The following is a 72,089-nucleotide window of genomic DNA, read 5'->3' as shown; positions in this document are numbered from 1 at the left end:
TAGTCGGGTACCCCTGAGTTCAATTCCCAGTAGCCAAAAAAGAAAATTAAAGTTCTTTTAAGAGAATGAAAGATAAGACACAACTTCAGAGAAAATATTTGCAAAATATTTATGATGAAAAGTCTGGTAGTCAGAATATTTTTTATACTTTCAAAACTCAATAATAAGAAAACAACTCAATTTTCTAAGCAGGCAAAAGATTTGAATGCTCAAGTGAATCCATGAAAAAAAGAATGTTCAAAGGGTTGGGGATATAGCTCAGTTGGTAGAGAGTTTGCCTTGCATGCACAAGGCCCTGGGTTCAATCTCCAGCACTGCCACCAAAAAAGAAAAAAAAAAAATGATGACATCATTAACCACTGGGGAAAGGCAATTAAGATTTCAATGGGATGTTGTTACACATCTAGTAGAGTAAGAAGTCCTAACTTAAAAAAAATAAAAAAATAAAAACCACTTACCTTACAACACACAACACTGCTATGGTATGTTAAAGGCTGGGCCCTGGGCTGGGGATGTGGCTCAAGTGGTAACGCGCTCGCCTGCCTGGCAGGCACGGGGCGCTGGGTTCGATCCTCAACACCACATAAAATTTAAAAAAATAAAAGATGTTGTGAAAAAAACAAAAAAGGCTGGGCCCTATTGGGAGGTAGTGGAATCTTTAGAAGGTCCGGCCAAATGGAAGATAGTTTGGTCATTGGGAATGTGTCCTCTTCTCTCTCTTTGCTTCCTGCCCCCCATAAGGTAAACAGCTTCCTCTTCCACACAGTCTCACCATATTGCATTGTTTCAAGGCAATGGGACCATGAACTGAAACCTCAGAAAGTGGGTCAAAGTAAACCTTTCCTCCTCATAAGTTGTTTTATCTCAGACATTTGTTATGGTAATGGAAAGCTGACTGACACAAATGCCAAGTACTTGCAAAGAAGTGGAACAATAAGATTAGAACTCTCATGTATTTTTAAGGAGGATCAAAATGTTACAGTCACTTAGGAAAACATTGTGGCAGTTTCTCACAAAGATAAACATGTTTACCCTAAAACCCAACAAAGCTGATCCTATGAAGGCATAGGTTCATGAAAAAAACTGCATACTCAGGTTTTATATTTATATATCTATATTTTTAATAATCAGAAAACTGAAGACAACACAAAAGTCCATCAACTAGTAAATGGATAAACAAATAAACATCCATAAAATAGAATATTAACAATTAAAAAAAAAAAAAAACATCATGAATGACTCTCAAAAGCATTACACTAAGTGACAGAAGCCATATTCAAAAGTCCCAGACTATACAATTCCATTAATATGACATTCTGGAAATGGATATCGGGTCAGTTGGTTCTCTGGGGCTGCAGGAAGGTAAATGACTTCCAAGGGATAAGCCAACTTTGTGATGGAAAGGATGGAGCAAAGGAAATAATCTATATCCTGATTATGGCCAAAATTCATAGAATGGCACACCTAACATGAATGAATTCTGCTACATGTAAATTATACTTCAACAAACCCTAAAAATAGTAAATAGGTAGGTGGATGGATAGAGAGATGATAGGCAGGTGGGTAGATATGAATAAGAGGCCTCAAAAAAGTCCTTAACACAGCCTGGGAGATCCAGCATCCTCCTCCTCCCTTCAGCCTTTTCTTTGTCCCTCCTATGATCTTCCTCCCTCCCTCCCCCCCTTTCCTCAACCCACTTCAGCCTTCTTTCAAACCCTCTACTTACCACATTTCCTCAGTTCCTATAACCTTTGCACATCCAATTCTATCTATTTAAGATGCCCTTCCCTCTGCATTATCATCTTGGTAACTGTCAAAGCTGTAATTTTACACTTTTGTGTTATCCTTTGATTATTGAAAAGTGTCTCCTCCACCAAAATGAAAGTTCCTTGAGACCAGGATCACTGTGTCTCCAGTATCCAGTACTGTACTTGACATACACAATGAGTACTCATATGAGGAGGTCATATCTAATAGACTCTTCCATGTCTCAGCCTTAACACACCCAAAACTGGAATTCTGATCATCCCTCCAGAATACTGCTCCACATGCAGGTCTGCCATGTTGCACAATTCCAAGGAGCACCACCATCACAGAGAGTCTGTGAATGGCGTCCTGCCTCTTCCTCAGTTATATCTTTAGTCCATTTTGTGCTGCCATCATAGGACACCTGAGAGTTGGTAATTTATAAAGAATGTTTATTTATTGCAGTTCTGGAGGCCAGGAAGTCCAAGGTCAAGGATGCCACATCATCCCATGGTGGAAGGCAAAGGGGTAAAACAGCACAAACCCATGCACGATGGGAAAGAAAAGAGTGAAACTTATCCTTCCATCAGGAACCCACTTCTCGGGGTAAAAATGGGAGTTCATAACCCACTTGAATCAAATGTGTGAAATATGATATGTCAAGAACTATGTGATGTTTTGAACAACTAATAATAAAAATTTTTTAAAAAAAGGAACCCACTTCTAAGACAACTAACCCAAATTTTTCAATAATAGCATAAATCCATCCAGCCTGCATGACTTAATCATCTCTTAAATGCCCTACTTCTCAAAACCTTTACATCAGGGATGAAGTTTCCAAATTTAAACCTTAGTATGCTCTTCATATGCAATATCAAAATGAATAGTGCCCTGTAAAGTCGCATATCATCCTTCTCCAGCTCAGTGATGGCAACTCCATCTTTCCACTCGCTCATGCTACAAAATTTTAGAGTCATCTTTGATTCCTCTTTCACTCTCATACCTCAAATTTACTTGATCAAGAAATTCTATTGGAATGGTGCTGAGAAAACTGGACATCCATAGGTAGAAGAATGAAACGTGACCTCTATCTTTCACCCTGCACAAAAGTCAACTCAAAATGGATCAGACTTAGAAATTAGCCCAGAAACTCTGCAACTGCTAGAAGAAAATGTAGGCCCAACACTCCAACATATTGGCTCATAAATTAACCTCTTTAACAAGACTCCTAAAGCACAGAAATAAAACCAAGAATCAATAATTGAGACAACATCAACCTCTAATTAAAAAGCTTCTGCACAGCAAAGAAAAGAAGAACAGATCCCACAGAGTGGGAAATCTTTGCCACCTGCTCCTCAAATAGGGCATTAATACCCAGAATTTATAAAGAACTCAAAACACTTAACACTCAAAAATAAATAGCCCAATTAATAAATGGGCAAAAGAACTAAACAGACACTTCTCTTTTTTTTTTTTAAAGAGAGAGAGAAAGAGAGAATTTTAATATTTATTTTTTAGTTATTGGCGGACACAACATCCTCGTTTGTATGTGGTGCTGAGAATCGGACCCGGGCCGCATGCACGCCAGGTGAGCGCGCTACCACCTGAGCCACATCCCCAGCCCCAACAGACACTTCTCAAAGGAAGAAATACAAATGGCCAACAAATATATGAAAAAAATTTCTATCAACTCTAGCAATTAGGGAAAGGCAAATCAAGTGAGAATTCATCTCATTCCAGTTAGAATGGCATTTATCAAAAGTACAAATAGTAATAAATGTTGGCAAGTATATAGGGGGGAAGCACACTCATATGTTATTGGTGGAGCTGCAAATTAATGCAACCACTCTGAAAAGCAATATGAGGTTTCTCAAAAAACTAAGAATGGAACACTCTATGACCTAGCCACACCAATCCTCAGTACATACCCGAAAGATCTAAAATCAGCACCTTGTAGAGATACAGCCACATCAATATTTATAGCAGCACAATTCACATGGGCCAAGCTATAGAACCAATTTAGGTGCTCTTCAACAAATGAATGGTTAAGGGAAAAACACACACACACACACACACACACACACACACAATGAAGTATTACTAGCCTTAAAGAAGAATGAAATTATGACAATTACTAATAAATTGATGAAACTGGAGACTATCATACTAAGTGAAATAAGTAAGACCCAGAAAGTCAAACATCAAATGTTTTCTCTTATGTGCAGAAGGTGGTCCAAAATAGGAAAAAGAGACAAAAGAAAAAGAAATCAAGGGGTAAAGGGGATTCTACCAAAGTAGAAGATCAGTGGAGTAGAGGAAGGGGATTGACAGGGAGGAAGGAGGGAACAGATACGAGAAGAACAGTGGAATGAGGCTGATCTAACTTTCCTGTGTACATATATGAAAACACCACAGTGAATCTCACCATTATGTATATCCACAAGTCACTAATTTAATTATATGTAAGTAAATAGCAGAAAGATCAGTAGAGTAGAGGGCAGGGAACAGGGGAATGGAGGAGGGGAAGAAAAGGGGAAATAATAGGGACTTTACTAGAGCAAATTATATTCCATGCTTCTATAATTATGTCAAAATGTATCCAAATGTTATGTATAACTACAAAGAACCAATATAAAAAAGGAAAAAAAGAAAAAAGAAAGAAAAGAAATTCTGTTGGTTCTAACTTGAAAATATATCAGCACTGCTCACCTTCTCTGTGACTCTCATCTAGTCTGAGATCTTCATCCTCTATGTGGATTATTACAATAGACTCCATTAGTCTCCCTGCTTCTGCTTTTTCTTCCTACAGTCTACTGCCAACCATGTAGCCAAAGTCCCTTTAAAATATAAATCAGGCTGAGTGTGGTGGTACACACCTGTAATTCCAGCAGTTTGGGAGTCTGAGGCAGGAGGATCGCAAATTCAAAACCAACCTTAGCAATTTAGCTTAGGACCTAAGCAATTTAGCAAGACTCTGTCTCAAAATAAAAAATAAAAAGGACCAGAGATATAGTTCAGTGGTTAAGTACCCCTGGGTTCAATCCCAAGTACTAAAAATAAAACAAACAAATATCAGACTATCTTTACAGTCACTTTTGAGGCCCCCAGGCCTCTCAGAGTTACATAACCATTGTCACTTCCTTCCTTCAAGTTTGGTCAAATGTTAGCTTTAAAAAAATTGTAGTTGTAGATGGACAGCATGCCTTTATTTTATTTGTTTATTTTTATGTGGTGCTGAGGATCGAATCCAATGCCTCACACTTGCTAGGCAATCGCTCTAACTGAGCCACAACTCCAGCGCAAATGTTAGATTCTTAATAAGGCCTTTGTTGAACATCTTATTTAACTGATCATTCTCCAAATACCCTATTCTCTTTTCTAATATTTTTGCTCTTACTTTTATTTATTATACTCATTATTCACTGTTTTTTTTTTCTCCTTCAACTAGAACATAAGTTCTACCTGAACAAGATTTATTCGCTAAAAATCTTACCATACATCTGAAACAATGTCTGGCACATACCCTGGGTTGTTAAGTGAATGAGTAACTACAAAGTGTCTGTTAAGTAATTTGAGATTACTCAATTGTAGTATAGGAACAAGCAGGACACGTGGGAACACTAGTTATAAAGTTTTCTCTGCATGGCATGTATTTGTTTGTTAATACTCATGTATAAGGAAATTTGCAGCAGGGTGAAAATAGCTGCGGAATTACTATCAAAGCTTGGATGATTCCTGGCCTCTCATCACTTCCTACTTGTGTGACCCTTACAAAATTCTATTTAGGGACCGATAAAACATCTACCTGTAAAATAAAAATACTTACCCCTATTGGCCTCATGGGGCTGTTAGAAGATGAAATGAATTGTTTAGCAAGCTGCGATAAGCTACCCAAACAGTTATTTAAGCAGAGCAAGATTTGAAGTTCTCAATAATATTGATTGCCATCATGCAATCTAGAGAGATTTCTCTCCAGAGTGTTCAGCACCCTCTGTGCTGCCAGTCACATTCTTAACCTTTATGTTCTCCAGCGCTGACAGTGAGAAATCTGTGAACTCCGTTACCCTGTTCAGGTTAATTACCCTCTCTTTTCCTTTCCGTTTTAGGAAGATGGACAACAGGTGCTAAGTTCCCTGCTCTCTCATCTGCGCTGACTCAGGCAACTTCTTAGTTTCCCCAGGGAGGCAAAAAGAGCAGTAACAACATGTGTCTCAACATCAGCATAGCCTTACCAGAGCTTCAGTGGATGGTCTCTCCTGGAAAGTACAAAGATTAAGCCTCTTCCGTCACATGAAGGACAGGGGGCAAACATGTGATTCAGGAGACGTTGAGTTTTCAACATGCTATGGCTCTGTCAAAGGAGGGACCTGAGACAAGTCCTTTGGATCTTATCACAAAAAGGATGCTGCCATTGTTATCACAGTGACTTTTGGCATAGAGTTATGTTAGGGTAAGAAATGGAAGGAGTCACCAAGACAAAGAGGGGTTTTATTTTTAGTTTGTGAGGGTTTGGGTATATTTAGGAGTGAAAAAATAATAATTCATGCCAAAACACACCGCAGAAATTGCCATTGGTTGATATTTGCATTAGACAAATCATCCTTTTCATCAGATGAAAAATAGCATGTAATTTACGATCTATACAAATACATTAATTTTTAGTACACGGCAAGAAAGGGGCTTCTTTTTTTCAAGGAGGGGGGGTCTCTGTGTGCCTGGGAGAGTCTCACTGAGTTGCTTAGTGCTTCCATTTGCTGAGGCTGGCTTTGAACTAGCAATCCTCCTGCCTCAGCCTCTCAGGCCCTGGGATTACTGGTGTGCTCCACCCTGCCAGCCAAGAAAGAGATTTCTTAAAACATGTGAGTTCTAAACTGAATTTTTTCAATCACACAGTTTATCAGTGACTCTAAATACACTCATTTAGAGACAGTCAAAAGTTGACATGAGAGGCCCTCTTTGACCCACTGGGAAAATGGCTTGCTCCTGTTTATGGAAAGGCTTAGGATGGCACAAATAATCCTGTTAATGTACTTTCCTGACTTTTTGTTTAAATAATAACACATCTTTATTTTGAATTTTAAATTTAAGTGCATTACTTGGCCATTTACATATGCTTTATGTCATTCAAAACAAATCAAAGACACTACCTAGAATTTGTAGACAAATTGTATCAGGAACCGGGCAGTGATAAAATTTCATATGGCTGCAGCTGGTCAAAGGCCTGAGCCCTTTTGTGTCCTGAAAGCATAGAATTGTCTGAGAGGCCCCAGGCTGTGGGGCGACTCTGACTGCAGCAGACATCTGACAACCGTTGGGTACCCTTGAACTTCAACTTCCGAATGAAAATTAAAATTTGTGAGGGTGAAAATTCTGTTTCAAGTCACACACCATTCCTTGGTCCTGATTAAATCCAACCAAAAACTCCTGCCAACCACCTAAATCACTTGGAAAGCATAAAGAACCCCGGGAAGCTTTTTTTTTACACAATTCACCACCACTGAAATTGGAAGCATTTTTGTTTCACTCATCCTATACCACTCATCCCTTCCGCCCCAAAAGAAAAAGGGTCTAAGACTGCCAGGGAAGATAATCAGAGCAGTTACTCCAGGAAGGGGGTTTTTCACACTTCCTGGCGGCACGCCAAAGAGAAACAGAACCCAGGGAAGGGACCTGAACACTCCTTGAAGAAATACCTGAGCCAGAGCATGTGCATGGCTCCTCGTTAGTATAGTGGTTAGTATCCCCGCCTGTCACGCGGGAGACCGGGGTTCAATTCCCCGACGGGGAGGTTCTCATCTTTTTAATATCCCGATATTACTTTTATAAATTTAACCCTCATGACATTGCTGACAAACATAAGGATGTCGAGACATCCTTTCTAAGTGCACAACCATGTATTTTCAAAATGATCACCTTTACGCTTAAGGCACAGGGTGGAATGAAAGCTGACCTGAGAGAAAACACTACTACATTGTTGACAAAGGCGGAAAGGAAAGCGCAGAGACTCTGACGGGCCCCTAGCTCGCCCTGGGCGCCAGATGGCACCGGTCCGCGCGTGCGCAGTGGCTCCCCGTCGGATTGCAACTCAGGGTCACGAACTCACGCGCCATCCGTGGGGGAGGGGAGAGGAAGGACGGCGTCTCCGCCCCTAACGGGCGGGGGCGGGGCACACAAGAACGGAAATGGCTCGCTAAAGAAGAGGAAGGACTGCTTTCTCCTGACCCTGGGGGCCCGCTTAACCGGGTAACCCTGTCGCGGTTCCCCGCTGGCTGTGTCTCAATCTAGGTAGAGAGCTGGTTGTCGGGGACAGTTGAGCTCTGAAGGAATTGGTCTCCAGCTCCGACAGATACCGAGTGGAAGGAAAGCAAGAAAAGGCGGGGTTCAGCCGGAAGAAGCGCCATGTTATCGGAGTCCTAAGAAACCGCGCGAGCCATAGCCCAGCAGGACCTCGTGGCGCAACGGTAGCGCGTCTGACTCCAGATCAGAAGGCTGCGTGTTCGAATCACGTCGGGGTCATGGCTTTTTTTTCTTTCTGAAATTATCCGTTTGTACAATCTTCGATGCGTTCCCGCCATTTTTCGAAAATGATTTTAGTGTTAAAAAACAAAAGTCTTCCTCGGTTAAAAGTTATCGTAGTAACCTTTAGTGTGCAGAAAGAGAAAGCTTACCATATAGTAAAAAGCCTTAAGGATGGTGTTTGTACTGTCAGGTCTTGTACAGTGAGTTTTTTGTTATTACCGAGAAGTAAGCCTACAGAGTGGAAGTGCATCACTGAGCATATCAGCCCACTGCGGTCCTTTGTAGCATATATGCAATATACGGTGCTGGCTGCTTTTCCGAAAATGATTTTAGGCCATTTGCCTTTTAAAAGCAAGTACAATAGAGTACTGTTTTGAATATTATGATTTACAAATTTTAGCCCTTACTGGGTGCCACAGGCACTGTGAAAACCGTACAACGTGTGACCAATATAACATGAGGCTGTGGCACACAGGTTTTAGTGATCTGCCAAGGGTCACCCAAGATTGCAATCAGCTGACTGACTCCAGATAGCCCTCTAAATGTTTGATTTTAAAAAGGTGGGGGAGTGGGGAACTATTGAAAGAATGTCTTAGAAGCTGCAGGAATACATTTTCATCAATTTCAAGTGAGTCGGAACAAGTCACATACTACTTTGACTGTTAATCTCTTTATACTAAATAGTGCCTTAAAGGTAATGTATACAGATATTTGTTGCGCGCACACACACACACACAAAATAAAAGAATAACAGGCTATGAGAAATATTTTTAGGCTTTTATTGGATATTTCTATAAAAGCCCCTGAGTTTTACTGCTCAATATTTTGAAAATATCAAATAATAAGTTCTAATGATTCAACCTAATGTAGCCATATAGCTAGACATTGTATTTTCAGTTTGATGTAGTTTGTTTTTCCTTCTCCTGTTCAAATTGAAAATAGATCCATTTCAACAGATATTTATGAGACCTCCCCAATTAAGATGAACCTGGTGTTGTAGATGAAGGTGACAGTAAAATTTACATTGAGTAAATTTTTTTTCTTCTTTTTTGAGCATCAGGAGACATATTTTAAGCCCCCCCCCAATACTATGTTTTGTGCCACAAAAGTAGCATAAATCAAATGGTGTGGGGTGCTAAAAACTAGGAGATTAACTCAGCAGTTTGTTATATGAGCTGGTAACAATGTGATACAACCTGCTGTGTCTACATCACAAAAATGTGATTTTATACAAATGAAACAACATGCTTCTTACAAGTGAAGATCAAAGAAGTACTGTTACAGAAATATGCTGTATTTACAAAGGTTCCAGGAGGAAGAAAGAAGATAGCTTCTGTTAATGAGCTAAATTGTCCTCCCAAAGTCTTCTGTTGAAGCCCTAATCCCCAGTACATTGAAATGTGAATATATTGGGAGACAGGCCTTTAAAGAGATGATTAAGTGAAAATTAAGCCATTAGAGTGGCTCCTAATCCAGTCTGATTGGTGTCATCCTTTAAAGATTAAATTTGGACCTACAAACATTAAGGATATATATACTCAGGGGAAAGGCCATGCAAGAACTGAACAAGTAGTCATATACAAGGCAAGGTTTAGCACCTTAACCTTGTACTTCTATCCTCCAGAGCTAACACAGCTTCCTTGGAGACCACTTAGTTCTTCAGTATGGCCAGAGAAGGAAAAAAAAAAAAAAAAAACTGGAGAGGTAAACAAGACAGATGACACAGGATCTTTTACATTCTAATTTAGATTTTATTTTGAGGATAATGCAGAGCTATTATAATGATACATCAAAATGTTTTCTAAGCTGTAAAACAGTTTATATACACATTGTTATTAATACTATTATATGCACTGTAAAACTTTCATTTCACAGTTCCCATCTTCTTTCCCAAAGGTGAACATACATGGTTTCTTAGAATGGTCCATTGACTGATTTGTTGTAACTTTTAATTAACCTAAACCCAACACTTCATTTTAACTTGATCTTTATATAGGGTTGATGTGTGGAAAGAGGATCTAGAATACACAGATCTATATCTGAATCCAAATTCTGACTTTGTTTCATTTCACTAAAAATTTTCCGGAGTATTATTTTTTTAATTTTTTTTTTTTAGTTGATGGGCCTTTATTTTATTTATTTATCTGTATGTGGTGCTGAGAATCAAACCCAGTGCCTCACACATGTGAGGCAAGTGCTCTACCACAACCCTAGCCATTATTGTTTATTGTTTATCCCCAGCATCACAGAAAAAAGAAAAAATGATATTATTTATTCTTAGAAGGGGATTAATTCAGTAGTACACAATTGTCTGAGCTATGTTTGTCACCTGATAAATACCTGTTCCCTTCTGCCATTATTTGAAATCAGTTACCTAAAATAGATCTGGATGGGCTGGGGATGTGGCTCAAACAGTAGCCCACTGGCCTGGCATGTGTGCAGCCCGGGTTCCATCCTCCGCACCACATACAAACAAAGATGAGTCCGCTGAAAACTAAAAAATATATAATAAAAAACTCTCTCTCTCTCTCTCCTCTCTTTAAAAAAAAAAAAAAAAAGATCTGGATAAGTTGATGAAATGGAGTTTGGGGATAGACAAAATTTAAATATTCTAATTCTGATAAACCAAGTGATTGCTTGACTTCTCAAATTAATTTAAAAAGAAAAATATTTGTGGTTTAAATTCATATGTGTTTATTATAAAAATCTTGGAGAATACAGAAATCACCCATGCCCCACTACCCATGGGAACTACTACAAACATTTTGGTCCATATGAGGTTAGTATGTTTTTCTTTGAATAGATTTTTAAATAAGCACATCTCCACACACACTGTTACATCTATATTCTTTATAGAACTGCAATCTCCTTCTACATAGTACTCCATTTTTTCTACTTTTTAAGTAATGTTACTGTGAACATTCTCTCATTTTTTTCTTGAGGTGCTGGGGATTGAACCCAGGACCTTGTGCATGCGAGGAAGCACTCTACTAATTGAGCTCTACCCCCAGCCCTTCCTCATATTCTTGAACATCAAGAACATGATTTTAATGACTATGAAATATATGGATTTTTATAACCATAATATCATAGTTATTTCATAAATTACTTAGCCAGTTCCTTATTGTAGATTTCAGTTTTTATTTTTCACCATTATAAATAATAAAACAACAAATATAAACAAACTCTACTTTTGATTATTTCCTTGGAACAAATTCCCAGAAGTGGCTTAAGGGACATTTTTTTAAGGATTTTGGCTTTTCAATTTTTGACATCATTTTAAATGTAAACCGATCTTCTGTTTGAAGTGACTTCTTTTTGAAGTGACACCCTAAAGTTCACAGTCAATACCATGAAAAACAAAAGTCAGCTGTATATTAATAACATGGGAAATGGAGGCAGTTATCCAAATGATTAAGAAAGCTATGAAAAAGTTTTCTGACAAAATAATTGGAGCAATTTTTTTTTTTTTTTTTTTAGTTTTGTCTCATTTATTTTTATGTGATGCTGAGGATCGAACCCAGGGCCTCACACATGTTAGGCAAGTGCTCCACCATTGAGGCACAACCCCAGCCCCTTAGTTCTGTTTTAGCATAGAAATATCTTTCCATTGATTCTCGGGGTTTGGAGCCTTGATATTGTAAGTATTTTAAGCATTTTTAAAAGTTGTTTTAACATAAGAAATCAATTTTATATTGGATGAATATTATAAAATACATAGCTTCCCCCCCCCTTAATTCAGAACATTTCACAAAGAAATGAGAGTTTTTAAGCATTGTTATTCTGGCCCTATTGTCAAAATGTCTGGTCAAGGTTGGTGTCATGCATGAGAAAGGGTACTAAAAGAAGCAAGTCTTTGAAATGGGAAGGACCCTGAATACAAATGGTAGAACTTAAGATAGTACAAATCTTCAACTGGAAAAAAAGAAAAGATGCAAGAGAAAATGAGGGAAATTTGACAGTTCTGGAGATTGAAGCAGTCTCAACAGATGGTTTTAATTTTCTTAAATATGTGGCAAGGTCACAAGCTGAAAAAGGAAGTGGAGGAAAGGGATGTGAGAAATTTGAGGAGAGAATTAAAGGTAAGAATGGTTAATCCAGAGAATGGAATGACTTTGCCAAATAGTGTTGAGAGCTCCTATGAGGACTAAAGTCTTTTGAATTAAACCAGTCAATCCATTTCATGACTTTTGTACAGCAATATTTGCTGTTCAGATGCAAGTAAGAAAAAATTCAATTGAAACAGGGTTTATCCAAGAAAGGTTGAGGTTACTTCAACAAAGAAAGAGTTAAGAGAGTTGAAGATATTTACCAAAATGTTGATCAGGGGGCTGGGGGTATAGCTCAGTGGTAGAGCGCTCGACCACTAGCATGTATGAAGCTCTACCACTAGCATGTATGAGGCACTGGGTTCGACTCTTAGCACTGCATATAAAATAAATGTCCATCAACAACTAAAAAATGTTGGTCAGGATGAGTTGATAATGGCAGAAGCAGGAAAATAGAAAATGTTAGACTTAAAAAGGATTAATGATTTGGAAGTCTTACTTAGGTTAGGGACACTACAATAAGCTGAAAAAAAAAAAGGCTAGTAGTGGTTAACAATTCGGATCCTTAAAATTGAGACTTAGAGAGTAAGGTAGGGCTGGAGATGTAGCTCAGTTGGTAGAGTGCCTGCCTCACTTGCACAAGGCCCTGGGTTCAATCCCCAGCACCACCAAAAAAACAAAACTGTAGAGAGTAAGGTAGTTGACTTGGGGCAAAGCCAGTTGTCACTCTTCATAAAACATTTCTTCTTTCCAATTCACTTCTAGGTTTGTCTAGAAGGACATCACCAGCATTCTTGCGTTCCCAGCTTATAGACAGCAGGTCATGGGTCATTAGGTCATTCCCCAATCATGTCTAAAGTAGAAAGCTCCTGGAGTGGTAGATTCCACTTCACTCATAGCTTCTTGCATCTGACCCTTAGGGGATGTCTACAATGATTCTGACCCTGCCATGTACTGCATGGCCTCCCATGCTTTCCCCTTGAAATCTTGGTGAAAGCCTCCATCACCCTGTACCTCTTGCTTTCTGTACAGCTACAAAACGAGCACCACCACGTACAAGATGCCAGGGTTCACCACCAACAGGAAGAATCGACAGGCCCCTTTGGAATGTGAGTACAATGGCCTTTGAGTGCCTGGCAACTGAATCATGGGAAACAATTTCCTAGGCAGCCCTGTGCCACCAAGGAGCCCTACGGCTCTCTTCTCAAAGCAAAATCTTTCAAATTAGTTTACAATTTTTACACCCTTGAGCCTGGGATGGGTTGGAGTATGGCCAATTTCTTAGAAGTCCTCAAGGCCTAATCCCACAGCCATGATACAAAGCACTTGGCTTCTTTTTAATGGTACTAATCTCTTCAACAACCACATCCTCCTTGGTCCCAAACTGCAAATTTTAAAAATCTTTCTGTTCTTCTTTTTGCTTCCCATTCTCACTGTAAATCTGGCTCAATTAGCCATCAATAGCCATTGCAGATCCTAAATGCTGTGCTGTCTTGTGTGGGGAGCCACAATGAATGACCTCACCTTCCAGTCCTGATGCCTCAAGATTCTGACCAACCACTGCATTCACTGTAACTTGGTCAGGGTCTAGCTTGGAAAGTTAGGGGTCTTTGTGGGGTGTACCCCTAGGGTTGAGTAACACTCACCTGCCCTTTTTTGGATAGAACTTTATAAGAACAAGAGTCCCCCCAATAAAAGCTCACTTCCGAACATGTTTTCTCTCTTGCCAGCCTCTCATGACTTTCTCTTGCCCTTCCTTTTGGGGAGCCTGAGGCCGAGAGCAGGGAAGCCATCCTGAATCTTGTGTAAAGGTAAATTGTGTCTGTGTTTTATTTGGTGTCCCTGCAAATTCACAAGAGCCATCTTAAGTTCAGCTGCCCATTGCTGGTTGGCAGTCTTGAAATTTCTTCTACCAGATTATTCTGTCACCTTTAAACTCAGCCTCACACAAAGTCTCAGGGCATGGACAAAACATAGGTAAATTCTTTACTAGAATGTAATGGTCTCTAATCCCAATTCCCAATAGAGTCCTCATTTCCTTTGGAAACCTCATCGGCACAGTCTTTACTTTTGCATTCCTATCAGCATTCTGGTTTTATAAATTACCACCAGAGTCACCTATTAAGTTCCACATACAACATTCTAAGCCCGACTTCTAGCCCGATTCTCCAAACTTTTCCTGCAAACCAGTTCCAAAGGTTTCTGAATCACATGGTCAGATACAGTCACAGTAACAATTCCATTTCTGGTACCAATCTTCTGTGTTAGTCAACTGAATTGTTTCACAATTTCAGAGGCTTTAGCCCATGGCCTCTTGGACTCATTGATTTGGGACTCTGGCAAGGCAGGACATCATGGTAGAGAATGCACAGTGGCAGAGAGCAGCTTACCTGAGATGGCCAGAAAGCAGAAAGAGAGGTGCCAGAGACAAAATATATCCTTTAAGGCCCTCTACCTATTTACTTTCTCTTGGCCCCTCCTCCTAAAATTTCTACCACCTTTCATAACCCATTAAGCTATGAATCCATCATTGGATTAATCCATTTATGAGGTCACAGCTCTACTAAGAGGTCCCACCTCAGAACACTGCTGCATTGGGAACAAAGTCTTCAACTCTTGAGATTTTGTGGAGTATTTAATATCTATACCATAGCAAGCCTCACATTTCACACTCATTCAATAGTGTTTATTGTTTGTGTGTGTCTGTGCTAACCACCAATGGCACACATATATGAATGAATGAGTTGTAGTGAGCCATTGCTCATTGACAAAATGGGAGCAAAGATTTCAGCTTCAAGGTCTATGGACCAATCAAGTGATGCTGATCATGAGACAGTATGTGACATGTATCAGTATTTAGTTAACATCCATTTTCTTCTCCTTTTCTTTTCTTTTCCCCACCACAGTCTCAAAATTCAGCTCCTCAAATGCCAAGACCATGTCTGAGAAAGCCCATGTGGGCTTGAGCATCCTGGCTTAGAGTGTGCTCTCTTGCATGCTTCCTTTTCTCCGTCTAGATTCTGATTGGTTTCTGAAGCATTCATAACTTTGAAAGCCTGCCTTCTACTTTTCCATTTTCTTTTTTCTCTGTGGTGCATCCTGAGCAGTTTCTTCAGGACTGTCTTCTAGTTCTAGTAAGCTAGACAAAGCTGATTCCATCAGCTTTGTCTACCTTACTGTGTGTCCAATGTGTTGTGGGTCCCCAGTGCTCTTGGATGGGCTCTATGTGTGTTCAGCTTGATTATGGAGGGCACTTGGTCCTTTACTTACTCAGAAAGTAGATCTTATAGGAGTCAAACTCAAGTCAAATTCAAAATGAGAAAAACATTCATCTTACTAGATGCCAAAGAAAAATCTTCTGGTGACTATTTAGAAGATAGGCCAGAGATATTTGAGGAGTAGGGAGCCTCCTGATGAACTCAATTGGGGAATAAACTAAATTATTAAATATATTTAATCAGCTTGTCTGAATATCTATGTCTGTTGCAACCATAGCTTAAATAGATACCCAGGAGGTGTAACACATGTGTTACAGTGTTTTGAAGAAGTGGACTTTGGAATCAAGATGTGAGAGAAGGGTCTCAGCAGAATGGCTCAACTTCCCTGAACCTCAGTTTCCTTACCTGTAAAATGGAAATAAGATCACCAGTTCCAAGTTTGACCTTAATTTGACCTCCACTTGGTGTTGCACCATCACTGGGATCACACACTCAGGTCTCCTTTTATCTCCATCTCCCTAAGCTCGTTTATGCCCAGGACCTTTCTCCTTGCTGTTCCCTCTGCCTAAAACACATTTCCCCAGATTCTCCCAGGGTTGGAGGCTGGCCCTCAGTTAGTTCTTACCATCTTTGTTTGTACGTGGTGCTGAGGATCGAACCTGGGCCGCACGCATGCCAGGCGAGCGTGCTACCACTTGAGCCACATCCCCAGCTCATTCCCTGACTTTTCATTACAGTGTTTAATGTATTGTCACTTAAAGCAATTCCTGATAAGAGCATGTGTATATATTATGTTCATTAATGTAGACTAGTAATTTTTTTAGCTAAATTAGTCTCTTAAGTCATACAGAAAACAAAAGTAGAATTAGCCATTATAACATCATGAATTTGCCTTTCCAGAGATCTTTCCTTCTTTATTCAGCTCTGAGTTCCTATCTAAAATCCTTCAGTTCAACCTGAAGGACTCCCCTCATGCAGGGCATATTCAGTGGTGATCAACTCCCTCAACTCATTTTACCTAGTGTTGTGATTTGAATGTATGTATCCCTCCAGAATTCCTGTTGAAACTTCAACCCCAAGGCAACAGTATTGGGACATGAGGCCTTCAGGAGGTGATTAGGTCATGAGGCTCCAACTTCCTGAATGGGATATGTGCCCTCCTTAGAAAAGAGCACTTGTCTATAATACATAAGGCCTATTTAATCCTACACAACACAGAAACACATATATTTATTACACTGGGCATGGTAGTAGATGCCTAGAATCCTTGCTACTTAGGAGGCTGAGACAGGAGGATCTCAAGTTCGAGACCAGCCTAGGTAACTTAGTAAGATCCAGTACCAAAAGAAACTTAAAAGGGCTGGGGATGTAACTCACTGGTAGAGCTTTTGCTTAGCACATATGAGGACTTTGGGTTTAGTTGCCAGTATCTTGAGGAAAATAAAAATAAAACAAAATAAATAAAAAGCGCTTGAGGGAGTGAGTGAGTTCAGTCCTTCTCCCCTACTACCACACAAGGACACAGCAACAAATTACCATGTAGAAGGAGAAAGCCAACTCTCTCAACACACTGTATCTCATGGCACCTTGATTTTGGATTTTGTCAGACTCTAGAACTGGGAAAAATTAATTTCTGTTCTTAAAAGTTGCCCCGCCTAAGGTATTTCATACAGCAGTATGAAAGGAGCAAGGGATCTGCCACTGCCCCCACTGCTCTCCCCTATTGGAAGGACATTTTTGCTGACCATAGGATTCTTGGATGACAGCTTCATTTTTCATCACTTTGAATATATCAACCCACTGCCTCCTGGGTTCAGGGTTCCTGATAAGAAATAAGATGAGGACCTTATGGGTAAATTATTCTGAAAGGTCCCTCCCTCTCAGCCCCATAGGTATTAATAGCATGCCCTATAGTATCTTTGGGAACAGAACATTTTGTTTCAGTGTCACAATGTGAATGAAGTGCTACCATCATAAAATAAAAAATCATTTATAAAAAATACAATCTAGTAATGGAGGGGTAAGACAAGATAATACAAATGGAAGAAATGATTTACAGTAGAAGGGGTAGAGAGAGAAAAGGGGAGGGGAGGGGAGGGGAGGGGAGAGGGGATAGTAGAGAATAGGACTGACAGCAGAATACATCAGACACTAGAAAGGCAATATGTCAATCAATGGAAGGGTAACTGATGTGATACAGCAATCTGTATACAGGGTAAAGTTGGGAGTTCATAACCCGCTTGAATCAAACTGTGAAATATGATGTATTAAGAACTGTGTAAGGTTTTGAACGACCAACAATAAAAAAAATACAATCTTTTTTTTTTCTTTTAAAAAAGAATATTTAACATGGACTAGATAGTAGGTGATCTTGGGTAATTTTACAATGAAAGTAATTGAATAGAACAAAAATGTCCTTTTTAGAGACTTGTACTGAAATATTCATGCGTGAAATGTCATGGTGTTTGCTATAAACTTTAAGTTGCTTTGGTGAAAAAAAAATATATGAGGAAATGTGGAAAATGTTTATAATGTTAAATCTAGATGAGATCATCTGGGTATTTATTATAGAGTTCACTCTATTTTTTAGGGTTTTTTTTAATAGAAAAATGTACAAGCTGGGTTTGTGGCTCAGTGGTAGAGTACTTGCCTAGCATGTGTGAGGTACTCACTTTGATTCACCATGTATAAATAAATCAAATACAGGACCATAGACTACTATAACAAGAAAAAGAAAATATAGAGAACACCAACAGTTGTCCCAGGGACACAGGCCACACTTTCTTCTGATCAGAGTTGACACTGATCATTTTGAGTTGAAAGGAAAAGGAATTGAATACATTGAGTAGAGATAAGATGAGGTCTTGGGGACTGGGGTTGTGGCTCAGTGGTAGAGTGCTTGTCTCCCATGTGTGAGGCACTGGGTTCGATTCTCAGCACCACATATAAATCAATAAAATAAAAGTCCATTGACAACTGAAAAAAAAAATTTTTTTAAAGATGAGGTCTTTAAAAGCCAAAAATTATTATAGATTTTTGGGCTTGAAAAGATCATTAAAGCATGCCACAGGTTTTAATTTCTAAGCAAGTATATGTCGTTCTCTATAACACACTGCAGTGAAAAAGCTTCCAGGGTCCTTTTCTTATTATTAAAATGAAAATGGTCCCAGAGACCAAAAAGTAAGACAACCACTGTGGGTTACACCAAGTTGTGACTGGACCATTTGCTGCTTTGACCTCACAAGGAATCAATGTTAGGGAATTTCAAACAACACCTATATAGGCTCTGGCGTGACTGATTTTTGTCCATAAGTACAGGGAGCTTTTGTTTGGTGACCTGTCAGACTCACAGATAGTTAGCTCACTTAGTAGTTTGGTTTTGGTCTTCATATTGGTTTTTGATTTGGGGGTTTGTTTGTTTTTCTTTTTTATTATTTTTTTGTTTGTTTTTGTTTTAGCTAGAATCTTTAGTTGATGTTGCTTTTGAGGCTGTATAGTGAGAATAGCCAGAGTAGTGAGGTTGTAAGAGTATGGCAGGGCCTTTCAACCAGCTTCTACATTGAGGAACCCTCACATGTTATATAGGCCCCCAAGGGACATCAAATAGGGAAACTTTCCTTAGGTGAATCTGACCTTGCATATCTTCATGGGTACAGAGGTAGCCATGAAAATCCTAGGAAAGGTAGAAAAGAACTTTGTTCTTCATTATATTCTAAGTGGATCTAATGAAGACTGTGGAACACCCAAATGTGATCCAACTCTCTCACATTATTGAAACAACTGAAAATATCTGCCTCATGATGGAGTATGCAGGTGGCAGACAGCTAGCTACTGCAGTCCATCCCAGAGGTCACTGGCATGTAGGAAGAGGTTCACAAAGTGCTCAGGCAGATCATGTATTCTGAACACAACTGTCATGAGAAAGGCATCATGACCACATCTGAAGCTGGAGAACACCCTGGTGAATGCCAGAAGAAATAGCAAACTTTATGACTTCAGGCTGGGCATCAGGTTCACAGCTGGCAGAATCTGACACCATCTGCGGCATTCTTCCAGACTATGCCCCAGAACTCTACCAATGAAAAGACTGTAACAGCTCCATCATGGACATATGGAGCCTTGATGTCCTTCTGTCCTTCATAAGAGTCCTCCCACTTAACAACCATCACATTTTTCTAACTGAATAAGCAGGTCTTGCACACATGGTACCTTCCCTCTCATGTTTTCATGAAGTGATAAGTGTCATCAGTTACTGACTGACCCCACGAAGAATACTATGGTAGACTAAGTCGTGAGGCACCATGACTAAACTAATGTGAGGAATATTCACTGATTTCTTCTAGGGAGCCACTCCCCAGCCACCTAGAACCTCACTACTGAGGGTCATGTTTGACATGGTTTGTGGTCCATATGAATCCTGAGTATCTTAGGTAACCAGAAAATTTGATGAGATTATAGCTATCTTTCTGATGCTCCAGCACAAACAAACCAGGGGGACTGATCAGTCCAAGTTAACCCAATCCTACACATCCAAAAGTGGGCCCAGCCCATTCCCTTCCAATCCTTTCAGCTTCACTCTCTGTTCAAAAAAGAGTGCCAGTGAGCCTGCTCTTTACTTCTTTCCCTTTTTGTCCTATGAGCTATAGCTGCCTCAGGAGGATTGTCAGGACAGAAGGGCAGTAGAAGACTCAGTCTGCCTGCCATTCCCCTCTGCAACTTGCAAACAAGGACACCCCAATCCAGTATAGTCCCACAGCATATTCTTGCAGCCCCCCTCACCCAGCCTCTTGTTGAGCACAGTGGGTAGGAGGCAGAGAGCAGCAAGTCCTCCTGGGATACTTTGTCATCAGAAGGAAACTCCCTCCCTACTGAGCAACCCCATGGTAGGACTACAGCCTGTACTCATGACAACAGCAAGGACTGGGAGGCAGTGACTAGGAGCATTGCAACTGTATCCTAGGAATATGTTGCTGAATACCATGTTGCTGCCTACTGGCCCTCAAGACAAACACTAAATTCAGGAACAATGTGCTCCAACAAAAGGAAGACACACACACTCTGGACTCAGAAATAAAGTGGCTCCAATGAAAGTGGACAGCTCAGACAGAGGCAAAAACCAAATAGATTACAGGGGATCTCACTCACGTGGAACGGCTGCAGGAGGGAAGTCTGCAAGCTTCCTGGGACATCGCCCCATGAATTCCAATCCAGAGGGCATTCAGAACTGCCTGTGGATGAGTTGGCCCCACTACCCCAGGTGGAAGAAATATCACAGACTTTTTATTTGGGACTCTTCTCCCTTCCCTACTCTTCTCTGGCCTTTCTGCCATGTTTCTGGAATAGCAGAGATTTTTTTCTTAGTATTGTTTTAGTTGTAGATGGACACAATATCTTTATTTATTAATTTTTGTATGGTGCTTGGGGATCAAACCCATTGCCTTCCACATGTGAGCTGAGTACTCTACCACTGAGCTACAACCCCAGCCTGCAGAGATGGTTCTTAATAAGTTTCTATTTCTCACCAATTTGGTAGTAAAATTGATGCTCCAAAGATAATCACAATTTTTTTTTAAAGGTAAGGTAGTTATTGATGGTAAGGCTCATAGTCTTACCACTAGAGTCGATACAATAGAAAAGGAGAACAAATTGTTGGAGATACAGAAGTCAAAGATCTAAGAGGCTAAGTGTTAGTGTTGCACAGATCACCTACAAGATGCTGAATCTCGGGGGCTGGGGATGTGGCTCAAGCGGTAGCGCGCTGGTCTGGCATGCGTGCGGCCCAGGTTCAATCCTCAGCACCACATACCAACAAAGATGTTGTGTCTGCCGAGAACTAAAAAAATAAATAAATATTAAAAATTCTCTCTGTCTCTCTCTCTTAAAAAAATATATTAAAAAAAAAGATGCTGAATCTGCATAAACTGTAGACAAGAATGATAGTGAGAAAAACCTAGAGCAAGGAGACCTATAATTTCTGAAGTAGATTAGCCAGGAGGTTAGTAAATAATAGCAAAAATAGTAGAGGGTGACTTAGCTGGATGATGTGAACTCCAAATGTTCCTGGAGGAGGAAAGAGAAGTTTGAAAGTAGTGATCAGGAACAAATTCAGTAGCCTAATTACTTTAGTTTGAGGTACATAGAATATGAGAGAAAAATATCCTCTACTTTGGAATTCTACAGCAGAGTTAAAAGCAAAAATTACATTCATCACTAAAAGTAATGGTTCTGGGAATACATCCTAGGATGATTCCAAGTCTCAATTTGATAACTCATGGTTTGGAGAGAAAGATCTAGAAAAGCAGTCTCATTTTGATAGCTTATGACATAAATCATGCTTCCTGAGAAATGTAGTATCTGCAGTAACCTCCTATTGATAGCATGTCCAGGAATAAGAAAAAGAGATGAAAGTGACAGTTTTTGTTTAGGGAACATTAATTTCAGGCATCTAGAATGCAGTTTTTATGAATCATATCTTGACTTGTAGGGCACAGTACTGTCTACTAAAACAACTTTCAGACTTAATAGTTGGTCAACACTCCTTTGCTTGTGGAAAAAATAGGATGAGCTATCGATACTACAGGTTATGAGTGACAAGGTCTGTTTCCTCACATATTGAAGGATAACATTAAAGAAGCACACCAAGGCAAGCATATAAAGCAGGGTTTATTTAAAAAGTAACATAGACTTCCCAGGAGGGAGAAGTGGGCCATAGTTGGTATCCTAGGAAGTGAAGGTGCTCTGCCTTTTTATATGTCCTAGGCTTCCTTTGTTCTCCTGTTCTCTTCCTCCTTATCTCTTTCCTTCCTGCATACATGACTAGGCCCAGGAGATGATTGATGGAATGGCGAAAAGGTGGGGAACAGGTGGCCTAGAGGGCCAGGGAAGGAGTGATCTGGGAAGGAAGGGGGCCCAGGGCAAATTAATTAGCAGTTCCCAGTCTGCTCTGGAGTTGCTTCATTAACAATTCTTTAGGATGGACCTTATAGGCTGGACTTTGGGGATATTAACATTTCAATCTCCCACAGGCACAGTACCCAACGTTTGGACCCAAACCAGATTGGTCTGTTTTCTTCAATTTGTCTGTGCTGACTATCTCTTTTTTAATTCTGGCTTCATTATTGTCTCTAAAAATTAAACTACTTGGAAAACTTCTGGTGCAAAAGTCCTGTGGATAACAAAACAGTTTCAATGCAGCATCTTCAGGAAGCACACTGAGGTGGCAGTGAGACCTTAGTATTGTATTGTACTCATACCAAATTTAGGGTAGAAGCCAGCGCAGTGGTGCACACCTGTAATCCCAATGGTTTGGGAGCCTGAGACAGGGGGCTGGGCTTGTGGATCAAGTGGTAGAGTGCTTGCCTAGCACATGTGAGGCACTGACTTTGGTTCTCAGCACCACATAAAAATAAGATATTGTGTCCACCTAAAGTGATGGCGAGGCACTAAGCAGCTCAGTGAGACTCTCTAAATAAACTACAAAATAGGGGTGGGGATGTGGCTCAGTGGTCTAGTGCCCCTGAGTTCTATCCCTAGTACCAAAAAAAAACTTAGGGTAGAAGAATATTATCTTAAAATGTCACCAAAATATCAGCAATACTTCTTCCTCTGAGAAAAGACCTATTGTATATGCCCTTGCAGAGATAAAGCTGAAGACTTGTTCTGTCCATTAAAATTTGAGACCATACGGAAAAACATAACTGAAGTACATTGCAGATTGGGACGCAAAATTATGGTCCTTTATCTCTCAGTTCAGTTCCCTTTTTGACGATAAAAACACACACCTATGCCGTGGAAGCTGTGATGGGGGGGCGGAGAAAAGCTGTAATGGGGGTGGGGGAACCCCAACTTTCATAAGTGATTATAAAAATGTACAAAATAATTTTTTTATTAAAACAAAATTTTAAATTTTCATCACTGAGTTTAATACTATTGCCTAAATATATGTAATATTGAGATTTTTAGGCAGGAATTAATAAAATCACTTCTAGGAAAATAATGTCATTAAAAGAATGTTTCTTTGAATTCATAAAAACATTTTTAGTGATGCCATTTATTTTAAATTTACTTCAACGTAACCATGTAGAAATCAGGTAAACATTTAAAAAGTTTTAAAGCAATTTACAAAGCATAATTTGAGATTTTTTTCAGAGTCAGCTGACAACCTAAATCCGAGGATAGTTTCTCTTTAGGAAGCATCCTGAAACGTATCTACATACGTATATTCTTGAAACGTGTTTGTTCCTATTGATGTCATCAATGGTGTTTGTTTCCAGGAAGATATTTTAATTAGAGTATATGTTTCAGGTTCTACTGGATTTTAATCAGTTTAACATGGGTTTGTTTATAGTTTCCGGCCTAATTATAAAGTCACTAAGGCTGCGTCCGAAATTAAAATCTAGTATGTACCATCTCCGTGGTTTGAAGTTGACTATAAATACTGCGCTTCATTTAGTTGTTACCACTCTCTCTGGGTTTAAGTTATAGTCAGAGACTTAAGGCTGGGGGGAATCTAACCAAGAGAGACTGTCCAGCAAAAATGCGTGCACGGATTTATGTAAGCTCCAAGTAACTGTTCAAATGAAATAATTTAGAAATGCCCAATCCGTAGGGTCACAAGCAAACGGGATATATAAGAATGCAATTTTGTCAACAAATTCAAGGACGTTTTAAACTAATAGCAGAGGTCCAGTTTCTCCGGAATTGCAGGAACAAAAGAAGCTTTTCCGAGCAGAGGGGAATTTGCCTCCTGGTGCTGCCCCTTCCCCTCTCCAAGTAAATCAAGACACACGAACATGCATGCCTCGCCTCTCGTCTTCCCCACTAGAGCTAGCGTTCGGGAAAGCAGCCTATTCTTTGACGGACAGTGTCCTGGGAGGGAGAAAGGCCCAGCCAAGGGTCCTCAGGGCTGGCGTGGAACTCGGCCCGCTCCGAGGTGACCGACCCCAGGATGGAAGTTGTGTCCCAAGCAGGAGGAGGGAAAGGAAACGGAGCACAAAAGCAGTACGACCCGTCCCTTATCAGCGTCTAAAGGGAAGGGTGGAGGAAGGGGGAAACCGAAACGGGCCAGAAGCCTGAGCTCCCGCCCGAGCAGCTTTTAAACTGCGTTTCTACAACCTCTCGCTCCGCACGGTGGCTAATGGAACCCGCGCGAGCCGCCCAGCCAATCACCGCCGCGCTTCCTCCCGCCGCCCACCAATGGCGGCGCGCGTTCTTGGGGCGTGGGCGAAGCAGGCTGCTCTCGCCTTGGCTGTAGTGTGTGGGCTGGGGTTGGTGCAGCCTCCCAGCCTGTCCGCACTTAGTCCGTAGTTGGGCTCGCGGCGCTTTTGTGCCCGCGTCTGGCCTCGCTTTGTGTCTGCGAGTTTTTTGCCGTGCCCCCGCGGCGCTCCTCCCGGGCGGGAGCCGTAAGGCTCGGAGGCGACAGCGCGGCCCCCGGCCAGGAGTGAGCGCGGCGGTGTGAGCGGCGGCAGTGAGGCTGCGGGGAAGGGGACTAGTAGATCCCGGAGATGCCGGAGTTCCTGGAAGACCCCTCGGTCCTGACGAAAGACAAGTTGAAGAGTGAACTGGTCGCCAACAATGTGACTCTCCCGGCCGGGGAGCAGCGCAAAGACGTGTACGTGCAGCTCTACCTGCAGCACCTGACTGCACGCAACCGGCCGCCGCACGCCGCGGGCGCCAACAGCAAGGGGCCCCCGGACTTCTCCAGCGACGAGGAGCGCGAGCCCACCCCAGTGCTCAGCTCCGGGCCCTCCACCGCGGGCCGCGGCCGCGCCACCGTCGGCAGGGTAAGGACGCCCGGCCGGGGCCACAAAGGCGGGCGTTTGGCGGTTTCCGCGCGCGCTCGCCCCCGCTCGGCGCGGGGCTGTCCCCGTGCTCCGGCCCGCAGCTCGGTCGCCGCCGGGGTGCGGGCTCCGGGACCGGGGCGCTGCGAGGGAGGGACCAGAAGTTGCGACCGCTGGGCGCTCGGACGCTGCGTCGGGGAGCTACGCGGCGCCGGAGCCCTGGTCCTCGACTGGCGGCGGTCGGGAGTGGGCCCTGAGACCGGGCCCCGAGCGCTTTTCCAACGCCTGGCGAGGGTCGGCCCCGGAACGCTGTAGGTCAGGTCCGAGCGTTTTCCCGCTTCAGTAACCGAAATGACTCGTGCAGCACAGTCTCAGAGCGCTCCCTGGAGGGCAGTCTGCGACCTACTCGTATCTAAGCAAAATTTGAAATAAAGAAATTCCCGCCTTTTCATATTGGTTTTGTTAGTTTGCATGCAGAGGGCTTTTTGAACTGGTGGTGTTTTCTTGTTAGTCTGACTTCTTCCAGCAACAGGCCATCTCTTGTCGCGGCAGTTTTACTCTAGGTTGAAATGAACCTTTAAAAAATTTTTTTTAAATGTTTATCATCGATCTTAGGAAATTCTAGTTAATGAGTTTGAGTTGATTGTCCCCTCCCACCCCTTTTTTTGCTTAATATTACTTGAGGAAAGAAAGATTCGGAACCAAGAGATAGGTTTATTTTATGGCATCATGATGTGTCGGTATTAAATTTGGGGGAGGGGTACCGGGAATTGAACTCAGGGGCACTCACGTGACCACTGAGCCACATCACATCCCCAGCCCTATTTCGTGTTTTATTTAGAGACAGGGTCTCACTGAGTTGCTTGGGCCCCCGCTGTTGCTGAGGCTGGCTTTGAACTCGGGGTCCTCCTGTCTCAGCCTCCCGAGTCGCTGGGATTATGGTATTAAATGTCTGATCCTGGTTAAATCTCAAGATTGGCTTCAGCGAATGCTTATCAGTTTGCTTTTTGTTATCGGTAAATTTTAAGTGTGTTTTTGTTGGTTTGTATATACTTAGTTACCAGGCTTCATATCATAATGTTGTTAAAACTTGATGGCATAACTTAAAATGCTTTCATGAAAGACGGTGAAATGTGGTAGGAGTCGCTGCTGCTGGTTACTATTATAACTCAAAGTTATTGCTGCTTTTCTTTTTCTTTTTTTTCCCTTTTTTTGATGCTGCATTTTGCAACAGAGCCAAACCCCAACCTATTTCTTTTCAAAAGTTTTTCAACATTCTCTGTTAATTTAAAATTTTTTATCTAATGTGTTTTGCTGACGAATGAAATGGAAATGAATAACATGTAACAGACACATGTAAATTTAATCGAAAAGTCTCAGTCTGGGCTTCAGAGAAACTAAAAATCATGCAAGGCAGTGTATGCCACATAATATATAATAAGTGTTTGTTCAGTAAATAAAAGAGCAGCCAAATTTTATTGTTTCTGATGTCTCCATTTTAGGGTTTAAAGAAAGCCGCTTTAAACAAAAATTTACTTTCAAAGTAAAGTTTATCCCTTATTGATTTTCCTCCACTGACTCTTCAAGAAAGGGGATAGTATTCAAACTATTTCATTATAGATTTGGTCAAAAGTGAAATATCTTCCATTTCAGTCAGCACACTTTAAAAAAAAAAACAACAGTTCTTCTGTAGTACCCTTTGTTGGTGTAGATGTATTAAACCATAAAGTTTGGGTTGTATGCAAAAACTTGAAGTCTTGGAGTTTCCATCATTTTTGAGTTCCTAATATGTGCTCATAACACATTAAGATAATAAAAATAGATATTTAAAAATTGATTTCTGCAGACCCTACACATCATCATAAAAATTTAGTGTCTTGGGTCTAAAAATTATGTTATTTACCCATTTCTCACCCCAATTCATTGGGGGGGGAGAATTAACTTTTTTTTTTTTTTTTTAGCTTATCTACTGTGGGACTGAAGGTGTGGCTCACTAGTAGAGCATCTGCTTAGCATATGGAAGGTCTAGGTTGATCCCCAACACCTGCCCCCTACACACACACACACACACACACACACACACACACACACTACTGCATCCAGTGACATGCTAAAAAGTTATATTTCTCCCTCTGGCAGTGAGGGGATGTCTCCTGGTCTCAAGTGATCCTCCCTAGTTACTGGGACTGCTGGAGTGTACCACCATGCCCAGCTTCCTTTATAGAGGAGAATTATTTCATAACCATAGAATTTTGTCTTATCCCACTTGAGTGATTAAAACTTAAAAATATATGCCTTTGGCCAGGCTCAATGATAACAACTTGAAAAAGTTAATATTGGTAGTCAATAGCTTTATTTTCTGTTTTAAAGATACTTGAGGCAAGTGACGCAAGCCTGTAATACCAGCTGTTGGGGAGACTAAGGAGAATGTGAGTTCTAAGCCAGCCTCTGCAAAAGCGAGATACTAAGCAACTCTGTGAGACTCTGTCTCTAAATGAAATACAAAATAGGGTTGGGTATGTGGCTCAGTGATGGAGTACTCCTGAGTTCCATCCAGTACCAAAAACAAAATAAGATACTTAAGACAAGAGTGAGTTACAATTAAGTCTGAATAGACTTTTTTTTTTTTTTAATATGGGATAGAAAGAGGTTCTTTGGATTTACAAGAGCCATAGAGCATTTATAATAGTTGATGTGTAAAACTATTTTGCATGTCAGGTTCCTTTATAAGAGAATTTGCTTTGTATGTACCACCACAATAATGTCAGACTGTGTAGTATGACAAACATTTGCATGTTAAAATTTTTATTTTGTTTTTTTTTTCTTTTCTTTTATTGTTTCTTTTATTCATCTTGATGCCAGTATTTTAGGTATTGAAATTAGATTGTGGACACAAGAATAAACATTCCTTGAGTTTGCATCCTACCTTTTTGTTACAAAGTGCAAAGCATGAAGGTGTGGTAGGAATTGAATCCAGGGTCTCATGCAGGCTAAACATACTACCAGTGAGCCACCCTGCCCCCCAACCTGATTAATTCTTAACAGGAAATGTTTAAAGACTTGGGACAGAACCGTAAAAGGCAAGTTAGCGTAAATCATAAATTGATTGCAATGCTCCTTAATGAGGTGTTAAATGAATCAGAGTTATAGATTTAAATTCTAGGTCTGCTGCTTATTGAACAGTGAACATTAATTGCCTTTAGGTTTCTCCATTTTTACCTGGAATATAGGAATAAACTAAAAGTCACTTATCAGATTTAGGGTTGATTACATGAGTTTGCATAAATGAAGTGCCTTGTGCTCAGTAATTGATACCTGTTATAGTCATTGTTTCTGGATGTTTTCATCTTAATAGCAGGGCAGTACAGTGCAAAGTTACCTTAATAACAATTTCAGAAAAGGATAAGTATATGAAAGTGATATACAATGTGTGTTCAGTGATACTATGTTACATAGTATGCAGATGTCCCTTGTTAGCCTTACAGCCTTGGACCTTAGTTTCCTCACTTAGTAAAATGGGGATATTAGCATCTTTATCATGATTTTTTTTTTAGAATTCTCAAATACTATAAGGCACTTTAGCACACACATTAATATATAATGTGTGCTCGGTAGAATTTATTTTATAATAGTATTGTTATCAGCATCTTTGCTATTAAAGGTAGAAATTAAACAAGTTATTTCACAGAATTGTTGGATTTTAAAGTTGAAAAAAACAGTAGAGGGCTGAGGTTGATTTTGCATTATGATTCTTAATACACCATTACACAATAATTTATCATATCTCTGATAGTACTCTGTATTTTTGACTGAATGAAACTTAACAGATTGTGACTTACTTAAAGGAATAAAACTATCAGGAGGTAGTTTTATTAAAGGAATAAAACTATCAGGAGGTACTAAACATTAATTTAGTACAATTAATGTTTCCTTCTTCCTGATTGAAACTGCTGTCTTGTTAATCATGTACACCAAACTACCCGTCTCCCAATTTTTTTTATATTTATAAAATGAATTACTTTTCTGGCACTTTCCCCCTACAGATTAAATTTAAAATCACAGAGTTTATCTACTACATTTTAAAGGTTTTTTTGTTCAGCTGAAGTTTAAGAAAATGTAAGGGGATTGATTTCCTACTTTGATTCAAAATCTATGTCATTTGTTCTCTTTTTATGGTGCTAGGGATGGAACCCAGGGCCTCACACATACTAGGCAAGTATGCCACCTACCTATAAGCCACATCCCCACACCTCCCTGCCCCCCCCCCAATAGGAAATGGATTTTCAAAAATAAATGACTTGATTTTCCCTCTCAAGAATGTACGTATCATTCATTTGTTTGACAGAACTCCTGTGTCAGGCACTACTTTTGTTTTTGTTCTAAGATGCTTGAGTTAAAAATATGATAGTGCTCTTGCTCTCTGGTGCCCACTTAAATGTTGCATCCAGATTACTAAAGCTACACATTTAAAATATAGATTTTTCTGCCCAAACTTAAGAATCAGAGTAAAGCAAGATATTTTAAAATAGTTGCGATTTTGATAACAAGCTACACTTGGGGACTTGCTACTTAAGGAGTTCACCATTTAGAGAAAATAAAGGGTGTATACAAATAACTAATAAAAAGTAAGTGGGCTGTGTTGAATGCTAAAATCAGTTTTCTCAGAAACTTTAGGCTAGTAACCCTGTCAAAGGTGGCACATACCTATAATTCCAGCTGCTCTGGAACCTGAAGCAGGAGGACTACAAATTCTAGGCCATTTGGGGCAATCTAGCAAGACCTTCCTTTGTCACAATATAAAATATAAAGAACTTGGATTTAAAACTTAGTGACAGGATTTGCTTAGTATGTGCAAGACCATGAGTTCAATCCCTAATACCACACCCTCCCATCCACCTCCTACTCCCCAAAAAAACCACTTCAGGATGTTACAAGAAATTGGAATTTTTGTTGATAGTAAAATTTGAACATTCTTATGCTGGGAGGAATTATTTACAAGTAATTTGAACCTGGTTAAATTATTCATTGCTTAAAGTATTTATATCATATAATGGAGTTTTTCTCTACAAACTATGTTTTATAGAAAATTCAAGTTAAGTCAATAACACAAGATTAGGTTGATAAGATTTCAAGGCTTTAAATATAGAGCTCTTATATTTTAGGTAACTATTTTGACATCAAAATGTACAGTTTCAAGATTTGAGCCTGGTAAGTCTAGATTAGTGCACTAAAAGATATATAGTGAATTGACTTTATTATTATCACTTTCTGGGGAAAAAAATTATGTGAAGTTTTTGTGTTTGCTTGCTTGCTGGGTGGAACTCAGGGCCTGTGCTAGGCAAGCATTCTGCTTCTGAGCTACATCCCAACCCTCTATTCAAAAAAAAATTTTTTTTTAAACTTTGTTTGTTGTTTGTTTTTGTGGTGCAGAGGATTGAACCCAGTGCCTCACATATGGCTAGGCCAGTGCTCCCCCACTGAGCCACATCCCCAGCCCTTTATTTGTTACAAGAGAAATTTTGGTACATTCCCAGGATGCCTGCTCCCCCACCCCTTAATTGGAAAGTAATTGATCCGTACAACTTAATAATTTTAGCCATTTTTCATAGAACATTTCTAAGGTGTAGTATTAACTCTCCTGCCTTAAATACTAATTCAGGCCTGAGTGATTTTTTTAAGTGATATTTGTGGCCATTATTTAAACAACTGGGTTTTGTTCGGTACACTGATACTTTCTAGGGTTACTCAGACATTTGTAAAGGCTATTTGCCATAATCTTAAAAGGTATCCATACTTTTACTGGCTTAAACTATTTATTTTGGAAATATATATAGTTTTTTGAGAAAATACTGCCATTGTTCAGATTATTTCAAAAATTTATTTTGAGGGGCTGGGGTTGTGGCTCAGTGGTAGAGCACTTGCCTAGCATGTGTGAAGCACTGGGTTTGATTCTCAGCAACACGTATAAAATAAAATAAAAGGTCCATCAACAACTAAAAGAAATACATTTAAAAGGGGGTCTGGAGTTGTGGATCAGTAGTAGAGTGCTCGCCTAGCATGCATGAGGCACTGGGTTTGATCCTCAGCACCACATAAATATAAAATAAAAATATTGTGTCCACGTAAAACTAAAAAATAAATATTAAAAATTAGGAAAGAACTTATTTTGGTATTGTTCTCAAGTTCCACATTCTTTTGGCTATTCTAGTAAAATGATTCTATACAACTGAATCTGGTGAATAAGCTGTGTTAGGGGTGATAACTATGAAGTCTTGTGAGACTTCTTTCAATGGCCATAAACTAAGTACAAGGAGAATAATCATTTGGGTTTCTTATGTTCTGATATGCTGTTTAAGGAGAAATCATTTTTTATAAAAGTCTTTAACTTCCCTACACTAGTTTAAACTTTAAGAATTATACCTGCTGGGGTTGTAGCTCAGTGATAGAACACACCTAGCACTTGTGAGGCACTGGGTTCCATTCTCCATATCACCTAAAAAAAAAAAAAAGTATAAAAAAACTCCAAGGATTAGAAAAAGTCAACAGTAAATTATATTTACTACATTAGGGTGAACATGTTTAAACCGCGTCTGGCTTCACTTTGTTTCTTTCATGCTGATCTGACTCCCTTGTCTTCAGGAGTTATCTTTTAAGAAATACAGTATAGTTGGGCATGGTGGTACACGCCTATAAGCCCATTGACTTGGGAGGCTGAGGCAGGAGGATCACAAGTTCAAGTCCAGCCTCTAGATCTTATTAAGACTCTGTCTCAAAAAAATAAAAAGCCCTGGGAACTTAACTCAGTGTTAAAGTACGGGAGGGGCGGGGTGCGCAGTATAAAAAAATTCAGCATAATTTTTGTTTATTTTAAAGAAAATAGGTATATGGTTCATTATTACATATATAATGTTATCCAAAGTCAATTACTTTTAATTTGTATTTATTTGCTGTTGAATTTTTGATGCCATTACTACCTCTTTACAGAGGTATTTCAAAATTGAATATTTCAACAGTTAATCGCTTTAACATGTAAGTTATTTGTGGGGGAATTAGTTTTGTACAGTCTAATTACAGTTGAATTTAGAATGTCCTTAAATGAATTGTTTTAACTTAATCAAATTGCTGTGGGTGAATGTTTATGTTTTTTTTACACAGCATATTATTTGTCTAATAAATATACACTGTAAAATTTGTGTAGAAATGACAATTGGACTTTGTTTACAGAAAGCAACAAAGAAAACTGATAAGCCCAGACTAGAAGATAAGGATGATCTAGATGTAACAGAGCTCTCTAATGAAGAACTTCTGGATCAGCTTGTGAAATATGGGGTGAATCCTGGTCCTATTGTGGGTAAGTTCATAAAATTTCAAATATATTTTCTATGAAGCAAGGCCTTAAGTTGTTTTCTCTTCTTGCCTAGTGATTAGAATTTGGGTTCCAAGGGCCGGTCTTACCATTAACCCTTTGTATGACCAAGACTTTAATTTCCTCAACCCTATCGAGGGAAATAAAAGAATTGAACTAGCTAATCTCTTATCTCTGTGGTTGAGATTGCTTTATGTGGTGCACATATCACACCACCTGGTGAGACTATATTGAATTGTTTTTTGTTTTCTTACTGGGAATTGAACCCAGGGGCTCTTAACCACTAAGCCACACCCCCAGCCGTTTTTTTGTGTGCGTATTTTATTTAGAGACAGTGTCTCACTGAGTTGCTTAGATGCTAAGTTGCTGAAGCTGGCTTGATCCTCCTACCTCAGTCTCCCAAGCTGCTGGGATTACTGGTGTGCGCCACTGTTCCAAGCCCATTTGGGTTTAATATGACAGTTGAGGAGAATCTCAGCTAACTTAACTGGCCAGTTCATCCACATCAGTAAGTTAATAACTGACTAATATAACTAAAGTTATTCAATTCCTAGCCTAGTACCATTTTCCATTTATCATTAAAAGTGCCATATCTTGATTGGAATTTGAAGATAATTTAAAGAATGATAAACTATCTGGTTATGGTGGCACTCAAGGCAAGAGGATCTTAAGTTCAAAGTCAGCATCAGCAACTTAGCAACCCCCCCCCCCCCCAATAAAGTATAAAAAAGGGCTGGGAATGTGGCTCAGTGATTATTGCAAGGTAGCATTTACCTTATTTTATGAGGGTCTTGACAATGACCTCAAGGTGAGAAAAATTAATTTTGATCATCTAAGTTGTAGAAAATTTTGAACACAAAGATTTTGTTTAAAATTGTAAAAGGAAGATGCTGATATGTACTAGCATACATTAAATTAAATGATGGTATACCAGCTGTTTGTTTTAAGACTACTTTATATTTCTGGATATGTATTGTTTATAAAAGTCCATACTCATTTTACTCAACTTACAGAAATTAAAGAAAGATATAGCTAGTGTGAAACAGAAAACAAAAGCTGTTTGTTATATAGAATTACATTGTACGGTATAATAAAATTATATATAATATATGATTATATATATCAATGCATATTCCTCAGGGGGCATGATCTGTTTTTAGAATTTTCTATATTGGCGTATACTTCTGTAATTGTAGAGAAAATATACAAAGTCCAAGACTTGCAGTCAAAAAGAGTCATACATGATGGGTGGAGGCTGTGGCTCAGCAGTAGCACCCTGGCCTGGCATGTGTGAGGCACTGGATTAGGTTCTCAGCACTGCATATAAATAAATAAAGGACTATCAACAGCTAAAAAAAATATTTTTTAAAAAAGAGCCATACATAGTTCTTCGGTAGCTAATCTCCAATAAGACCTATATCAATTTACTGTGTATTCCATGTTATTAAAAGAAACATTATAATCTCATTAAAATCTCAGAAAAATTCCTATTTTTGAAAATACCCCATTATTATTATTATTATTTTTAAGTAATAAAGTTTAGGAAAGGAAAGGGTAAAAATTGAGTTTATAATGTTATTTAGTTTCTGAGCTAGACCTTAAATAAGACAATGCAAGAGCTAAACTCAAGTTTTGCCTTGATATAGGAACAACCAGGAAGCTGTATGAGAAAAAGCTATTGAAACTGAGAGAACAAGGACCAGAATCAAGATCTTCTACTCCTCTACCAACAATTTCTTCATCAGCAGAAAATACTAGGCAGAATGGAAGTAATGACTCTGACAGATACAGTGACAATGAAGAAGGTAAAATTTTTAAATTGTTAAATGCATGTAATTCTTTTAGATTCTCATGAGACTTCTTTCATGAAGAAGGTAAAGTTTTAAAAAATATTGGCAGGACATATGTAATTTTTGTTCGTATTATTAGAGTAATTCTACAAATAACTTGATTTAAATACTTGAAACAAGTATGAGAAACAAAAAAGTACAAGTGTCTAATTTTCTATTACCCAAACTTACCAGTTAACTATCTTTTGCTTCAGATCTCATTTTTGTAAAGACTCTCTGCTTCACTTTTGCCCTTGTCCATTATCATCTCCACAGAAGTGACCACTATCAGTAGATACTGATCTATTTAGTTTTTTAATACTTATTCATCTAATATATAGTATTATTTTGTTCTTTAAAAAAGTCTATATAAATCATATGCTACTTCTTGTGCTTGTATTTTTATTCCATGTTATTTTTTAATCTAATCTTATTAAGTATGTATATGTTTGTTCCTTGTTAATATATAGTGGTAGCATTTGAATGTAGCACATTTTTTTTTTCTGACAGGCATTTAAATTGTTGCTAGATAATCTGATTTCATGGCAACTTTAAAGCAAATATTTTGGCCATATCTTTATATATTATACTATTTTAAAGAAAATTTGTGATATTTAAAATTTTTGATACTAGCACATGAAATAAATGTCCTTTTAAAAATGATAAGTGCAATGTGATATTTATAAACTCTTGATTCATATGCCTTGTTCATTAGTTTTGTGATTATCTAATTTGACCCAAGTTACTCAAATCTCTAAAAGCTCTGCCTTCTAAGGCACAGTCTGCCAAATTGTTCAGAATATGAAATATAGGGTCTTTTCCTTCAACAGCACTATTTTAGCAAGGAGGCAAGAATAAAACCAGCTCAAACACAAGTAATGCTTAAACTTCCTGCCTCTTTTGCCTCTACAGGAAAGAAGAAAGAACACAAGAAAGTGAAGTCCACTAGGGATTTTGCTCCTTTTTCTGGACTTCCAGCTACTCCCTCTGGTGGATTTTTTCAGGGTATTTCTTTTCCTGAAATCTCCACCCGTCCTCCTTTGGGCAGGACTGAACTACAGGCAGCTAAGAAAATACATACTTCTAAGGGCGACCCATCTAGGGAGCCTCTTATTGCCACAACCTTGCCTGGCAAGAGACAGATGCAGAATTTAGCCTCTGGAGGGAATTTGTTATTTTCCTCTAAGACTAGCCATGATAGGAGTGTAGAGAAAAGTTCTTCGTCATCCTCTCAGCGTGAACTCGCTGCCATGTTGGGCTCTACTGCAGCTTCTCCTTCACTGATTAAAGAAACCACTACTTCTTACTGTAAAGACATAGTAGAAAATATTTACCGTGGAGAGAAAAGTGGAATTCAGCCATTATATACTGAGAAGTCCAATATTTCAGATCAGCGCATTCTCTCCAGCGAAAGGGAAGTACTAGAGGAGTCTAAGAGATCACAAGTAATTTCCCCACAACTTGCTCAGGCAATCAAAGATTATGTCAATTCTCTGTTGGTCCAGGGTGGGGTAGATAGTTTACCTGGGACTTCTAACTCTATACCCACACTGGACATTGAAAACATATGCAAGAGAATTGGTCAATCTAGTTTTCGAGAAACCACTTCCCTGTCTCCTCCACGAAAATTCCCTAGACTCAGTGAGAAGTCAGTAGAGGAGAGGGATTCAGGTTCCTCTGTGTCATTTCAGGATAGCCAGGTATTGCAGGATATACCTGAATCTGAACATATGTCTTCTTTTGCCAAAACTGTTGTCTCTCATGCACTTACTACCTTAGGCATGGAAAAATCTGAGAAATCACAGCATGATAACATTGATAGCTCAGAACTATCTTTTCCCTTCCATGAATCTATTTTAAAAGTAATTGAAGAGGAGTGGCAGCAGATTGACAGGCAGTTGCCTTCATTGGCACGCAAATATCCAATTTCTTCCAGAGAGGCGACCCAGATATTATCCGTTCCAAAAGTAGATGATGAAATCCAAGGGTTTATTTCTGAAACTATCCCACCAGCAGGTATTCAGGAGGGCTCTGCTGAGTCTTGTGATAAACACTTGGACTTAACACTTTGTAGAGCATATACAGCTGCAGCATCCACGATGCAGATTGCAACCCATACTGCCTTTGTAGTTAAGGCTATGCAAGCAGACATTAGTCAGGCTGCACAAATTATTAGCTCAGATCCTAGTCGTATACACCAGGCACTCAATATTCTGAGCAAAACATATGATGCAGCTTCGTTTCTTTGTGAAGCTGCATTTGATGAAGTGAAGATGGCAGCCTATACCATGGGATCTTCCACTCTTGGTCGTCGATATCTCTGGTTGAAGGATTGCAAAATTAATCCAGCTTCTAAGAATAAGCTGACTGTGACTCCCTTTAAAGGTGGAACATTATTTGGAGGAGAAGTACACAAAGTAATTAAAAAGCGTGGAAAAAAATAAAGTTAAGAGCTAAGTCACCTGTCTTATCTTTGATAAGGAATTTCAGATAGTTAAGTCATTCCCTATGTGGAACTGCTCTTTTAGATTTACACAGATAGAAAGGCTGATAAAGTTTTAAGCTTTATAGATCATATATTTGTCTCAAACATTTAATGTTTCCTATTATATTTACAACTCTTCAAAACTGAGAATTTCAATACTAAAATAAGTAGATTCTTCACTGCTTCAAATATCATATGCATATTCTTTTCTATCTAGGGTAGAATTAAACACTAATTACACATTTAAAGCAATGATTTATCCTTTTTGATACTTCACTTTCTAGAAGTTGTCTATACTTCTATTTTCTTGTTTGTTACATGCTGATACCTGCAGTAGCATTCATAATATTCTAGATCAGTGCAACTTAAAGTAACCAGTTCACAAACTATTACTGATCCACAGACAAACATGCACAAAAATTTTAAGACTAAGGGGTTCGGGACATAGTTCAGGAGTGTAGTATGTGCAAGGCCCTGGGTTAGTCTCCCCATCCCCCATTGCTTTTTTAATAAAAGAATTTAAAAATAAAGGCACTTTTTAGATCAATGAAAGGATTTATTTATGTAATACACTTACTGATAGCAAAAGCAGTATATGGCTTTACAATCTGATACAGATGCCTCATCACTTCCGAATTAACTAACAATTCATGGACCTCACTTTGAAAGACATTGCTCTTGTTGGTAAATAGTCTAGGATAGTAGAAGCATACACTACCACTCTATTTTGTCAGATGAACTAGACACTGGAGAGATGGGGCTTTTTAAAAAAAAAAAAAAAAACTTTTGAGGTATGTGGTATTTCATGGATGATTAGGCTTAATAATCTTGATACGAAAAGCAAATTTATAAGCTTTTTCTTAAAGCCTTAAGAAATCATACTATATCCCAGTGTCTATGTCTGTATAAAACAGTGTATTATCCTGTTTTCATTTCTATGATTGTAAGATAAAAGAATCTGATTGTAGAGACATTGTGGGAAATGGTAGTCTCAGCATAACAGAATATGGTCCCTCAGTTCTCTATCCATTTATTCTTAGACTACACATTCCATCTTTGCAGCTTTCTGGGAGTAATTTTGTTATTTGTCTTCTAAAATGTACATGTATACATGTACCTACTAAGTACTTTGTGATTTTAAAAAATGTATTGATGTAGAATGCTCCTACAAATTCAATAAAGTTGTTAAATTTGAACAGTTTTGTGTGGTCTCCAGAAACATGTTGTACGTGTGCTTTATTCTTGAAGTTTCAAACAAGTTGAATATTTGTGGATGAACATTTCATTTCCATTTCATCATTGAAACTCACTTAACATTCCAATAGTATAATTAAATATTCTAGTTATTATTGTGTGGATTTTCTTCTATTGAAGACCATGTTTTTATTGACTGTTGGAATCTAAATTAATAAGGGGAATTAATCTGTAATCAGATAAATTATTTGCCTAATCAGTTTCTGCTTGCCTATAAGTATTTTACCTTGTGCTTTCTAATTCTTAGATTTCAAGTTAACAAAGAATAAAAGTAAATTTTTATGATGCTAAGGGTTGTACCAAATATATCTATTAGTGGAAATGTTGGGAAATGGGGGAATATAGTTGATAGCCTATTCCCAAATGAAGATTGAACTGTTTGAACTAACTTGATAAAAATCACCTTTCTTTTTGGGAAACTTGCAAATAAATTCTAGACTAACTAATATTAGATTGGAAGTTAGCAGGACAAGTGTATCATAGCCATATTGACCACTTTGTAGCTCAACTACATTGAATTCATACAAAATTGAGCTTTAAGAATTGACTCCATTCTTGTTTTTTGGTAAGAAAATTATATAACAAATTTTTGGTGGTAGAAGTTTTTAGAAGAACCAACTGATAACTAAGTTTGCTACACTATAATAAATGACCACAAAAATGGGAAAGGTACATATTTTTTTAAATGGAGGTCTTCAAATGACAATAAAATCAAGACCAGAAAAGTGAAAAATTGAAATATATGAAAAATGTAGCAAATACTGACTCATCTTCAAAGAAATACATTTTTATTATGGGGAAGGGAAAGAGAAGTGCCCTGTGATTGTTGTAACTTTTCTGTGAACAAGATTCCTTCTTATCTCGGTTTCATCTGGACTTTTTGTGACTGCATCAAAAATGGATTAATTGGGTGCTGGTAATTGAACCCAGGACTTTTGAGCTATACCCCTCATTGAGAAGAGACTTTTAGATTGCACTTACATGTTAATATCATTGACAATTACCATGTACTGTTTTTAGAGACTTAATATAATACAGATTATTTTAATTCTTAAAAATCTATGTGGTTTTTCTTTTCCACACACCAAACTTAAATTTAACAAGCTAACTTTTGTCATGTAGTAGCAATATACTACATGGACAAAAGAATGGCAAACTGTGTTGACTATTTTAATGTCTTTTTCCCACATTTGAAATTGTTTTTTAGTGAAAAGCCTCCAGGAGCAGTTGGAATACACTTTTATATTTAATTCTATTAGTCTGAGAAAAAGAAAAGGAGAATTAAGTAGGAAGTGGGAATAGGATTTAAAGAGGGAATTTTTAAAAATGGAATATAATAGTAAAAGTTTCTAAGACAAAATTGTAGTTAAATAATTTTGGTCTATTGAGATATCACAATAGACAATAGACAAATTTGTTTTATGTATTAATGTGCCGAAAACTGGATTCCCAAATTGTGTTAGGAGAACATAACTTACATGTTTCAGAAAGTAATGGTTTCTCCAATATTATTTCCAGACTCTAAAATAGAGCTCAAGCTTGAGAAGAGAGAACCACTAAAGGGCAGAGCAAAGACTCCAGTAACACTCAAGCAAAGAAGACTTGAGCACAACCAGGTATATTTAGCTTTGTAATCAACGTGTACAGATTCAAGTAATCCGATGACACTCATCTGTCATGTTAAATTTGGTTAACAGTTGATACCCAGATTCAGTGTACTATTAACTTGATTTCATAGTTAGCTACATTGCATGGGAAATCTAAACTTTGGGGTATATCAGTATTGTAGGTTATGTTTACTGCAAAAGCAAGTGTTTGATAAAAGTCTCATTTGTGTTTGATTCTGTACTAAGCATGGTTCAAAGCTGGTCAAACTGCCTCTCTTTCCCAGTTGCTGAAATCAAACTCAGGGCCTCATGGGTGCTAGGCAAGTGCTCTACTACCATACAGCTTTTTGAGAGAAATATTTTAAAAGATAGAAATGTCTTAGTGCTTTTGGTACAGCTTCTTTAAAAGGCAGGGGGTAGTTTTATATTTGTGTCTTTTTCTCTGGATTTCTGAATTTGCTTTTACTTTTACCTGCTTTGTCTTTTGTGGTGTTTCCCTAAACTCTGATGCTATTTCATATTCTAGATGAAAATTTGACTTTTTGTGTAAGAAGCAAAATGCAAAGGGAAATTAAGGGGAAAATCAACATAGTTATAAATGAACTAGTTTATAGAGAACTAATTATTGGCTTTAAAGTTGCACTTGGGCATGGTGGCATAAGTATGTAATTCCAGCTACTTTTGAGACTGAGGCTGTCTTTGGGCAACTTAACATTTAACAAAAGGTCTGGGGATAGAGCTCAGAGGTCGAGTGCTCCTGGGTTCAATTCTCAGTAAGGGTGGGCGGCAGGGGGGGGGGCACATGTCCTAAAATGGAATTTTGTGTGTGTTTGTATTCATTTGCACATATGCATGCGTAGCTGGGATTGAACCCAGGGCCTCATGCATCTTAATCATGAACCTACCACTGAGTTAAATTCCCAACCCAACATGTTCTTGTAAGCCATGTCCCTCTGTTCATTTGATGTAGTTGGTACGTGTAATTTTAGAACCATTTATTAAAAATAAGCTGGATGACTACAGAAAATGTGTCGGGTATTGAATGAATTTTTTTTTTTGTAGTTGGACATGATACCTTTATTTCACTCATTTATTTTTTTTTTATGTGGTACTGAGCCACAGCCCCAGTCCTGTTCTGTTTTGATACAGAACTAAATACCAGAATAAGTATTTCATTGACTTTAGAGTTTTGCTAGCAAAGAGCTTTAGAGTCATATTAAGGAATACAGAAATAAGAGTAAGAGCAGAAGAAATTAGGAATATCATGAAAGGTACTGCAATAGACAAGCATGGAGGATTTTGTACCAGAATATGAAGGCAAGGTGTCTACCAAGAATGTGTGTCTGATCTGATAGTAGATTAAAGGAAGGTATGGGGTTTAAAGATGGTTTAATGGTTATTGTTTGGGGAATCTAAACTGAGGAGCAGGATAAATAGTCAAAGGAGAGTTGAGGTTAAGGAGTTGACAGGCAGAATAAAACTGTGGTCTTATTACAAAAAATGTAAAAAAGAAGAGTGGAGGGAAGAGTTTAATAACTCTCCAGTCAAGGATGTCCTAGTTATCAATATATTACCAATTTAGTTTCATCTTCACCTACATCTTCCATCCAGCTTTTTAAATTGCTTTTGATTTTGTTGTTTTGCCTTTTGTTGGAGTATTTAAAGCAGATCCCTAACATATTTCACATGTTAGTATCAATATTTTAATGTTTATCTCTCAAAGATAGCTATTTAAATGACAGCGTCATTTTCCCACCTAGTAAAATTATTAGTTTTTTTTAATATCTAAACTGTTCATGTTATTCCAGTTTTAGAAGTGTTGCACTTTTCTATTTTACATTTGTTTGGATCAGTCAGGGATCCAGACAAGATCCATACATTGTATTTTATTTTTTAAATGAATTTTTTAGATTTCTAAGTCTGTGGCTATTACTATAACTGCTTTTCTTCCCTCCATTTATTTGGTCTAGAAATTAGGTCATTAGATTCTCTCCCACATTCTGGATTTGATTTGTCAGATCATGTAATTTGCTCTTCTAGACCCTGTGTATCCTATACACTGGAAGTTAGTCCAATAGATCATTCACTAATGATAGAAATGTTTTATATCTGTGCTGTTCATCACAGTAGTGTCTAGGGTTTGAACACGTGGAATTTGTCTTAGCATGTCTGAGAAACCAAGTCTTTAATTATATTTAATTTAAATTTAAATTGATACATGTGGCTAGTGGCTTCCATGTTGAACAGAACAGATCTGAAGGGTTGGTTAGATTCAGGTTCAGTTTCTTTGGCAAGAATGATGCTGTAGTCTTCCTATTGATCATTTCAGGAGGTATATATATATATATATATATATATATATATATATGCCCTTTTGATATGCCAAAATTAATGAGTAGTAGGTTCAGATATTGAAAGAATGATCTATTCAATTAGAAGTTTTACATTGGCCTTTCATTATAATGGTTCCAGTTGTTATTAATGATTATTACTTAAATCCATTATTTTATTTGAGGTTCTAAAATGGTGATTTGAGGGTTGGGATGTAACTCAGTGGTAGAGCACTTGCTTAGCATGCTCAACACCCCAGGTTCAATTCACAGCAATAAAAAAGATAAAATGGTTATAAAATGGTGAAGGCTGGGGCTGAAGCTTATTGGTAGAGTACTTGCCTAGCATGCATGAGACACTGGGTTTGATCCTCAGTAATACATACAAATAAATAAAATAAAGACATTCTGTCCATCTATTAACTACCAAAAAATTTAAGAATAAATAAATAAAATAAAATGGTGATTTGTCTCAGTATCTCACTCCTTTATATCTATGACCAGGATTTTTTTTTTTTAATAAAGAACCATTCCTCATAAATTTCTCAGGTACCTAAAAATAAAATTTTATACAAGAGGCTGGGATTGTGGCTCAGAGGTAAAGCTCTCGCCTAGCACCAGTATGACCCGGGTTCGATCCTCAGCACCACATAAAAATAAAGGCATTGTGTTGTGCCCATCTATACCTAAAAAATAAATATTAAAAAAAATTTATAAAAGAGAACCAAGAGAAATGCTTTCTTGCCTTTTGTTTGCCAGTTTTCAAATTGATATTAATAATTAATATGTCGAAGGGTTAGCAATAAAACTTTACATATTGATTTGTGATGTACTATGTGTACTGTAGTCATTTTTTCCTTCCACCCACAGCATTAGTTTTTGTTTTTTGTTTTTTTTTTTTTTTTTTCACAGTGTGCTGTCTTTTTTTTTTGTACTTGGACATAATGCCTTTATTTTATTTATGTTTATGTGGTGCTGAGGATCAAACCTAGTGCCTTGCACATACCGCTGAACCACAACCCCAGCCCCACAGTGTGCCATCTTTTGTCAGTGGGAATTACTAAGTTGGTTCCTGTATTCTTTTATTGTCTCCCATATGTCTTTGGTAATTTCTTGCTAGGGTGCTCTTTCTAAGAAGTTGCCATTGCTTTACTCCTTTTCGGAGAAAAGTAAATCATGAATGAATGGTGAACTTTTGGGTGTTACACTTATATCTCTTCTAAAATGCTTAGTATCTTGGTTCTTCAAATGATAGTATATCTTATATATCACAGGTGTTTCACAGTATTCTAACAATAAGATTGCTAAATGTGGTTTAAGACTTTATTTTTCCTTTTCTTTAGGGCATATTTCATTAGGATATAAAGTCAAATGCTCTTCTTAAATACACTTGAAAGACTTTTTATTTGTGTCCTAAAGCCACAACTTAATGTACTGTTAGGGGGGTTTTGTTGTTTTTTCTTTTTTTTTTTTTTTTCCCTTAACCAAACTTTGGTTAGTTTCTTTTTGAAAATATAAATAAATGCACAAATTTATTTATACATATATGTGATATGTATGTATATATGTTTGTTCCCTTTCTCCTTGCTTAAAAGGCAGCCTACTTTGTATATTGTCTTTAACCTAAGCACATATCCCAGATCACTCCATATCCAAATTTATCCATGTTCCTCATTGTTTTGTACAACTGCACTTTGTGTTGCAGTTTGTAATTTATTTAGCCACTTCCCTTTGGTTAATATTTGAGTAATTTTCATTTGTATGCTGTTATGAATAATGCCAAGGTGAGTGTTTGTCTTTTCCTTTTTTTTTTTTTTTTTGATGGTGGTGCTGGGGATTGAACCCAGGACTTTGTGCATGCAAGGCAAGCATTCTACCAACTGAGCTATATCCCCAGCTCAGTGCTTGTCTTTTTGTTGATGAGGATTTATTGCCTTTTTAACCTAGCTCTCCTGCAAATGTTCTCAAGTGCCTCAGCTACTTAATATCTTTTGACTGACTTTTTGCCTGATATATTATCAGAAGGCAATATGAAAACATCTCACTGAACATAGATGATACTGCAATTCTTACTTTGCAAAATACACAGCAATCACATTTCTAATTTTACATCTCAGTGAGCTTCTTTTTAATCATTGTTTATCATCTTACTAAATAATTATAGTACTGAATTATAATTTTATATTTTTAATTTTGGGGGGGTGATCAGGATTGAACTTAGGGGCACTCAACCACTGAGCCATATCCCTGGCCCTGATTTGTACTTTATTTAGAGACAGGGTCTGACTGAGTTGTTTATAGTGCTTTGCTGTTGCTGAGGCTGCTTTGAACACGCAATCCTCTTGCCCCAGCTTCCGGAGCAGCTGTGATTACAGGCGAGTGACATCACACCCAGCTTAAAGTCATTTATGATGTGGGTTCTAATAAAAAAATCCTTAGGATATCTTTTTGTTTTAGTTGGACACAATATATTTATTTATTTTTATGTGGTGCTGAAGATTGAACCCAGTGCTTCACACATGCAAATGCTCTACCACTGAGCTATAGCTCGAGCCCCTAGAATATCTTTTTTAATTGTGTTAAAGGTTCTCAGTTTTCCGTAAGGATCACTAATCCTAAATAGGATAATGATGGGAACTAATAAAACTGGTTGAAATTTTCTAAGAACTTATAAAATCTGAACAAAAGAAATATAGATTATTTTTAGAATTCTCAAGTAGGCCCTCAGTCATCCAACATGTTCCTTGTGTTACCTGCCACAAAAGATTATAAAGAACTTTAAATGAAATTTAACTTTGAAAATGTAAACTTTATTTTTAATTAACCATAATTATTATTTCAGTAGATGTTTGGTAAAGTTTTTAATGGACTATTATTTATTCAATCCAAAACATAACAAAGTTCTGGAATTTGGCCTGGCACAGTAAAAGGGGGTTGTAGCTCAGTTGTAAAGCACCCATGGGTTCAATCCCTGGTACCAAGAAAGAAAGAAAGAAAGTTAATCCTTGAGTTTGGTAGATGATCAATTCTAAGGAAAAAGATTGTCTTCCCCAGCCCCTTTACCTTCATCTTGGTTATAGGTAAAGTGTCTGGTTTTATTGTGTCACTTACACAACTGATAAACTTAGTTCTTTCAAGTAATGTAATTCTTTGAAGAGTTTTTAAGTACTCAATACATGTCAAATAGACTATCAAACTAAAATATTTTTAAAATACTTCTAATTATTTTGACCAGCATTGAATAATTAATTATTTAAAAGGGAATGATATTCGGGGCTGGGGTTGTGGCTCAGAAATAGAGTGCTCACCTAGCATGTGCCGGCCCCTAGGTTCGATCCTCAGCACCACATTAAAATAAAGGTATTTTGTCCAAGTACACATAAAAATAAATTTTTTTAAAAAGAGACCAATATTCAAAGTAGGATTTTTTTCCTTAACTTCAAGGTGCATGTTAAATCTACTGCAGTTATATTAAGCCAGTTATTCCCAACTCTGCACATTAGAATCCTCTTAAGAGCAATAAGAATTAACTGTATCCAGACCTTTTTATTTATTTATTTTTTAATTTTTGTTTACTCATTTGTGCTAGAAATTGAACCTAGGGCATTGCAGACATTAAGCATATACTTGACCAATGAGCTATACCCCCAGCCCTGTCTAGACCCTTTTAGAAGGATTCTGATCTAATTGGTCTGAGGTGAGGATTGGGAGCATTCAATAGATTGTAAAGCTCTCCCCAGATGATACTCTACCACCAAGATTGAGAGTCTCAAATTAAAACTATTATTTTTTCTTATTTTTAAATAATTAAGAATTTGACTGCTATTAAGCATTTATTATGTTTTGTGATTTGCTTACACATTTGTCTTTAGACTAATTATAATTTTACATTCAGCAAGTATTTCCTAATTGTTAGTTGGATAAGGAACACAGATTTAGATTGTGAGAAAAAGTAAACTCTTATGTCAATTCCAAGTACAGATAAATATAAAATCAGATACATGAGACAATGTTCCTTTGTGAGGTTTTGGTACAAATTTGCATATTTTAAAATAATTTTTCTTGATACAGGATAAGAATAAATATTTAATTTAACAGACACTAACTTGGTCATAAAACTACCAGTTATCTAGGTAAAATATTATCTTGAAAAGTGACAACCTAGGCACACTGTGCTGTAATACTAATAATTAATTGATGTTATCTAGTTAGAAGAAATTTAAAATAATCATCTGATAATAGTGGCTTCAAAATTGAAAGCTTGTTACTTGGAATGCAGAATCTTAGGTTCTGTTCCAGAACCTCTGAATCAGATTCTGCATTTTAACAAAAGGTTCAGGTGATTGATATATATATTTGGCCTAATGAATTTCAAACTGTAAGCATCCAGGAACTAATAAAATTATTTCTTAAAAAATAATCTGTTGATTCCCCCCCTCCCTTCCAGGGAGAAATTAATCCGGAACTAGAAAGCAGTAACCATCACTATTACCTTTCTATCTTTCTGTATGAGGTGTGGGAGCATTGTGATTTGGCAGTGACATACTGTGTTTGTGTATTCACTAGGATGATCATTAGGTTTTTCTTGTTTGATTCTGTTTGTTTCTAAGAGTTTGACACCTGGGAATTTTTTAGTTTACATAGCCAAGTATGGTTTATAATTCAAACTGTTTCTATTAAAATAATACTAATCACATGAAAAGAATGTTTGATCTGTTCTAACAGTCAGAAAAGTTCTGGTTGGTTTGTTTACAATGCTAGGGATCAAACTCAGAGCCTTGCACATGCTAGGCAAGCACTCTACCACTGTGCTACATCCTCAGCCAAAAGTTTGTGTTTTTGTTTTCAAAGGAAATTGACCTGCTATATAATAAATGACTTTCATTTAAGTCATGATCATTGTGCTTCTTTGTTGAGACAAGAGTTGCAGCTGCATTATTAGAGCTGCCCAAGAATACAATGAATCACAAAAGGACCCAGTGATAATTGGTGTCTTTTCCCCTCTTATTGGTGGACTCTTTAGTGTATTTTATGATTCTTGAAGAGTTTTTCTGATGCTGAATGTTCAGTCGTTCAATAGAAATGTTTTGAGGGCATAGCATTGTTTGTAAATGCTGGCATTTGGAGACTTGTTGGCTTTGCAGTGTGCTAATGTGGCCATTTTTAGGGTGTTTGATGTTAGAATATGACTTTTTAATGTGTCAATGCTTAAATAGAGCTATTCACAAGCTGGAGTAACTGAGACTGAATGGACAAGTGGATCTTCCAAAGGCGGACCTCTGCAGGCATTAACTAGGGAATCTCCAAGAGGGTCAAGAAGAACTCCAAGGAAAAGGGTGATGCAAGGCTTATTCCTTAGAATTGGGTTTTCAGATTGGTAGGGTTTTAGTGATTACTTTATATTTATTGTTTTTGTTTTGTTTTCAAACTAACAGGTGGAAACTTCACAACATTTTCGTATAGATGGTGCAGTAATTTCAGAGAGTACTCCCATAGCTGAAACTATAATGGCTTCAAGCAACGAATCCTTAGTAAATATGTTTTGTGAACTATACAAGTGGTCTTCTTTGAAAATTGCCCTTTAATTCGAAATGGGGAGGTGGTAAATTTTGGCAAATCTCAAAATCTACAAAATTTTAATATTTCAAATGGATTTTCCCCCCATATAGTTCTGAATTTTAGAATTTTTCAATATAGCTATTTTATTACAAATAAGTTCAATTCCTCACACAAGAATCCATACTTTTTTACTAAATATTTGAAGAACTATAAGACTTCACCTATAAAGTACTCAACGTGTGTGTTTCTGGGCTCCATTGCCTAAATTTTTGTTAAGGGAAAGTCACGTGTTACAGAAATAGAATATTTTCTTTTTAAGTGTCTGTTATGTTTGGATAATTCTGAGTCTGAATAATTTGAATCTTGGCAGGTTGTCAATAGGGTGACTGGAAATTTCAAGCATGCAACTTCTATTCTGCCAATCACTGAATTCTCAGACATACCCAGAAGAACACCAAAGAAACCATTGACGAGAGCTGAAGTAAATGAATAAAATTTAGATCGATGCTATCATTGATCTTTTAAAGAGGAAATATTTATATTTGGGTTGTTTTTTTTTTTTTTTCTCCAGTGGGAGGGAACAGAGCTTTCTTTTCTTGGGTGGTGGTTGTGTGTGTGTGTGTGTGTGTGTGTGTGTGTGTGTGTGTGTACACGCGCGTGTGCACACGCATTTCAAGACACTTTTGATAGTGAAAACAGAAATTAACTAATATAGTATGCCATGCTAATACTACCCTTTTGCTGCTATGTGCCTTCTTAAGTTCTGGTTTTCAAAGGAGTGGTCATTTATGTGCTGCTTGTAATATGTTCTATTTGTCATGGATGCAAGTTTAGAAGTGCTGCCTGGGCTGTGAGGGATGCTACATTTTTCTTCTGTCGAAATGTTAAATAATGGGACTTTAAAATGACTTTGTGTGGTGCTTGAATGGATTAACTCCTGTATAATTACGCTTTAAAGTACTAACTGCATGATACATTATAATTTTTATGAATCTTTATTAAAGAAGATGAAATTATTTTGATGTGGGTTTTAAAGGTAAACATATACAGCAAAACAAGCCAAAATTTTTTCTAAGCTGGGGAGATTGCATTGCCTATAGTTTTAAACATAAACTAGAATTGGTTAAAGGTCCATGTTAATTGGTCACTTCCTGTATTTGATTATTTTATTTTATAATGGATTTCCTAATAAGAAAAAATGTATTCTTAATGTTTTATTAATGAAAAACATGGAAAATCATTGAGGGAATTTACACTGCCACATTAGGTTGCTGAATTTTTTTTTCCCCCTGTTTATTGGCATGGCAGTTTTCCCCCAATAGCCACATTAATATCACTTCATGATGAAGAAATTTAAAGAAAGCCGTAGAACTCTGTGAATACCTAGATGGTAATAAATTTAGAAACGGCAGTCATAAAAGCTAGGATAGATTAAAGGGCATTTTTGTTCTCTAAAACTTCTATTTAAAATTATTACACACTTATATTGAACTTTAACTTGTTTCTTTCTCTTTTGTTAGGTGGGAGAAAAAACAGAGGAAAGAAGAGTAGAAAGAGATATTCTTAAGGAAATGTTCCCCTATGAAGCATCTACACCAACAGGAATTAGGTACTTGGAAATACTGAATCAAGTAAAAGTGTACTCTGCTAAGGAATTCTTCATTCTTCATTACAAAGTTATTTTACTCTGTTTTCAGAATTAAACTGTTCTTTGGGGAACAGATTAATTCCCCTAAGCCACAAGTTATTCGTGTCCTTGAAAGTTGAATCATTTTCAAAATTAACTTGTCAAAACAACTAATAAAAAAAAATTAACTTGTAAAGTTGAAGGATTATAAATAAATCTTTTACCTTCTATTTATTTAATTTTATTTATTTGGCAGTACTTGGGGTATAACTCCAGGCCTTCAGTCTCTTCCCTCATTTATTTTTTATGGTGCTGTGATTGAACCCATGGCCTTGTCCATGCTAAACATGTGCTCTCCCACTAAGCTACATCCCAAGCCCTGAAGGAAATCAATTATTTCGTGCATTTATCCTTTCTAATTGAAAAAACTGGAGTTAGATTTACCTGTTGAATTACTTCCTTACTGAAAGAATCACAGCCAAAACTACCTTATGTTTTAATTTTCTCCTAAATATACTTGCTTTGAAAATAACTTTTAAGGCAAGTCCAGTGAGCATTTATCAATGTTCTGCATATTATTTTCTAATAAAAGATACATCTGACTTTTAAAGTGGAAAATGTTCAGAAGTTTTAAATTGACTTGACCTTGTGGCTTTATATATATCAATTTTGTACTGCTGCCTCATGGAATATTCTTAGAATTAGAAGTGGTATGACGTTTTATGTTACTTGTTCAAATCATGAGCTCATCTAAAATTATTTTTCTCCTTTTACTTTCAACAGTGCTAGTTGCCGCAGACCAATCAAAGGGGCTGCAGGCCGGCCATTAGAACTCGGTGATTTCAGGATGGAGGAATCTTTCTCATCTAAATATGTTCCTAAGTATGTTCCTTTGGCAGATGTCAAATCAGAAAAGACAAAAAAGGGACGTTCCATTCCCGTATGGATAAAAATTTTGCTGTTTGTTGTTGTGGCAGTTTTTTTGTTTTTGGTTTATCAAGCTATGGAAACCAACCAAGGAAATCCTTTCTCTCGTTTTCTTCATGATGAAAATAGAAAATCCACCTGAATTATATCACTTTGGCACATTCAACTTGGTCTCCTATTTTTAATAACTAGAAAAACATTTGTGTATATTTGTTGACTCAAGAACTAAAAATAATGTGATTTCACTTCAAATTTAATATTCCATGGAAAAGCAAACAAGATATCTGAATGAACTTCATTTAAATGTTTTGGACTTTGGACTAGTGGGAGATCACTTTGTGCCATATGGATAATCTTTTTTAGCTCTGGAACTTTTTGTAGGCTTTATTTTTTTAATGTGGACATCTTATTTCATTTTTGGGAAAATATATTGTTTTGTGTATTTGGAAAACAAGAAGGGCAAAACATGGTAGTATAATGTGAAATTACACATTTAAATACTTTGAATTCTTACAGAAAAGATTAAGAATTATTCTCTGCTGAATAAAATTTTACAGAGGTGGAACATTGAAATTTGGTAAGAGAAAGTAATTTGGTTGTACTTTTGTAACTGAAACAGTTTGACAGTGTTTATGAGGGAAAGTACAGCAATAATCTCTTCTGTAACTTATTAATAGTAATGTTGCTATTGTAGCCCTATCATACTCACTTTTTAAAAGATTTCTAATATCATGAATGTCCTCTTTCAGTAAGACCCATTTAAATACAATTGATTTTTAGCAGGGATCTTTTAGGGTGACATAATACTTGTTTTAGAGAACTAGCTGGCTGTACATGTTAGCTAGCTAGAAGGCTAAAATTGGAAATTTATACTTTTTATTTACAACTGAAGATTCTGTCAATCCAATTTACTACCAGAATTTTTTTTTTTTTTTTTTTTTTTTTTAAGAAAAGTAAGTGTGTGTATGTGTTTTGTTTAAAAGTTAGAAATTTAAATACTGGTGTTGTTCCATTTGGATTCTTTGTTGCATTGTCTTCTATTACCAAAAACAAACTTTTGCCAAGTGTTTTATTTCCCCCCTATATTTCCAGCTATGGTTTGATTAAAAAGTAAAAAAGTATTTGCTATTAAACTACATACAAGTAGTAGTTAAAGTTGTAAACTTTCAGTGCAAAGTGGGCATTATGATTTTGTATTCTCTTGAAATATGGTTAGCTTTATCTTTGTGGTTGATTTATTTTAACTTTTTAGCTAAAACTTACCTCATGTATAACTTGGTTGCATAAAATTGTAGGTGATGGAAAGAAATTTCAGTAGAATCAGGTAAAACATAAAAACTTTAAACTTAATCATTTGATTTGCAACTTTATCGTCATTGACCATAAAGCACACTAAAAACATAAGTTATTTTTAAAATACCATCCAAAATAAAAGATAATTTTAACAAAGGAAGAAATTGAAGGTGTATTTAGACCACCAAACTTTTTGTTTGAACTAGCACTATTCTGATTTTTAGATTTTAGGTATTTTGTAGACATTTTTACTCAACTTCTGCAATTCAGACCAGACACACCTATAGGTCTGATTCTGCAAAGGCACTCATAGATCTGAAAAGCTTTCCTCTTTGAATTAAAATGTTGCTTTGAGATGAGCCACAGAGGAGGCATGTTTTACTCAACTTTTCAACTATCAGGTAATATCCATCTACACTATTTTTTTTGTTTTCAGACTTTGTTCCCGTATTGTTTTCAGTTGTTTGGTTATAATTAGAAATTGTGAGGAACTCCATTTAATGTTTAAAAATGTGAGGAGATAAATCAGACTTGACATTTATGTAAGATCAGTTCTCTGATAGGAAAAGTATGGTCCAAAATAGCAAAAGGACTGGGTAAAATGTGTACTCTTTTTTAAAAAAACAAACATGTATTTGGTCTTTTGTCTGTGTCTGTTTTATTCCACTAGAGTAAATGTGTCCTTGTTGTAAACACAAAGCATTTCTTCCTGATTAAATCATAGATGTAGATTTACAGTATAATTCAATAATAAAAAATAATTAACCTCTAGTTTTGTTGTTGCAATATATGATTTTTAGATAGCTCAAACAATAAGATTTCTAGGTAAAATTTCTCGTGTATTTATGGATTGAGTTTTAGTTCTCATTTCAGTCTATTCCTATGTGTGTTACTTCTAATTACTGTAGTAATCAGGTCCTCATTTGTTCATAAGTAAGCAATGTACGTCTATTATATCTGCAGAATGATGTTAAGTCTCCCATTTCCTCTCAATACTAGCCCCAACTTTACTGTTGTTAGAACTTATCTGTGACACTCTTGCATTGAGACTAAGCCAAAGTGTCACTGTTGTATTCATTGTGGAATCGTGTTCACAAGATGAAAGTGCTGTTGTTACATCTCTGATTTGTGTCTCCAATGATGATCTTATTAACAGTGGTTTTTAAGGTAATAAATACACTATAATTAATTGGAAAGTAATTAGTGTGAAAAGTTTAAAATAACAATTTGTTGCAAGCTGACCATGTACCAGGTAATATTACTCTTATGCCCTTGATATGTATTGACTCAGCCTTCCTGATAATCATGTAAAGTAAGTATTATTCTCTCATGGCAAATGAGAGAATGGATGCCCAGAGAGATTATGCTCAGCTGAGAAATGATGGGTCTATTTGCATATGTTAGAGGGGACCAAATACACATAATCATTTCTCTATTCAGCCCTGTTCCTTCCATGATTTTGTTGGTGCATCTCTTAAATTTCTAAATAGGGTTTTTTTAGGGTTAAGTATTTCACTGCTAGCTTTACTATTTTTGTTTTGATTAATCACTTCTTATTTTAATTGTTATTAGCCATTTGAATTTAAGACTTCCTAATTTTTGTTATTTCATCTGTTTTCTATCCTTCACGCAGCTTTTTGAAGTATCTTTTGCTGTCATCTTTGTCAATTGTGTCAAACACATTTTTATTTCTTTATTACTGATGTAGTTTTAGCAGGAAGAGAGCAATCACATATCATCCTTCTCGCCAAAGATTTGGGTAAGAAGAACTAGAGAAGCACCATCAAATTGGGTCATTTCGTAGGTTTTTGTTATTGATTTTTTTGTGGTGCTGGGGATTGAACAAACAGAGCCTTAAGCATACTAGGCAAGTACTCTAGCATTGGGTTACATCCCCAGCTCGAGACATGGGAGTTTTGAGTACAGGGGAATTCCTGTGTTTTGTAATGTTCTCCTGATATTGAATCATTAGTTAAACTGACAGTGGCTTTTATGCTATATTCATAGTGGTTTAAAAGTTTTTCACCACCTTCTTCAAGAAACATTTATTCCAAGCCCCCTTTGTGCCAAATACATTAATGTTTGGTGCATGAGTGCAGTTTTGGAAATAATCTTTGAGCTTGAATTGGGCATTCTTTGGGCAAGGTGGGTTTGTTGTTGTTGTTGTTTTGTTTGTTTTTTGTGGTGCTAGGGATTGAACCCAGGGCCTTGTGCGTGTGAGGCAAGCACCTCTGCCAACTGAGCTATATCCCCAGCCCACAAGTGGTATTTTTAAAAAAGTATTTGACCATCCTATTAAATAATAGTCATATAAATTTATTAGGAGTTTAAATATTTTTAATATTTATTTTTTAGTTTTAGGTAGACACAATATCTTTATGTGGTGCTGAGGATCGAATCCAGTGCCTCATGCATGCTAGGTGAGCACTCTACCACTGAGCCACAACCCCAGCCCAGCAGTTTAAATATTGATAATTATTTTTTATCATATTAACCTTGTGTTAAATAGGACCAAAAACTTGTCAAAACTACAATCCAAAAGCTTTTATACTAGATCACTACTGACTTCGTTGTTCAAAATTTAACATATAGATACTGTAGCTGTGAATAATTTCAAATGGGAAAGAAGTGTGAAGCATGTGTTTTATTCACATTAATAATAGTTTACTATTTATTTGTTTCTGGTTTGGGAAAAGAAGACTTATTATTTTATAGAAAATTATGTCAAAATCTAGCTAGTTACCTGCATGCCATGGCACAAACCTTTAATCCAGCAACTCAGGAGACCTGTGGGTAATATTGCAAGTTTGAAGCCAGCCTGGGCAGTTTATGGAGACCCTGTCTCAAAATCAAAAAAGGACTAGAAATGTAAGTTCAGTGGTAGAGCACCCAATCCAGTAGCCTGAAATAATTGCCACAGTTTCTGGATCATAAGTAAGGGAAGGAGCTGGGTAGTTCTGGATCAGTATCTCATGACTTTGCAGTTATGCCATCACCATGGCTACAGTATCATCTGAGGGATCAGGAGGGGAGAATCTGCTTCCAAGCTCAGAGTAATTGTCATACCCGAGTGCCCTCTTGACATAATTGCAGGCTTCTCCCACATTAACCCAGGTGCACCCAAGATAGAGACTTGGTGCCTGCAGAAGACATACGTATTCATCAGTCATGTGTTTCTGGGCCAAACCTTCCTGTTAGGAATGACCTCCAGAACAAGACAGAACCTCTGAAAGCCTCTGATCAGTTGTTTAGGAAACAGAGTCTTTAAGCATTGTGACCAGCAGGTCTTGAGTCGGCCTTAAATGTATACTGACCAAAAAAACCACAGTAATCACATACAAAAAATCTGACTTTTTCAAAAGAAGGAAAGTAGAAAATACTTTAAAATGAATAAAAGGGAAGATGCACAAGTATCCATTAACTCACTTGATGGTAAAACCTCCCCAGTGTTTGCTTTTGGGTTATTTTGTGTGCTGGGCATGGAACCCAGGGCTTTGTACATGCAGCAGATGCTCTACTACTGAGCTCTAAAGAGAAGAAAATAATGATCATAAACATCAGAATACCAATAACCTGTGGAAAGGAGGACTTTGTGATCAGAAAAGTGTTCAGAGGGGAAGGAAAGTGAGGGCCATGCTGTATTTACTGATCTAAGTGTTGCTTTTGTGATCATAAATTTTACCTTTCTATGTACCTTGTTTCTGATATAGCTCGTGATTTTTTTTCTTAAAATTCAGAAAAGTTCCCAAGGCGAAGGAGAAAGTGATTTTTGTTGGTCATATGTTGGACTTAGTTTTTCAAAACAGTGTGGTGCTGGCATAAAGACAGACAGGCAATGAAGTAGAATAGAAATCCCAGAAATAAACCCTCACATTTACTGTCAGATGACTTTTCTCCAAGGGCACTGTAGATAGGGAAAGGTTGATCTCTTCTGCAGTAGGAAACTGGATATCCATGTGCAGAGTGTGAAGTCGAACCCTTACTGTCCTCCATATTTAAAAAAAAAATTAACTCAATGGATTAGGAATATAAATTTGAGACCTAAAACTATACAATTTCCAGAAGAAAACAGGGAAAGCTTTAGCAGCAATTTGCTTGCAGTAATACCAGAAGCACAGGCAACAAAAGGCAAAAGAAAAGTGGGCTTACATCAAACTTCAAAACTTCTGTGTATTAAAGGACACAATAAAATGAAATGATAATCTGGGAATGGGAGAAAATATTTGCAAAATCTGATGGGGATCATGTCCCAGAACATGTGAAGAATTTAGAACAACAAAATGGCCTATTTATGGGCAAAGGGAGCTGGGTGCAGTGGTGTGTACCTGAAGTTCCAGGTTGGGAGGCTGAGGCAGGAGGGTCACTTAAGCCCAGGAGTCCAGGGCCAACCTGGGAAACCTAGTGAGACTCTGTCTCACAAGGAAAAGGTGGGTGGTGGGGGAGGGCTTATTACACATTTCTCCAAAGAAGATATATAAATGGACAGTAAGCATATGAAAATTTGTTCAACATCACATAATCAGAGAAATGCAAATTGAAAGCATGATCACCTCATATCAGGATGGCTGGTCAAAAATAACAAGTGGTGACAAGGATGTGAGATAATTGGGCCCCTTATACACTGGTGAGAAAATAAAATGGTACAACCATTATGGAAAACAGTATGGTCAGCCCTCAAGTTAAAAGTGGATTTGTGGGACCTGGGGATATAGCTCGGTGGTAAAGCACTCACCTAGCACGAGTGAGGCACTGGGTTCAATCCTCAGCGCCACATAAAAATGAATAAATAAAGATATTGTGTCCATCTTAAAGTGGATTTGTATGATTCAGTAACCACCCTTTGGGGTATATATCCAAGAGAATTCAAAGTAGGCTCTCAAAGGCAATTGTCTCAGGCGCAGTGGCACATTCCTATTTTAATTCCAGCAGCTTGGGAGGCTGAGGCGTGAGAATCTTGAGTTCAAAGCCAGCCTCAGCAAAAACAAAATTCTAAGCAACTCAGTGAGACCCTGTCTAAATTAGACAGGGCTGGGGATGAGTGTCCCTGAGTTCGGTTCCTGGTACTCAGGGGGGGGAAAAATATATATATATATCTGCTCATAGTAGCGTTATTTAAAATGGCCAAGAGGTGGGAGCAATTCAAACATTCTCAAAAATGTGGCATATGTGCACAATGAAATATTGTTCAGCCGTGAGGTAAATCCTGTCACTGTTCTATAGATGGACCTTGAAGACATTATAGTAAGGGAAATAAGCCACAAAATCTCAAATGCTGTTATTATTTCATGTCAGAAGTCAACACAAAAACTAGAATGGTGGGGCTGGGGATGTCCTCAGTGTTGGAGGACTTGCCCAGCATGCTTGAGGCCCTGGATTTTATCCCTAGTACTGGGGAGCTGGGGGGAGGGAGAAAAAGGTGCCAAGGCTGAGGGTGAGGGAAGTAGAGAACTGATACTTAATGTAGAATTTCAGTGTAGTCGGGCATGGTGGCGCACACCTGCAATCCCAGCAGCTCAGGAGGCTAAAACAGGAAGGTCACAAGTTTGAAGCCAGTCTCAGCAATTTAGCAAAACCCTATCTGACTCAAAAAGGGCAGGAGGTGTGGCTTAGTAGTTAAGCACCCCTGGGTTCAATCCCCAGTACCCCCCCCCCAAAAATCCACCTTTGAAAGGTGAAAAAGCCCTGGAGATGGGTTGCACAACAAAGTGAATATACTTAACACTACTGAACTGTATACTTGCAAATGGTTAACATGGAAAATTTTTTATTACTTTTTTTAGCCACAATTTAAAGTTTTAAAAATTTTTTGTGGCTGAATCTAAAATTCTAAATTTTTAGCCTAAGTAAAATGAGTGAGTCATGCATAAAATACATTACTTAGGTATCTTCATAATTATTTTGTGTTAATTGTGCAAAATTCTAATTTACAAATGGTAAACACTTATTTCAAGCTTTATCTGCTTTTTTAATTCTTTTAATTGTTTCCAAAATCAGGGACTCAAGTCTGTATTTGTAAATATGCTGTTCCTTATTTCAACTATGTAGTCATCTCAAAAGACACAGAAAAACCGTTCAATTAAATTCCCATTCATTATTTTTAAAAATTTGAAATCTAGCAATAGAAAGAAATATCCTTAATTTCTACAGGTTAATTATCTGTCAAAACTTGGAGTTGTGTTAATAGTAAAACAACAAGTACTAAATAAATTGTTCCTAAATCGTTACTTTAGGAAAAAAGAATGCTTACTGTCTCACTACTTGTTAATTTCAAGGAAGATTAAATCTTTCTTTTGCAGCTGAGGAAACTATAGCCCAAAGGCATTAAGTTATTTTCATGAGGTCACATAGTTAGCAGATCAAAACTGAAGGTTTAAATTCAGATCTGTCCCAAGGGTTTGTATTCTTACAAAAGATTGTCAAACCAGGCACAACTAAGCAAGTAACTCCAAACATTCAGACTCTGCTCTGTATATAAATAAATATTTGGTGGGCAACACTGATTAATAAAATAATCAATTTTACATAATGTGGAATTTTTTCTTTGATTAAAGGGCCTGAAGGGCTTCAACTGAAGCCTATTTAGTGGAATGGAGAAATAATATCTGTTTTTCCAAAGCAACGCAACAGTGACCCATTTCCTAGACTATTAAAAGTAGATAGAGGATTCCTGAATCACAGTGGTTTAACTTACAAGTGTTCACCTTTATGATGGTGAAAAAAGTGATACATATTCAATGGAAGCCATACTTAGAATTTTTTATTTTTTATCTTTTCCCTGACTGATTCCCAGTGTGTGGGGTTCAATAGTGTCTTAGGATGCTGGGTAGCTCCCAGTCACACAATCTCAGAAGTGAAAAATGGATGCTCTCCAGTATACTGTACCACCATCATTTTCTGGATGCAGGTATTCATTGTTACATGAGACATTCAACCCTTTATTATAAAATACTTTGGGGCCTGGGGTTGTGGCTCAGTGGTAGAGGGCTTGCCTAGCATGTGTGTGGCACTGAGTTTAATTCTCAGCATCACATAAATAAAATTATCATGTCCATCTACAACTTAAATAAATAAAAGTACTCTTTGGTTAGAAGATTGTGCCCAACTGTGGGCTGTGTTTTGAACCCATGCTAGGCTGCACTGTGACATTCATAGCTCAAATGAATTAAATGTTGTTATAGCTTGGGTAAGAGGTGTCCTCCAAAAGCTCCTATGTAAATGCAGGAATATTTAGAAGTGAAATGATCAGATTATGAGAACTGTCATCTAATCGTGGATTAATTCCACTTAATGGATTAATGATTTTGAATGGATTACTAGATGGTAACTGTAGGAAGATGGGGCATGACTGGAGGAAGTGAGTCACTAGGGGCGAACCTTGGGGATTATGTATTTTTATCCCTGGCTCCTCCCACTCTCTGTCACTTCTTACAAACTGAGTGGCTTTCTTCCCCCATGAAGTTCTACGTCACCTTGGTCCCAGAAGAGTTGAGTCAGCCAACCATGGTCTGAAATCTGAAATCTTGAGTCCCAAATCAACCTTTGCTCCTCTAATTCCTTCTGCTCAGGATTTGGTCACAGTGACTAAAAGCTGATTATCCACAGATGGATCTTTGACCTATGATACTTTCAACTTAATGATGTGATTGTTTGGCTGTAAATCCATAGTGAGTAAAGAAGCAGTTAATAGAAAAAGTAATCAGTAAATGTTTACTTACAGTTTGTTTTGTCTTTGTAAATAAAGTTACTTTGGAGCAATGGGGCCTTGTTACCAACCAGAGAATGATAGTCACAAAGTATATGCTTGTTGTCTGCTACTCCTTTATTAGTCAAGAATGATATTGGGGGGCTGGGGATGTGGCTCAGGCAGTAGTGCGCTTGCCTGGCATGCGTGCGGCCCAGGTTCGAGCCTCAGCACCACATACCAACAAAGATGTTGTGTCCGCCGAGAACTAAAAAAATAAATATTAAAAATTCTCTCTCTCTCTCTCTCTCTCTCTCTCTCTCTCTCTCTCTCTCTCTCTCTCTCTCTCTCCTCTCTCACTCTCTCTTTAAAAAAAAAAGAATGACATTGGTATTTTTACTCAAGTGATTTCTACTTTCATAATATTCAACAAATAAAATTTTGATTTTGTGGACAGAAGTCCTGTACTATTTTTATACTACTCTACCTTGCATAAGGCAGCTTTAAATGAAAGATGGTTATAGACATTTTTGTAGATATTTCTAGTATTTCTAGTAATTAAGAAATTTACACATAAATCAAAGCTTTTCCTAATTTCTCTCTCTTCACAAACTAAGTATATTTCACAGTAAATTTTTTAAAAAGTGCTATGGTTTGAATATGATTTGTCCCCCCCAAAACTTACATTGAGGCTTAATCAAAGTGGCAGTGCTGAGAAGTGGGGCCTAGCTGGAGGTGTTTGGGTCATGGGGGGCAGAGCCTACCTGAATAGATTAAAACTGGTGGGAGTCAATGAGTTCTCCCTCTTGTAGAACTGATTGTGCCATGGCAGGTTGATATAAATCAAGTTGGGCTTCCTTATCTTTCTCTTGCTTCCTGGCTTTCCATGTGAACTTCCTTTGCACACACCCTCTTGCCCTGCCCACTTTCTATCCAGTACGGAGCAGCACAAGGATCTCACCAGAAGCCCAGCAGGTGCTGCAACCTCCAACCTCCAGAACTGTGTGCTACATAAGCCTTTTTATTGAAAATAAATTGCTCATGCCAGGTATGATAGCAGACACCAATAATCCCAGCTACTTAGAGGCTGAGGAAAGAGGATATCAAGTTCAAGGCCAGCCTCAGGAGGTTAAGGAGACCCTGTCTCAAAGCAACCACCACAACTTTTTTTCTTTTTAATATTTTTAGTTGTAGATAGATAAAATACCTTTATTTCATTTATTTAGTTTTTAATGTGATGCTGGGGATTGAACCTCACACATGCTAGGCAAGCGCTCTACCACTGAGCTATAATCCCAATCCCAACCACCACGACTATTTTGAGACTACAGGGTCAACTGCTGTAGTCAAATCCAATCTGGCTAAAACATGCATGGTAAGAACCCCAAACAATACCACAATTTGCACTGTAATCTAAAAGTCACAATAAGAATTAGTAAGCACATTTTGACTAGGCTGTTTATTTTGGGATTCTAAAATAAGTACATGGGGAGGGGGGATAGTAGAGAATAGGAAAGGCAGCAGAACACATCAGACACTAGTATGGCAATATGTAAAACAGTGGATGTGTAACCAATGTGATTCTGCAATCTGTATACGGGGTAAAAATGGGAGTTCATAACCTACTTGAATCAAATTATGAAATATGATATGTCAAAAATTATGTAATGTTTTGAACAACCAATAATAAAAATTTTTAAAAAAGAAAAAATAATAATAAAATAAGTACATAGTAATTGTATTATCCCTAAAGAAAAGGGAGAGAGTCAAGCACCATGTCCCTGAATGCCCCTTTCCTGTTCCCCAAAAACCTAGCCAAATTAAGGGAACACAAAGAGCAAGGCTAGGTTGGAAAGTGTGTGTGTGTACACAGAACTCAGAAGTACTTTTATCACTGAGCTACATGTCCCTCCCCCCCCCTCCTCTCTCTCCTCTCTCTCTCTCCCTTCCCCCCTCCCTCCATCACCCACTCGTCATTCCCTTTCCCTCTCTTACCCTCTCCAGCAGAGACTAAACCTAGGGGCACTTTACCACAAAGCCACATCCCCAGCTCTTTTTTATATTTTAAGACCATCTCACTAAGTTGTTTAGGATCTTGCCAAGTTGCTGAGGCTTCTGCCTCAGCCTCCCAAGTTGCTGGGATTGCAGGTGTGTGCCACTGCACCTGGCTAAACACATATTATCTTGAAAGACACTGACTTTCTCTTATGAGAACTAGAACACTTTTAGCATGATCACCAGGACAGTTATTCCCTAGAATGTTGGTCATACAAGCAAGCTAATGCTGATGATATCACTGCTAATGCAGTCTAACATAAAAACCTTGAGTAGAGATGGGTACAGAACTGAGGGTACAGGGGAAAGGATATGTGTCCTAGTCCAGCCGGCTGCCACTGGACAAAATGCGCTGCAGGAGAGGAGGCACTACATGGACAAGCACTGTTAGGGACGGAGGTGCTGTCTATGAGGCTATCACCTCTGAACTCTTCTTGAAGCAGTCACTTGTCTCTTGTAAGTCTTCCCCTCAATAAATCATGTCTCACACCCTGTCTCTGGCATTTTCTTTGGCCTCTTGGAAACACTCGACTACCATGGCACAAATTGGCTTGTGGGTGTGACAATCCCAAAAATCAACTATAAGGGATTTTACACTAGATGTCGCTGTATAACTCAGTAACAATGTGAAGTGGTTCATGTTGCATGCTGGATTAACAATACTATTAGATGTTAACAATTCATGTAATTACACTAAAGTAAGTATAAAGGTAGAGGGCTGGGGTTGTGGCTCGGTGGTAGATGCTTGCCTGGCATGTGTGAGGCACTGGGTTTGATTCTCAGCACCACATATAAATAAATAAAATAAAGGTATTGTGTCCATCTACAATAAAAAATAAATAAATAAATAAATAAATAAGTTGTAAAAATAGAGTAATAGGGAATCAGTAAGGAGGACCCAAGCATTATTTCCATTATAATGTATTCTGGTCATCAAGGTTAACTAAATAAGTTTAGATCATTTATTTTTCACTGATAACTCTCAGAAGAACAAGAGCCTTTTATAAGACCAACTTGTAAAGTAAATCCTGAAATATCAAGGTAATAATTGATACATATACATGGTTTAAAAGTTTAAATACAATATATTGAAGATACAGAGAAAAGTCTTCTCATTAGTGGCCCCCACTACCCAGTTTCCTGCCTCATTCACAACCAATGTTACCCATTTTTGTGTATCTTTCCAGAGATGATATCACACCCACACATACATACACAATCTTCATCCTCTTGTACATGGATAGTAGCATACTTTGCATACTATTTCATGTTGAATTTTTATTTAACAATGGAGACTTCAGACTTTGTTTATTTACATTTATTAGCTATGAGTTGCATAATATTCCATGTGATAATTTATATAAACCAACTGATGGGTTTACTATATCCTTTCTTTTTTAATATTTATTTTTTTTAGCTGTAGTTGGACACAATATCTTTATTTTACTTATTTATTTTCATGTGGTGCTAAGGATCGAACCCAGGGCCTCACACATGCTAGGCGAGTGCTCTGCTGCTGAAGCACAATTCCAGCCCCATACTATATCCTTTCTAATAGTTGTAGTTATAAGTGATACTGCAATGAATCATCTTGTACATAACATCATCCTGCACATTATAAGTGTAAAATAAATTCCCAGAAGTAACTGGACCAAAGTGTATGTATATTTGCAATTTTTGGTAGAAAAATGTATCGTATGTCTTGATAACTAAGGTATTCTCCCTCTTTCTCCATCCATCCTTTCCCCTTTTAGAGGTGTGTGAGAGACAGAGGGAATATCTATAATCATGTAAAATTTAATCCTAAATAGGAACAGCCAGCTCTATTTCTTTTGTGTAAGGTTCTCCCTCTTATTATCTGTTCCTCTTTTTATCTCTCAAAAGACTTACTTCTTTATTTTTTTGGTATTGGGAACTAAACCCAGAAGGACTTTACTGCTTAGCTACATCTCCAGACCTTTTTTTATTTTTATTTTGAGACACATCTTGCTAAGTCATGAAGGTCTTGCTAAGATGCTGAGGCTGGTCTTGAACTTGAGATTCTCCTACCTCAGCCTCCTGAGTTGCTGGCATTTCAGACAATTGCCATTGTGCCTGGCTCTCAACTGGATTTTTATATACAGTTTCTTTGCCCCTACTAATTTTCATCTTCTATTTCCCCATGTTTTTAAAAAGCGGATTTCCAAGATTATTAGGTTTCTTTAAAAAAATAAAATAAAAAGTTACATTAAAATCATAATTTGTCGGGCTGGGGATGTGGCTCAAGCGGTAGCGTGCTCGCCTGGCATGCATGCGGCCCAGGTTCGATCCTCAGCACCACATACAAACAAGGATGTTGTGTTCCCCGAAAACTAAAAAATAAATAAATAAATATTGAAATTCTCTCTCTCTTCTCTCTCTCTCCTCTTTCTCTTAAAAAAAAAAAAAAATATATATATATATATATATATATATATATATATATATATATAATTTGTTTCTCCAACTAGAGATCAGAATTCTACCTTTGTTTCAAATTTATAATTTGAACTATTCAAATTATAAATTTTTTATACTTAATTCCCTTACAGTAAAGCAACTGATGTAACCCAACTGATGGTTTTACTATATCCTTTCTAATAGTTGTAATTATAAGTGACACTGCAATGAATCATCTTGTATTATTTTTAATAATAATGCTTTAATATTTTTTACTTTAAAAATTAACCATATAGAGGCAGGAGTTGTAGCTCAATGGTAGAGCACTTGTCTGGCATGTGTGAGGCCCTGGGTTTGATCCTCAGCACCACATAGAAATAAATAAATAAATAAAAGATCCATTTGCAAACTAAAAAATATTTTCAAAAATTAACCATATAAATCTTGACATAGGACTTAAACAAAGCTGAACATAACACATTGAGTTTATGCACTAAATTTATATACTGAGCATTCGGTTGTTCTCGGTGTAATATAGTCTTTCAGGTCTAAATGTGTAGATATGATAGATTGCTTTAGGCCTGAACTCCTTGAGTGCTGTGCTGGTTTTAAAGTTCTCCTTGACCAGCTCCAAACCCAGCTCCTCCCCTTCTTACACTCTTGACACTAAGGTTCTCAGGATGCAAACACTATTTTAGTTTCCACCAGTAGGAAGATCCAGAGGAGATGGGGCAGGAGGAGGAAGATGGGACTTGGCTGTTGATCCTGTCAAAATCCTACTTGTCTTCCTCCCTTAACTTTGGCAGCAACAGCTGGTGCCAGGCTCCAGTTTTTTCTGGCATTTCCAGAATCATCCTCACTGAGTGCTCTCAGAGACGCTCAGGCAGAGCCTTCTCAGAGGTCTGGATCTAGTTCTATAGGTCCCCTCCTACCCATTGCTAAATTCTAAGATTCCAGCCTATTTATTTTATGCCTTTAGCACCAGGGGTGGCGGCTGCTGTCTGCAGTTACTATCTTTGTGACCTCAGTCTTCTTTGTAGATTCTCTGTTCTCCAATGCCTGTTTAACCGATCCCACATGAAACATTCTGTTAAAATAAATGGTATGGTTTCTTTTTCTCCTGATAGAATGACTACAATTACATTTTTTCCAAGAAAAATAAAAATAAAATGCTCTTCTTAACTACATATTTTGAATGGACATTTTAGACTTTACAGAGGTCAGTACTCTCACAGTCTCAGTAAAAGCAGCTACATTTACTAAGATCACTTCAGAGTCATTTAGAAGGACCTAGAAAACAGGGCATCTTGAAAAAGAGACACTGAAAAATAGTTTTTGTAGGCTAAGCTGTCAGCTTCTGCAGGTTCTAATACCATATAAACACTAAGGTAAATTGCAGGAGAGAGAAGTCTATTTTAAGCTGAGTCTGAAACATGATAAGTGGCTGTAACAAGTGAATGCAGAGAATGTAATTGCTTGGCAGTGACCCTTGAACTAAGGATGGGAAGCTTATCTCAAATCGGTTTCTCTAAAGTAGGTCTGGCAGCAGGTAAATCATTCGGAAAATATTTATGGAATGTTTCCTATATAAATGGCTGGCACTCTGGGTACCAAGAGTCCACCTATGAGCAAAATTGACCCATGTAGAAATTACCATCGAGTGATACTGGGAATTGAACCCAGGTCTCTGTGAATGCTAGGTAAGCTACATCCCAAATCCTTTAAAAAGAATTTTTTTTTTTTTAAATTTTGAGGAAGGTTCTCTCTAAGTTACCCAGGCTACCCTCAAACTTGCAAAACTTTTAACCTTTGTCTCTGGGTAGCTGGGATTATAAGCATGTGCCATCATGCCTGGCCTGATTTATACTCCTATAAAGAATGTAAAGAAGATGAACAACTTTTCAGTCTGAGCCAATGGAACCTAATCTAATTCTCCAGTTCAGAAGGCCCAAAATGAATAGATTAAAAAATGTGAGTCCTTCCTTAAGAAAGGATTAAAGTTGACCAGGTTTTGGTTCCTAAATAGTATTAGCCTGTAAAAGGTACCAGTGTTTCCTGGAGAAGTGACTGATTTCAGGGTTATGACATGAAAAGGACAAAAGAAGCCAGGAATGTGTTGTATCAGAACATAATGGTGCACCAGCTTGGTGGTGCACGCCTGTAATCCCAGCTATTTGGGAGGCTGAGGCAGGAGGATTGCAAGTTTGAGCCTATTCTCAGAAATTTAGCAAGACCCTATCATCTCAATAAATAAAAGGGATGGAGATTTAGCTCAATGGTACAATGCCCCAGGGTTCAATCCCCAATATGGGGTGGGAAAAAAGTGGAGGATGTGCTAAAAAATTGATGGGACACTAAAAAAGGTCAGATGGCAGGGGCTCCCAGTTAAGATTGTGTGTGTGTGTGTGTGTGTGTGTGCATGTATGTGTACACACACGTTTATTTATGTACACACACATCCACTCACAGAGCCTAGAAGCAACAGCATCCCAGAAACAATAAGCATATTTTTCTCCCAGATCTTGGTTTCTAGGTGCTGTTCTGTCCTTAAAGGAATGAGAGCTCTTTGGATAAATGGTTGATTGCAAGACTCTTGGATAGAGAAAAAGGGTAAAGCAAGGATGGAACATGTTGCTGTGACAGAAAATAAGAAAGTACTTTAAAAATGATGGGTATTGGGGCTAGGGTTGTGGCTCAGTGGTAGAGTGCTTGCCTTGCACACATAAAGCACTAGGTTCAGTCCTCAGCACTACATAAAGTAAATAAGTAAAGGTATTGTGTTCATGTTCAACTAAAAAAAATTTTTTTAAATAATGGGAAGTTGTCAAAAGAATAAAAGATCGATTAAAGGGGTTCCTTCAGATCAAATCTGGGACAATATGAAAATGGAAATAATAATGTACTAGTGTTAGATTATAAGTCATTGAATAAAATTGAGATCTGTTAGTCCATACTGATAAAAACAAGTGTCAAAGTAAATGAATAGGCAGAAAGGAAGAACTTCCACGGGGCTGGGGATGTGGCTCAAGCAGTAGCACGCTCGCCTGGCATGCGTGCGGCCTGGGTTCTATCCTCAATACAAACAAAGATATTGTGTCCGCCGAAAAATAAATATTAAAAAAAAAAGAAAGGAAGAACTTCCTTATAGTAGAATACCAACTAATACGTCTAGAAGGACTGATGATACTAGAAAAATCACCATTTGAACAACCAACACAGTAATAACTGATTCGGGCAGAATCATGAATGGATGTGAAAATTATTGTTGAACAGAATACTTGGGTGGTTTCACAGTGTCTCCCACAAATTACTTATTGTTTGCAGAGAAAATTGTAACTATAATGAAGAAATCTGGCGGATAAGCCCTTGATCAAGTAATCAAAGTTCACCTGACCACTAATGAGATGAGTCAATACCAAGTGCTTCTGGATAAGATAACTGAGAATATCCCTTCTGTGACAGTCCTGTTCTAATGTATAACCTAAGTCTGACTATTAGAAAATATCAGAAACCGAAAGTGAATAACATTCTCCAAAAATAATTGTCCTTTACTCCTCAAAAACGCCAAGGTCATAAATGATGAAGAAAGAATTGCTCCAGACTTAAGAAAACTAAAGGGACGTGGAAATTAATGCTACATGTGTCCCTGGACTGGATTCTGGATTTGAAGAAAAAATAATTTTGATTTGTTTTTATTTTTTACAATAATGGACATTATTGGGAAGTTTGCAGGATTTGAATAGAGCTTATAGATTAAATTATTATATCAACCTTAATATCCTGATTTTGATCCATGTGCTTGGTTTCTTTGTTTTTGTTGTTTTAGGAAAAACAAATTGAAGTATTTAAGGGTAACTTTCAAATGATTCAGGAAAACCTATGAATATGTATGTGTATGTAAGAAAGCATATACTTTTATATATATATATATGTGTGTGTGTGTGTATACACATACATACATATTTGTGTGTATATATGGTGTGTGTATATATAATATGTGAGATAGAATGTTAAAGCAAATAAGGTAAACTGTTAACATCAAGGAATCTGTTTTTTTTGTGTGTGGTTTTTTTTTTGTGTGTGTGTGTGTGTGTGGTGCTGGGTAGAGGCAAGCGCTCTACCGCTCTACTGACTGACCTATATCCCCAGCCCAGCATCAGGGAATCTGGATGAAGGGTTACAGAAATTCTTTGTATTAGGCATCTTTCTGTAAGTCTGAAATTACTTAAAAATGAAAATAAATAAAATCAGAAAACATGAACAATACAAGATTGAGAATTTCCTATGAAGAATGAAAGCATATCCCCTGGTAATAAAGGAAAGAGGAGATAAAAGAAGAGAGGCCAAAGATACAACTTTGAAAATATATTAACAGTACCTTAAACTAAGTGTTCAATAAACATTAAATAATTTTAAAATGTGAGGCTGAGGCAAAATAGTGACAAGTTCAAAGCCAGCCTCAGCAACTTAGGAGACCCTAAGCAATGTAGCCAGACCCTGTCTCAAAAAAAATAAAACCAGCAGGCTTGTGGCTCAGCAGTTAAATGCTCCTGGGTTCACTCCCCTGTACTAAAATAAAATAAGACAAAACTGTGTGCCTTAGAATCTAGCATATGTATTTGGCTTTTAATTATTGTACTGAGGTCTAAAAATTGTCTTCTATTTTTCCTAGACATATTTACGTTATATTAAATATTTAACAGGCAAAACATACCTTTCTGACTTCCTTTTCCATTTTCCTTGAACCCACTGTCTTAAAGCAAACTTTCAAATGTTTCACCAATTTTTAAAAAATATGTTATGTTACCTTGCCTTGTTCTGATTTATTTTTATTTTTTTCCACAGTATTTCTTGGAGTGAAAGATAGGGCATGGCAAAATAAGGTATTTAAAAGTGGTTAATATTTAAGAGTAAGGCTGATCCACAGAGCCCAGAAGGAAATTCGTTTTTGTAATAATGTTATTAAAATAGTGATATATAAAGACAATTCAGGAGCTGCTCTGGAAGGGGTAGGCCGGGCAAAAACCCTGACCATGACCCCCTGCAGTCCTCTGCCGCCACTGCTGGGGCTGTCTGCCCAGCAGGCGCCTTGGCACGCTGCCCAGCCTGTGGGCGACGGGTGCAGGCGGATCGTCCCCGGGGCTGCGTGGAGGAAGAGGGCGGGGGGCCGCTGGCGGAGGGCTGTGCGAAGCCGGGGGCTGTCTCAGGGGAGAGGGCGACAGTGCACGGTCCACACCCCTAACCGCGTCCCAGGACTGCAGTGCCAGCTGTAGAGAAGGCGCCTTTTAGGACGCTGCTGCCTTGCTAGGGCCGCCACCGCGCCTGCGCACCCACGAAAGTGACTCCCTACGCCCCGAAGCTCCAGGGAGGCACCACCCGTCCCTTGGACGTGAACCGTGGAGAACAATGGAGGATTCAGGGACCTCCACTGCTCCCGCTCAGCCCAATCCTGGGACTGTCCAAGACAACGAACTGGGCCCTGCCGCAGCTCCGCGCTGCAGCAAACCCAGACCGAGGCCTTTCGAGGGTCTCACCCTCCTCGTGCCTAATTGAGACCATGGAAGCTTCTACAGGAAGCGACGAGGTCCCTGCTGGTGTGTGACCAGATGGGCCAGCCCCTGCTGAGTCTCCAGATGGCGATGGAAGCTCCTTGTGTCCTAAAGCTAAAGCCTTGTGAGGAGCAGTGGAGTGGGATGGGAGCTGGTGGGAGCTGACATGTTGGGTTATGGAAAAATTGTTGGTGTCACCCTGGGGTGTTAATAAAGCTGTGTTGGGGGTTTAAAGGAAAAAAAAAAAGCACAATTAAGGCTGCATACAATTCGTAAGAAACAACTTAGTCTGAAAGACAAAAAGTTGGAACAAATATTACAAATGTGCAAGAATGCAGTATAAGAAACCTTGGATTGCTCCAGTATGCAAAGAATTTATAGCAAATTAGACCTTTTTTTTTTTTTGGAGGGGGGGACGTGGAGGGTTAAGGGGATTGAACTCAGGGGCACTTAACTACTGAGTCACATCCTCAGTCCTATTTTGTATTTGATACAGAGACTGAGTCTCACTGAGTTTCTTAGCGCCTCATCTTTGCTGAGGCTGGCTTTGAACTCGTGATTCTCCTGTCTCAGCCTCCCTCTTCACCCAGTGGGTTAACAGGCGTGCACCACCTCTTGCTGCAATTTAGACCATTCTAAGAATAAATTACATTTCCATTTATACAGCCTTCAGATGCTTAATCATATTTCTCTAAAATTAGAAAATTATTTCTAAATTTTATCCATACTACTTAAATAGTGAAATTAGTATTCTTGCTCATTTAATTCATATGTCCAGTCAGATCATTCCAAAAACGAGGAACAAGTTATCGCAATTCATGAGCTGCCCTGTTCAAGTAAATTAGCTGCTCTACTTTGATCTTTATATTCCTCTATTTTATAATTTAAATGAGGAATGATTTAAATATTTTTAAAATTTGAAATTCTTGAAATCAAAATATTTTTCCCACAGTGTTTCAAGCATCACAAATTATATAAAAGTTAAGTAATTGCTAGTGTTTCATAGGTTAATTGTAATTGTGTAAGACTCATTGCTATTCAGTTTCTCTCAGAAGAATAAAGTCAGTCAGTTAATTCCAATAACATTTGAAACTACAGCTCTCTAAAGAATATGTTTGGGGATGGGGATATAGCTCAAGGCCCTGGGTTTGATCCCCAGTACCACGAAAGAAAAAGAAAAGAATATGCTTGATTCTCTAAAGCTATTCTTTCCCAATCGACTACATTCCAAACTTAGAGATATCCTAGCATACTGAATGAATTTTTTTGAACTTTCATTATATATGCAAATTTAGGGCTGACTCCAACTGTATTGTACTAATGAGTGAATAGACCTTTTAGTATATCTACAGCAAAAAAGTACCTTAAGTGGTACGAAGTTTGAATTATGACAAAACTACATTTCAGTTCACAATGGCCCAGCACAAAAACAAAAATTAGATACACTCAGTCCCATGCCTGTAATGGAACTATTTCTATTGGAACTATTTCTATTCTTTTTGTTGAATTTTAATCCCTTCACTTTATATTCATTATTTAACATTTGCTGCTTTTAAATTTTTTTCAGACCAGTATATTTCTTCCTAAGAATTTCTGTTAACAAACCCATGGCGCTTTACAGAGCTTATATTCCCTGTCCTTTTTTATACCTTTTGTTGCAGGGTTTTTTTTTGTTTTGTGTGTGTGTGTGTATGTATTGATGGGGATCAAATCCAGGGTCTAAAAATGCTAGGAAAGTTCGGGTGTGGTGGTGCACGACTGTAATCCCAGCAGCTGGGGAGGCTGAGACAGGAAGATCGAAAGTTCAAAGCCAGCCTCAGCAATGGCAAGGTGTTTAGCAATTCAGTGAGACCCTGTCTCAAAATAAAATTCAAAATAGGGCTGTGAGTGTGACTCTGTGGTTGAGTGCCCCTGGGTTCAATCCCTGGTACTAAAAAAAAAAAAAAAGCTAGGAAAGTGCTCTGCCACTCAGCTCAAAATTTTGAGACAGGGTCTCACTAAGTTGCTTCAACCTCAAGAGTAGCTGGGATTCTAGCTGTGCACCACCACACCTTGGTGTACCGCTCTTACGTCATCAAGAAGTTGCCTTGTTCTGTATAGTATACGAATGGTGTACACCATAGCTCTTACACACAAAAGAACAGTCTAACACCATCAATGTGAAGCAAACTAAATCAGCAGGGACTCCTTCCTTTTGCCGTCCTAGAGATGGAACCAAGTGCCTCTGGCATGCTAGGCAAGTGCTCTACCACTGAGCTACAGCCCAATCCCAGGGATTTCTTCTTTTTTTTTTTCTGGTAACTGGGCACTTTCTGTGGCAAACCAGGCAATTCAATATGATGTCTCATGTTACAGATAGGAAGCTCATGTCAAGCTCCTTCCACAGACTTTATCACTTGTGTCTGTCTTTAAATTCCTGTGTCGATAAGTTCCCAAGAATTACCTGGGGATCTTTCTAAAAGGACGCCTTCTAGGAGTTCTCATCAGACTTAGTAAACTCTTTTGAGGTCTCAGAATGGCTGTGTTTGCCCAGGTGTTTTAATGAGAATCCAGAATTGGCAACCTCTACTTCTAAAGGCCAAGCTGCCTGTAAAAGCTGTCAGGCTAAGGGACTGAAGCCATGGAGTGACTCAAGTTGCCACATATTCATGTACCATATACAGGGATTATTTTAGAGTTTGACTCCTTACTCTGGACACACCATATCCTATGCTTTTAATTGCAGAAAGGAGGAAATTTCAAGTTATCTAGTAGGTAGAGACTGGGCAAAAAAATTCATATGCCTTTATTCCCTCTCA

General features: G+C 37.8%; 1 protein-coding gene, 2 non-coding genes and 1 pseudogene across 7 annotated transcripts; all 4 read left to right on the top strand.

Annotated features, from left to right (window-relative positions):
* Positions 1-7,462: 7,462 nt before the first annotated feature.
* Trnad-guc (transfer RNA aspartic acid (anticodon GUC)) lies at positions 7,463-7,534 on the top strand. Its single transcript has one exon. It is a non-coding gene; the product is annotated as a tRNA-Asp (tRNA).
* A 656-nt stretch (positions 7,535-8,190) lies between these two features.
* Positions 8,191-8,262, top strand: Trnaw-cca (transfer RNA tryptophan (anticodon CCA)). Its single transcript has one exon. It is a non-coding gene; the product is annotated as a tRNA-Trp (tRNA).
* Positions 8,263-24,735: 16,473 nt separating this feature from the next.
* Positions 24,736-52,359, top strand: Tmpo (thymopoietin). Of its 5 annotated transcripts, XM_005322403.5 has the most exons (9): positions 24,740-25,314; positions 32,536-32,662; positions 34,324-34,482; positions 39,764-39,861; positions 47,399-47,518; positions 47,618-47,713; positions 48,112-48,222; positions 49,262-49,350; positions 50,152-52,359. In XM_005322403.5, the coding sequence occupies exons 1-9, from the start codon at positions 25,036-25,038 to the stop codon at positions 50,435-50,437; spliced, it is 1,365 nt and encodes a 454-aa protein (XP_005322460.2). In that variant the 5' UTR covers positions 24,740-25,035; the 3' UTR covers positions 50,438-52,359. The 5 variants fall into 5 exon arrangements, with proteins under 5 accessions (XP_005322459.2, XP_005322460.2, XP_021580192.1 ...); XM_021724517.3 differs by lacking the exon at positions 47,399-47,518; XM_005322405.5 differs by lacking the exons at positions 47,399-47,518; positions 47,618-47,713.
* Positions 52,360-58,445: 6,086 nt separating this feature from the next.
* On the top strand, positions 58,446-69,696 carry LOC110597859 (insulin-like growth factor-binding protein 6 pseudogene; annotated as a pseudogene).
* Positions 69,697-72,089: the final 2,393 nt, after the last annotated feature.

Source organism: Ictidomys tridecemlineatus, chromosome 6 (genome assembly GCF_052094955.1).
Source record: "Ictidomys tridecemlineatus isolate mIctTri1 chromosome 6, mIctTri1.hap1, whole genome shotgun sequence".
NCBI lineage: Eukaryota > Metazoa > Chordata > Mammalia > Rodentia > Sciuridae > Ictidomys > Ictidomys tridecemlineatus.
Note: the sequence above shows the minus strand (reverse complement) of the source record. Positions and strands in the feature narration are given on the sequence as shown.

Excerpts from the sequence above, each read along its gene's own strand:
- Tmpo (XM_005322402.5), top strand. The coding sequence starts at position 25,036 with ATGCCGGAGTTCCTGGAAGACCCCTCGGTCCTGACGAAAGACAAGTTG. Across the intron at positions 32,663-34,323 it reads GAATCCTGGTCCTATTGTGG|GAACAACCAGGAAGCTGTAT; the intron begins GTAAGTTCATAA and ends GCCTTGATATAG. Across the intron at positions 34,483-35,418 it reads ATACAGTGACAATGAAGAAG|GAAAGAAGAAAGAACACAAG; the intron begins GTAAAATTTTTA and ends TTGCCTCTACAG.